The sequence below is a fragment of the Vigna unguiculata genome, chromosome 1, assembly GCF_004118075.2.
Source record: "Vigna unguiculata cultivar IT97K-499-35 chromosome 1, ASM411807v1, whole genome shotgun sequence".
NCBI lineage: Eukaryota > Viridiplantae > Streptophyta > Magnoliopsida > Fabales > Fabaceae > Vigna > Vigna unguiculata.
This window is the reverse complement of record NC_040279.1, coordinates 17,006,498-17,078,586: the sequence shown is the minus strand read 5'-3', so window position 1 is coordinate 17,078,586 and position 72,089 is coordinate 17,006,498. Positions and strand designations below refer to the sequence as shown.

Here is a 72,089-nt window from a genome sequence, read left to right as displayed (position 1 = left end):
GTTAAAATAGTTGAATGGACCTGCGATTATAAATGAATTGGATAAAATTTGATATGAACAAATTTTAGGGTTGGTAAATTGGGGGTTTTTTATGATTCATGTATCTTTATGGTAAATTGGTAATGGAATTGTGCTGGATATAATTAAGTTGGAGTCTCAAGTTAAAGTTCATTTAGGCTAAGGATGATGTGAAGACCTAGCCTAGGAATCTATAATTTGTAAATATTAGACTAGGGTTTAATTTTGGGCTTTGTATTTTGGGCCTAATAGTATAGGGTTTTCTTTGGACCATGTAATTAGACGTTGGTGGGTTTTGGGCTTAGAATGGGTGTTTGGGCCTAGAAGGAGTTGGGCTTTATAAAAAAAGATGCTTTTCTAAGGTTTAAACCCTAGTTTGGTGCGCTAGATCTAAGAGCAAGCTAGGGTTACCACTATTCTTTTGTGCCTATAAGGATGATGTAAGACCCGTGGAATTTAATTAATTAAATAAATAAATAATTAATAAATGCGGATAGTGGGAGCCTTTATGGCATTAAATTCTAAATTGTATGATGTGGAATAGTACTAGCTCAAATGGTTGAGAGTACTTGATTGTGTGAGAGGACTTGGGTTCAAGTCCTATGTATGCCAATTATGTGTTATTTATTTGTTACTATTTTTAAATATATGTTGATCATGTTGAGGGATAATATAATCATTGAATTATATTAGTCAACATAAAATATAAATTGGTTGAGTGGTTGAACATTGATTTAACATTAGCATGGTTGTGGGTTCAACCTTGGTTGAAGGATACCACTGTACTGCACCTTGGGGGAAGGGATGCCATTGGTGATTAACAATCATATTTTCAATTGTTAAGCAAAGGAATTCTAGGTTAGCAGACGATGAATTGCCGCCAGGCGACACATCCCTTTTTGCTTATTTCTGGGTTCCTGAATAGTGGCTGCCCATGAAGAAGATGACCTAAAAACTCGTGGTCACATCACCACATTTCTACATAATTACAAAACTGTCATTCTACCACTCAGAATTCCAAAAAAGCCACTATGGGCTGAAAATGCTGGCCTAATGACGTGGACAGACTAACTAACATGGCGCAGACGTGGCAATGATGTGGAAATCACGTGGCAACTCTTTCTTGACCTTATCATAAATGTCGAAGCTCTAAAATTTGGAACAATAATTAGACCAATTAATGCCAAATTACGCAAAATTTGGAATAATGGCACAATGGAGCCCAATTGAGGAAAACGCACTAACAAAAGACAATTAAGCACTAAACAACCCTCAAGAATGACACAAAAAGGCAATGGAATAATGGAAAATAATGACTCATCAATAGGGTTAGGATCGAGTATTATTGAGCCCCACGGTAGGCACATTTTTTTGTCCCCTTAAAAAGTTGGGAGCCTTAAACCGTAGTAAAAAAATGTAACGAAATTTCTTGACTCAAAGTTAGCAACACTAACACCAAAATAGTTCCGTCCCTTGGCCGTGGGAGTTAGTATTTTATTTATAACCAAAATAGTTACAAGTCGTCTATTCTCCGAAAAATAAGAGAATATTTAAGTTACAAAAAGTAATAACAATATATGAAGGCTACAAAGATAATAACCACATATTAGACCTCCTATCCAAGAATATTTTTTTATAAAATTTAACCTAACTATTGAACAACAAAGGCTCAATTTTTGGACCAATCTTCTAGGTCGGGCTTTAGATGTCTTATGCGCCTAGAAACACTAACTTGACCCATAGAGGATTATAATTCAAGTAGCAAGGCCCAAATGGCATTTGCCCTTCCTTATAGTCTCCATGCATGAATGTAGGTTCAGCTTTCGGCGGGTCAGAAACAAGATAAATATGTTGAGAAATAATGACCTATCTTTACTTGAACTAGGACGTCAACATTGGGGCACCATCATTCTTAATTTAGTCAAATAACCTACTTGTCTCTTCTCTTCTTGTTCTCCCATCCTCGTGTCTTAGAACAAACATCCGACTTATAATAGAATGAGTTAAATATGTTTTTGGTCCCTCAAGTTTTAGTAAAATTTGGAATTAGTCACTTTTCAAAACTTTTGACCAATTTAGTCCTTCATCTTTAAAAATGAATGAATTTAGTCATTTTAACCAAATTTTGTTAAGTTTATCTGACGTTTCAAGCGCATTTCATGATAGTATTTGAATGTTTACACCGTTAACTCAAATATTATCATAAAATGCGTTTAAAATGTCAAATAAACTTAACAAAATTTGGTAAGAAGGATTAAATCCATGCAATTCTAAAAATGAAGGACTAAATTGGTATAAAGTTTCGAAGAGGAATTAATTTCAAAATTCACTTAAACTTCCAAAATTCACTGAAACTTGAAAAATCAATAACATATTTAACCCTAATAGAATCAAACCATTGAGGAGATGATCCCGGATGGTAAACTTCTGAACAACATTAATACACTTTTAAAATATCATATAAACAAACAGTACACATACTAATTTAGTAAATGAAATACTGAAATATAAAAACTAATTAAAATTTTCTAAAAGATGTAACTATGATATCTATGTAATTTAAAAATAATATATAAAATTAATTTTTTAATCAAACTTTTAATTATCTTTTTAAAATGTACAGTTAAATTTTATAAAATTATACCTATGATTTATTGTACATTACAATTAATAGTTTTAATAAAAGAATTTATATATTAATGATAATTATACATATTACTTTTTCATATAATATTAATTGCATAATTAATATATACATATACACTATTTTTATTATTAACATACAATTAGTATATTATATATATATATATATACATATTTAATGTACATTAATTATTCTTATGTATATAAAATTGTATAATAAATATATACATATTTTTATATATAAAATAAAAATAATATATAAGATAAATTATAAAAAAATTATTAATAATGTTATAAACTTAAATATTATTTTAATTTAATAAAATAATATAAAAAACATAAAAGAAAAAGAAAAGAAAAAATCCGAGCGTACGCAAGGTCCAAAACTAGTCAGAATAGGAAAAAAACGAGGACGGGAGAAATATACCTATTTTGCACCTATTATCCAGTGAAAATGAATATAATAAAGAAGTTACATATGTATGTATGATAACGAACTTTTATTTCAATAATAGAAATGAGAGGATGAAACTCCTTTTTGTTCCGTTCCGTGTACATCTCTAACTAATGTATGGACATTTTGAAGTGTGTGCATGAAAGTATACTATTTTTGCCAGCACATTAGAGTCCCCTCATATATAAAAGGCCAACGAATGATGCCCCAAGAATGTACGAAGACGTAGTGGTGTAAGCTATCTCAACTGTTTGGAAAACACCACATTTATAACATTCAGTTCAAGAGTAACTCAACCACACTTAATATAAGTTAAAACCAATTATCAAATATATATAAAAAGTAATTATAATAATAATCGACACTGTAACATAAGAAAAGTGTGTATTTCTATAAGCAAGATTTGTGGTTTGTTCTTCTGAACAAGTGGAGGAAAGAATCATGGCTGCTTGGAATTCAGTTCCACTCCATGTCTCCTATGAAGTTCTGGGTTGGTTTGCTTTTGCTTCCTGGTCTATCAGTTTCTACCCGCAAGTCATCTTGAACTTTCGCAGAAAAAGGTACCATTTGTTACTGGTTTTTGTGTAATTTTTTTCCAGTTCCTTATCTTATGACTTTTTGCTTCTATTTTAGTGTTCTGGTTTGCTTTTGTTGTATAGTGTGGTGGGCTTGAACTTTGATTTCGTGTTGCTGAATTTGACGAAACACTCTTCCTATCTCATATACAATGCATCTCTGTACATCAGCTCTACTGTTCAGAAACAGTACAGAGACAAATATGGTCAGAAAGAGGTTTGTTCATATCACTTTTTTTTATTGTTATTGAAGTTAAATTCATTAATCTCAGTTTGTGCTAAATTGAAAGGGGAAAGTTCCCTATCACGATATTTTGATAATCTGATAAGCTTGTCTTCCAACTTAAAATTCTCGCACTGCATTGTTAGGTTATCGTGGATAGCACAGTTTTGTCCTTGTATAACTGCTTGGGCTTTGACCTTTAATATTAGGAGGACCCAAGCCCAAGCTACACATGGGCCAACAAGCCACTAATCCATGAAAATGCCTATTATAGAAAATATTGTGCAGACTTATGATATATAAAGTGTTGAGTAGTACTTTAAATATGATGACAAACAAACAAATTTAAGGTTGGTATTCTGTCATGCTTCAGCATTTTTTGATTTATTTCAGATGATACCTGTGGCAGCAAATGATGTTGCTTTTTCAGTCCATGCTGTTTTGCTGACAGCAATTAACTTGTTCCAGATTGCACTATATGATGTTAGTATTATGCTCCCTCTAATTGATCTTATTGTTCTTGTTATGAATTTATGATTATCCTAAAAGAGGTTACGTTTTCATGTAGCGGGGAAGTCAGAAAGTCTCTAAAATCGCATATGGAATTCTCCTTGTTACATGGACCTCGGCAGCAGTCTGTTTCTTTGTAGCATTGCATAATCATCACTGGCTCTGGCTAATCTCAATCTTCTCGTATGTTTTCTATTTTAATTCGTTACATGACAATTGGCATTAATTTGACTTCCTATTGTGGATTATTAACAAATTTGCATAGGAGAATCATAATAAGACCAAGTTTTTTCCCATGCCATTGTTACATATAACATGCATCATGAATGATGAATGTGTTACCAAATTTCTTTCTCACTTTTCTTGAAACTGATAAACTTGCAGTGACATTCAAGTTTGTATGACGGTTATAAAATACATTCCCCAGGTCAGGTCTATTCGATTATGATTTCCTTTTACTTCTATTTTCTCGTGTTTATATTATTTCCTGGAAAATTCAATTTGGCTGGTGAGAAAATTTAGCTCTCGGAACAATAGCCAGTAAGATTATGCTAGTCTTGTCTTCAATGAAGCATATTTTGGAATGCAAACATACACAATCTGCTGCATATTTCTTTGGTCATAAAGTGAAACTATTGTTTGTTGAAACATGATAGCCATTTTATCTTAAGTAGTGGTTGTGATGTGAATATAGGCTGTGATGAACTTTATGAGAAAAAGTACAGACGGCTGGAGCATTGTTAACATTCTACTTGACTTTTCTGGCTCCGTAGCTAACTATGTGCAAATGTCTATGCAATCAATCGATCAACGTAAGTCATCTTCTTTACCAAAGGGTTTTGTTCCATTTATAGTTAAAAAAATGCTAGTAACATACTCTACAACACCCTTTTAAACACTCTACTTTGCAAGACAATTAAAATCATATCATTGTGGCTGCTGAAGTTTTTATTAACAAGTCTCAGTCATGATTCTGCAATGTTTAATAAGTTTTAAAAATCAATAATATATTACGAGAGTATGTTGCTATTATCTTCTTTAAAGTTTAAATTGATATCCAACTTTGATTTCCAGATTCTTGGGTGAACTTCTATGGAAATATAGGGAAACTGCTGCTATCCCTGGTGTTTATTTCTTTCTGCAAGAGATTTTTCTTGTTAGATTGTTGTTCTGACCCAATTGAATTTCTAACTAACATTGCTATTGATAAAATGAACCATTGCAGGTGTCTATTTTCTTTGACATCCTCTTCATGTGTCAACATTATCTGTTATATCCTGTGAAGAAACGCAAATTAGAGGCATCCCCTGAACATGATAATGCCAAGTCTTCTGATAGACCATGCGAGAATATCTAAGATGGAACTTGTTTCATGATCTCTCTTGTAATGAACTCAATCCTAATTGATCCTTTTGCGTGGAAAATTCAATAACCGTAAATGCTATTAGTGTATAAACATAGAAGTATCAAACAAAAAGTTGTTAGTGTCCTTATCATTTTCTTCTTTAATTTCCAACCAAATTATCCACCCTTCTATGTGAGCTGATCTTGTTTTGCAAGATTTAGCATGAGAGCGCTGGTTTGTTTGACTACAGTTGCTGATTCGGGTAAATGAGATCCTAAATAAACTTTATTTTCTTTAGCTTGCTCTACTATCCCAACAAAACTTTAACTGTATTTATGTGATCGTGCTAAATATTAAAATCTACTATGCGTTCTTTTTTCGGTGTTCAGAGGGTGAATTTTATGTATAAAAAGAGGGTCATATTTACTTTGTGTTTGGATTCAACAATTTAAAAAAGTTGAAATACACATATTTAAATTACTTACAATTGAATTCTTTTTATATCTTAAATAATTTATTTAGATGAAGCAATTGAAATATTTTAGATTTTAATTTTTCTTTTGGATAAAGCAATTCAATTTTGTTTTTAAAAATGTTTGGATAACTCACTCAATCCTTTAGCAAAAGATGACTTAGTTCAATATTCGACCTTGAATGACTTGTCTTGACCTTTGGTTATGACTGACTCGACTCAACCTTAACATTATGACAACTTGACTCGACCTTCGACTATGCTGACTCAGCTCAACCTTTAGCCTATGCTAGCTCATCTAGGCATTCAGCCCAACCAACTTATGCCAACCTTGTTGTACAAGTTGATGAAAACCCGGATAAACAAGACTTCCTAACACTTGTATATCCATTGTTCTTAAGGATTTATCAGTGGTGTATTGCGCAAATCAACTATGATGCAATAGGAGCTTCGCGTTTCTGCATAATTTTCCAAAATATCAGTCAGTTGATTTTATTTTTGAATTTGTTGAATCATACTGCATGAACAAATTAATCTGCTATTTTTGTTTTCAATCATTTGAAATGTTTGGTTCTACAGCAATACAACTCTGATTTGTTGGTTAATTGAATTCAAATTAAAAAGTTTTTTACAAGTTTTAATTGAACATAATTTTTAGTATTCAACCAATTCAATCCCTCTTCTTGGCTAAGAAAGACATTTTAAACCTACATATGGTTCTCTTTCAAAAAGCCAAGGCCTTCCCAACAAGATGTGACAAACTTTCATAACATAGCACCCTATCCTCAAAATTCCCTATGGAAAACATAACCTCCACTTGTTGATACTACTATGTCCTCATCATTATTAATCCATCAAAGTTTGTAAGGTTGTGGATGGGACAAGATAGTTAATATTATCTTTTCAACCATCCTAGTGCTACAACAATTGCAACATAACCACTATCCACAATGAGATAACATGTATTTTCTAAAAGTTTACATCTTATATGAAAGATGTTTTTTCTTTGTTAGTTTCTGGGGACTAGGTTGATTATGGAGAGTTTTTTTTTATCATAAGAAGATCCCCATTGCAAGGGTAGGCATCCTCACTCTTGTTCTTACATTCATCCTCACTCTCACCATCACACTTTTCATTTTGGCTACTATACATGTCAACATCCCTTAAGATCACTATTCTTTTGGTGGGGCATTGTGATGCAACATAACCTCTACGAAGACACTTGAAACACTTAATGTCTCTAGTGTGAGTGTTCAATGATGTTCCCACCCTTGGTCTTTCTTTCTCCTTTTCCTTCTCTAGGTTCTTAGAGGGGTCTTCTTCTACCATTTACTTACACTCCCTTTTGTAGTCTTTCTTAACATAAGAGTTAGACTGGAGAATTTTCAAACATTTTCTCAAAAGTTGCTACTCTACCTTAATACAAATTTGTACCAAATCATTTAAGTCTTGCTAGGGCAACAATTCCACTCTATCTCTAATTTCAAGAATGAGACCACTAAGAAACCTAGAGAAAATTGTCTCTTCGTCCTCTCTAATTCCCGCCCTCATCATATTGAGTTCCCTCTTTTGTTTATACTTTTCCACACTCATGTTTATTTGTTGGAGCCTGTGGAGTTTGTCCATAAGCTTTCTATGGTAGTAGGAAGGTATGTGTCTTCTTCTTAAAGCACTTTTCAAGTCATTCCAATATTGGACTTGGGGGCAATTGGAGAGTCTTCTTTCTCTCACTAGGTAAGTCCACCAATACATGGCATTCCCTTGGAAGCTTAGAGTGGCTAGGGAAACTTTCCTATCTTCCATGATTTGATGGCACTCAAAAATTTGTTCTACCTTCATCTCCCAATCTAGGTATGCCTCAACATCTTCTTTCCAATGGAAATAAGGAAAGTCTACCCTAATCTCTCATGGTGGTTGCTCTCTTTCACGCTCCCTTCTAGTACTCTAGGTGGAGGAGGTTGATAGTGTCGATTAACAATTCTACTATTCTCCTCAAATTGTGTTATTTGTGTGGGAGTTTTTGAACTCCTACTCCTACTTTTTCTTAAATCTTCTTGGACCTTTACTTGTTTTTTTATTAAGAACTTTAAGTTCCTCTTCTAAGGTGGCAAAGTATTGATCTCTTTCAACTCTTTCTTTTTCTTTCAAAAGAGTTTCTTGCCTTTGCCAAATTTTTAGTTAGTTCTTTGGCCAAATGTTGTAAACTTGGTTATGCCTCTTCTCTAGAATTACTACCAATTTGAAAAGAAGGAACCTTAGAAGTGGGCTTATACATCCTTAAAGTTTTCAAAATATGCAATGCACAAACAAACTTGTATTTAAAAAATAAATTCCTTAAGAGATTTTAAGGATCTCAAGTTTACTTCTAGGAAAGGATTACTTAAAATCTAAGTCTTTCCTAGCCAAAGTTACCTCAAGCCTTGTTGCACCTAACTTCTCAAATGGAATTAGGTATGAGACACAAGTAGATACACACTAAACTATAAGCAAAAAAAGAAAGCAATTAAGGAAAACAATTACACTATCTTTACAGCCTAATGGTAAAGTTTAAAGGCACTTAAACCTTCAAAACCTCACCAAAGACTCCCCCAAAGATATGGTTTAAAGGTTCAAGTTAGGAGATGATGTTGAGCACCAAAGACTCCCTCAAGATACCTAACAATTCCATGAATACAAGTTTTAAAACAACACAATTTTACAACTCAAAATTAAAAGACAATCAAAATGGTGCTTGTTTGTCTCCAAGGTGTTTCACTCCTTCTCTTCTTGTCTCTTCCTCAAGGCTTCTGGTGCACCTCAAAAGAGAAGTCTCTACACAAAAAACAAGCCAAAATCGAGAAGAGTCCTAGGGAAAAGCAAGAAAAGGTATTAAATGAAACAAGGCTTCACAAAAGGAGTTTTAACTTAATGATGACTTGGGCCTAGCCCTAGGCCCAATAAAAAATTCCTTTGATATTCACCTAGCTGGAGCATTCTTCTAAAAGCTCCTCTAGCCCTCTTCCTTTAAAGTTGGTCCAACCTCTTTAGGGTTTACCCACCACCACCCAATCCGCCACACTTCAACCTTTTTTCTCTCAATTGCTTCAACACAAATCCTCCATGGAGTCTTTTCATTCCAGCCCACATGCCCAAGGAAACTCATCAAGTGGTATCTAGAGCCAACTCAAGCCACAACCTCACGGTTTAAGCTAAGTTCTTGGTTTCTTCATTATTTTCGTGTTGTGTTCACTTAATTTTTGCTTGTCTTGCTTATTTCCATTGTTTATCTTGTGTTCACATGGTTGTATGATGATTCAAACTCACTTTCTCCTTGAATCATTTGGTGCTTTTCATTAGGAATTTAAAAATATTATGGTGCAACATTTTTATGTTTTGTTAAGTGAGTTCTCATTTACTTTTGGCGATCTTTTGTTATTTGGGTTTAATTTTTCATTTGAGCATCATATACTTGTTGTCTTAAGTCATGTGCGTCCTTTCATGTCAAATTCCATGAGTTTTGCCGTTTAATTTTTGCTATTATGGATTGAAGTTTGGCATAAAAGAAAAATGTGATAGAATTAACATTGTTGGAAATGCAATCTATCTTGAAGCCATTCCAAGCCATTTTCACCGATTGGTTGAGCTTTGAAGTGTCTTAGATGTCATGTTTTTTCTTTTGTACCTTTTGTCTCTTCTCTTTTCTTTTCAGCACACATAAACACCATTACACACTACAAATTTGATTTGAGAAACTCTTTTGAAAGCTCAAAAGTTCAAGACACACAAAAATGGAAGAAATATAGCTACTAGAATCAAATTAAGCATGAAAATCAGCAAGAAATAATGGAAACTTAACTTTAAGAACTTGCTAAGAGTCTAATGACAAGTATGAACTTAAAAATGCAAAGTAAAAGCACTCAAATGGATTTATATAGTGCGGTTTTGAAAACCAAGTTGAGCATATACTTTTATGATTTTTTTTCAAGATACATTAAGAGAAAATTACAGGTAAAGGACTAACATGAATCTAGAGAATAAGGATGAATTTCAAAATAAAAATGACCCAACAAATATGATATGACCAAATGGTAACATGAAACAAGACTCAACAAAAATAAAAGCACACAAACAAAACAAAATATGGAATCCTAAGCACAAAAACTGAATGGTTCAATACGTAGTAGAAAATAGAACCATGAAAAATGTTGATTATGGCAGCTCTGACCTTTGCTAACTATTTTTCCTATAACTCTCTCCATAAAACTCCAAATGTGTTGCTTATTTTTTGTTGGAAACTAGACTCAAAGGACTATCTTTTGACTATAAGAACATATTTTTTGGAGCTCCAAGCTAGATGTAGTTTGATTGTGAAAATCGTAAATGTTTACTGCCAACTCGGTTTTGTGTGTAAAGGAGGTTGATTTGAACTATTCCAAGATAGCTATAACAAGCCAAGGTTAGGGAAACAAAAAGAAAAAGAAAAATAACCTAAGCTTTGATTACCAAATGATGTAGGGGCTCCTTCCAAGTTATATGGCTCAAGCTAAGATGGAGACCTCTGATGAAGGATTGACCCCAACCAAGGATGGAGGCACATACTTAAGAAGACTAGGAATGTTTAGAAAGGAAGTTCACTAATCCTTCATCCCTTTCATTTGTGTTTGTTATTTTTGATTCCCAAAGTTGACTTAGTTGAATCAACTTTAGTTGACTTGTTGACCTTTGACTAGGTTTGACTTGTTGACTATAGTGACTTGACTTAAGCCAACATGCTAATCTATGTTTATTTGCTTTGTAGGTTAATTAGGAGTAAGAAAGCAATGCTAGGTGGTACATGGTGATTGGGGAGCATAAATGATGTGGAGGAGAGAGTAAAGCAAAGGCATAAAGCATAAAGTAAAAGGCATGAAGATAGTGTACCTATGTACCTTTGATCTCCTTTGTTTTTAGCACACTTTGGCTACTTTCTGGAGACATATGAGACACATTCTTTGTCTCCTTTTGTGCTAGAACGAAATTAGCCTTGCACACACCATAGTTGGCTCTTTTGTCTCTCATTTTTGTAACCTTATTTGACCTAGTTTCTAGAAGCTAGGGTTAGGTTTTTGTAGAGACATCCTTAGGTATCTTTTATTTGCTTAGAGACCCCTAAACTCTTCTATATAAGGGGTGCTCCTAAACATGTAAAAGGGTTGAATACTTTGAATCTAAACACTCTTGTTTTCAACCTCTTTTTTTATGAGCTATCCCTCCTCCCAAGGAGAGGAAAAACTCTTGCCTTATCTTGCTATGCAAGTGGCGGCACCATACACTCATCTCTAGAGCTTGGTTTGGCTTTGCCCCCTCTATGAGTGGCGTGCTCCACTTCCATCACCATTATTATCTTGTCTTCCATTTTATTTGTTCTTCTTCTTTCAATGCATTTTCGTTTTTGGTTATGTTCTTGCTATTTTCGTTTCTAAGCACCTTAAACTATCTCTTCTCCTATTGAACTCTTGGAAAGGAACCTTCACATCTAGATAGCTTGCTATCTTAATGTCCAGTGGGGATTTCCTTGAGTTTTCCTTAAACAACTCTTCACCATATTCATAATCTTAAAAGGAAACAAGATAATCCTTCATCAACCTCTAAGGAAGATGGTCATCCGGAAGCTATGGAAAATGGTGGTGGGTGTCTCAGTTTAATGGTGTTTGGAATGGAGAGATGGTGGATCCTTCTCCAAGCTATATGACTTAAGCAAAGGGAGAGGCTATGGTGGTGTTTAATGTATTCTCAAGAGAGGTTGGGCTAACTCAAGAGAAGGGTGACTAGAGGAGACCACATGGGATGCTCTAGCCTTTTGGTGACCTAAATGAGTAGTATGACAAAATTTTGGTAGTATAACTTTACTCAATTCATAGGTGAAAAAAACATGGGTGAGACACCTCTATTTATAGAGTAAGGTGTCTCCAAAGTAGACCAAAAAACCTAAAAATGCAACCTTGCACCAAATCCTAAAAATCTCATATTAGTAATGGAAAGCATGACGTGTAGCACTCTAAATTTTTGAAAAACTCTCTGCTCCTAGAGTGTCATGTGGAAAGCCATTTCAGCAAAAGTTATCCATTAGGAAAATGAAACATGGTCACTACCTTTGTAAGAAAACTCTATACTAAGAGCTTGCCATGTGGACACCATTCCTCTCCATAAAGCTAGGGTTACAAAACTAATCACCCTATATTAACTTAAGTTAGATGCAAACATTGCCTTACAACTTAAGAAAGATTGTTTAAAAACTCTACACTCCTTGGCCCTTAATACAAGGCCTAAAATAAATCCTACACTACATAACCCTTAATATAAGGTCTAAATATTCCTAACCTACTAGAGATAATCCTAAATGGCCTAAACCAAAAGAACTTTGCTTCAACTTGCATAGATGCCTCTAGCTCTTTTTGAATGTGCTTGGTCATGGCTAGGGGGTATGCCATCAAATGATCTGCACATGGGGAATTGTGAAATTGACTAACTACATTGATAGTAAAGAAAATGTCAGGATGAGTAACAATAAGATAATTCAATTTTCCAACTAATCTTCTGTACTTCTCAGGATCTGAGAAAGGCTCCTCTAAATTAGGTAGGAGTTTGGTGTTAGGATCATGGGCGTGCCAATAAGTTTTGAGTTCATCAACCAAGATTCCTCCAAAAATATCTAATTCATACTTCCTTTGAGATCTAAGAATACCATTGTTGGTTTGTCCTACTTCAATCCTCAAGTAATATCTGAGTTTGCCAAGATCTTTGGTCTGAAAGTGGTTACAAAAGTGTTTTTTCATCTGGGATATGTGATCGTGATCACTACTTGTAAGAACAATATAATCAACATATACTATTAAATAGATTAACTCAACACTTGAGTGATGATAAAAGAATGGACGATCTGTCTCACAATGAGTCATGCCAAATTGTTGAACAACACTATTAATTTTCCAAACTAAGCCCTATAAGACTGTTTCAAACCATATAAAGATTTGCGAAGATGACATACTAATCCAAAAGACTCCCCTTGAGCAAAAAAATTTGAAGCTTCCTCCATATAAATTTCTTCTTTCACATCTCCATTAAGAAAATCATCTTTAACATCCAATTGTTGAAAAGTAGTCATGGCTATAAATAAGCGAACAAAAGCCATCTTTACCACCAAAGAAAAAGTACCACCATAATCCAAATAAAAAAAACTGTAATATTTTGCCACAATCAAGACCAACTTTTATAGTAAAGACCCACCTACAACCAACAATGGATTTCCTATACGATAATGGGATGAGCTCCCAAGTTCCACTATTTTGAAGAGCATTGATTTCATCGAAAATGGCTTGACACCAACCAAGATAGGCTAAGGCATCACTCACAAATTTTTGGAATTGACATAGTAGAAATTCTCGAAAGGAAGGTATGAAAAGATGGAGATAATTTATGGTAACTCAAAGTAGTGTAATGAGGAGATGGATTATAGGTAAAATGTATACCTTTATGGAGGGCAATTGGAAATTTTGATTTTATTGTCGGAGCCTGAGGGTTAGTGGTTAATGATGAGAACACTGTTGTCAACTATGCACGTGAAGGGTTGGTTGAGATGGAGAATCCAGAGGTGCAGTAGACACAACAAGAGTATAATAAATAACAAGAATATTGATTATAGTAAATGGAGACATGCATAATGAAGAATGAGACTTAAAGCAAAGAGAAGACTCACCGAATGTGACATCAGTTGAAAAAAAAATAATGGTTAAGAGAATGAGAGAAGCAATTATATCCTTTTTGTGATCTAGTGAATCCTAAAAAGACACATATGTGTGTCGTAGGAGAACATTTATCGAGACAATGACTAAAATTATGAAAAAAAAAACATGTAAACCCAAAATATTTATGGGATAAGGGATGAAGAGGTTCGTGGGGAAACAAAATAAAATGAGGGATTTTGGTATCTAAAACTAAAGATGGCATATGATTAATAAGATAACATGTAATGAGAACATCACCCCAAAAATACTAAGGAAGCTCACGATGAATTAAAACTGAGTGATTTCAATAAGATGTCTATTCTTGCTCTCAACCACCGCATAGTTGAGGTGTATAAGCACATGAGGTTTGATGAAGAATGTTAAGCCATAAAATGTTTAAATAATATGAAAGGTATTCATTGCCCTTACCACTGTCCAAAGTTCGAATAGAAATCCCAAATTGATTTTTAACTTCGTTGGAAAAGGATTGAAGTATACAAAACAACTCTGAACAATTGGGTCCCTAAATGTCAGAATAAAGTAAGACAAAAAGGGATAAAGAACGTTGTGAGACATTACGAGGAAATGAACTATACCCATCAATAAAGGAGCAGCGCACAATGTCGTGCTTTTGACACACTCGAAGGTGTAGAGAAACTCTCAAATTCATCAAATTTGTCTTTACAAATAAGGTACCCTCATATTTATAGTTTGAGGGTAATTTGACCTAAAAAGATTAATTCACACTTAAACAAAGTCAACTTATAATTACAAGACATTAATTAAAGCAAAACTTCAACACGTGTAGGTCTTCTAAAATCATGTGACTAGGTCGCCTGCTAGGTATTATATTGGCAGTTGGGCATCTTGAAGGAAGCCCCTAGCTTGGGCTGCGCTGGTCTCGGTTCTTTGCGACTTATTGTGCATCCATCATCCTCCCCTTCTTGGAGAGAATTCGACCTCGAATTCTGGCGCTTGAGTACTTATAAACAAACATACAAACATAAGTGTTGAAGTACACAAAACCAAAAAATATATAAACAAAATGCTATCTAAATTGAGATTTGGATTCTGTGATAGGCCAGTCTCTTATTATCAAGGTGTGGGAAGATCGTCCTTATGGATCAAAGACTAACTTGAAAAACACATCAAAGATTCCATCACCAATATTCCATGCAAATTGGGACAAGAAAGAAGAAGATCCATATTGGGATAAGAAAGAAGAACATCCATATAAATCACAAAAGAAAAAAGTGCCTATGAATGTTCTAAGTGCTCTCTTAAAAACACAGCCACACAAGTAGATTATTGGGAACATGTTCATGTTCTTCCATGTTAGTTTCTTCCTTCGCTATCATCCTTTCTTCACCTCTTTATTTCTGCCATTGCTTCCTGATGTACAAGTCTTTCCTGGGAAATAAAACAAGAAGATATGGCTTAATATATTTCTCTCTCGCTCTATTTTCTTCTTCCCCTCTCTCCTTCCTATCTTTTTCTTCCCTTTCTCTCATTTCCTCTAGGGCTTTCTTCTTTCGTTTTTGCTTTAGATTTCATTCTTGTTTTTCTCTTTTCCTCGTTTTTAGCACTTTTAGCTTTTACATAGCATTCCTCTCCACCTCTTTCAAGCATATAATGTATTCCTTGAGAGCTCCATGAGTGATGGGACTTGTTTCCCAATTGGGACATTGACGAAGTTCGTATCCATAACCAACGGTGGACCATAAGTGTGACAAGGGGGAGCACAGCTCCCTCAACGATTTTTTCTTTTTCTTTTTTATATATATTTTAGGTTAAATTACCCTTTTGGTCTCTCTATTTGTCATGAAATTTCATTTTGGTCCTCACGTTTTTTGTTGTCTCAATTTGGTCCTCATTTTCTTAAAAATGACTCAATTTGTTCCTCACCGTTAACTTTGACCAAACGGTGTTAAAGTCAATGCCACGTGTCAATTTCTGGTTTTTTGAATTTTTTTAATATTTTTTGATTTTTTTTGAATTTTTTTATTTTTATTTTTTGAATTTTTTATTTATTTTTGACACTTGTCATTTCGCCGTTGTACCACGTGTCAAAGTGACTCAATTTGGTCCCTATATTTGTTTTTAGTTTCAATTTAGTCTCATTTTTTGTAAAAATGAAGCAATATTGTCCCTCCTTAGATTGAGACTCAATTTAATCTTTGTATACAACTTATGATGATATTCTTAATAAAATTGACATTTTTATTAAATATTTATAAAAAAAATTTAAATACTTTTTTTTAGTTTCATTATTAAACAAAGTTAAACCCCAAACTTAATTTCAAAAATTAACAATTTTGTCATCATATATAAAGACATCAAGTGTATCATATTATACAAACTTGGTAAAGATTAAAAATCAAATAACTTGTCACACATAAATTTAGGAACTAAATTTCAAGTTCAAAACAAAATCAAAGTCTAATGTTTTGTGTAGAATTTAAAGTTAATTTAAAATATTTGTAGAAATATTTAATAAAAACGTTAATTTTAGTAAGAATATCACCATAAAATTTATAAAAAAGTAAATTTAGTGTCAATTTGAGGAAGGACAATATTGCTTCATTTTTACAAAAATTGGGACTAAATTGAAACTAAAAACAAATATAGGGACCAAATTGAGTCACTTTGACACATGGCACAACTGTGAAGTGACAAGTGTCAAAAAGAAAAAATTACAAAAAAAATAAAAAAAAATTCAAAAAATGTTATAAAAATTAAAAAAAACCAAAAATTGACACGTGGCATTGACTTCAACATCGTCTGGTCAAAGTTAACGGTGAGGACCAAATTGAGTCATTTTTAAGAAAATGATGACCAAATTGACACAACGAAAAACGTAAGGACCAAAATGAAATTTCATGACAAATAGAGAGACCAAAAGGGTAATTTAACCTATATTTTAAAAAAGAATATTTATATATTATTATTTTATTTATATTAATTTCAACGATTTTTTATTTTATTTTTTTATATATTTATATATTATTTCTTTATTTATATTTATTTAGTTTGAAAAAGTTTTTTTAAAATTTAAAAATCATGTTTTCCCTCTCTATTATAATTTCTTATACTTCTTTATTTGGTTTATCTCTCTTTCGTGCCTCCATCTCTTTCTCTCCTCTTATTTACATTTTAATTTTCACGATCAATTCCTTATTATTTTCAAAATCAAATTGTACTATGACAAAATTGAGGAGTTAAGAAACATTTTGGCCCAAATAATTTATTCTTGAGTAAGTTCACTTTTTATCCTTTTTTTGAAGCAATATGTTTTCCTCTTGTATGTGGTTTTCCTACGCTCTAAACATATCTCTATCTATTAGAGATCATAAAATCATGCTCTAATTATTGATCAAACTCTTCTTTGGATATTCGTCACTAAAAGATACTGCATATTGCTTACTATGCTATCTTTTTTTGTAAAAAACCAAGTGGACGGCCCGACTTGGATGTTTTCAATGTTACATGTAATTGAGTTAATTTTCATTGAAAGGGATATTACAACTAGTTTCAGTTCTGATTCAATTAATGAATATTTTAAGTCATTGAAATAGCGTAGAGGAGCACTCTGACTAAAGGTAACTTTTGTTTTTTTTAATATATTATTATGAGTGCTTGTTTTGAGTAAAAAAAATGATATGAAGAAAAAAAAATTAATTAGAAAAAATAATTTATACATAACAAATACAATTTCACCCTATAAAATTTGTGTTCACCATAACCTTCACATTTTGGCACATCGAAGAGTACTTGTTCTATTTCCTGACATTGAGTCGCAGTCATGGGTGTGCCTTCATCTAAGCTTACCTATCCGACCATTATTAAGTATTATGCGTGACACCATGCCATTGGCATCTTCCACTATAGCTAGATAAGCACTAGGTGTATCCCTATTTTCCAATCTCTTGACACTTTCAAGATTTCTAGTGACCGAGTCCTTATATAAAGATGAATGAGAAAAATCACTAGTTGAAGGCTTGAGACCATAAGATGAGTTTCGCCGTTGGAACATTTTAGGAATGACTAAATTAATTCATATCACTACACTTGGCCACAAAATGCACCAATTCAATAACCACATATCAAACTTGAAGTTATTACCATTGTACAAATGGCACGTTTGAGGAATGAACCAGTTACTACAACTACCCAACCTGCTCTCACTCCTTCACGTGGCAACTAACTCAAATGGACCAATGCACTTGCAATAAACCAGCTTTGGACGTTCTGTCAGGCCTCCAAATAAAATTCTAGCTAGCCAAACACGTAGCTTTCATTGCAGGTTGCTACTGTCACCGTAGGAGACAAGATCTGGTCTGCATGATGCCAAACTGTTTCTACTCATACCAATTTACTGCAAAAAAAATAGTGTATTGTCATCCTATCACCAGTGGTGGTTCAATCTCTTGCAATGGTGGCGCGCGAAAGATCTACAACTCGCGACGTTGATCCGCTGACTTCATTGTCCAAGGTTCGCGATGGTGCGCTAATTCACGACAACGGCGTTTTAGTTCGTCATCATAGGTGATGTACGATTTACAATGGCTACTGAGAGGCGCTCTTGTAGATCTGGTTTTTGGTTTGCAGATTTTGCAAGCACTGATCTAGTTCTTCAGCAACAGCAAGAAGATGGTTTCCCTTATCTGTTTTTACGACGTTGAAAGGGCTTCCCTGATGAGGCGCGTTCTGCAGCAGTGGCGGTCTTCGTTTGGTTCGTTGCGATGGCCTCCTTCTCTATCACGGTGGGGACTGGCGGTGGATCTGTTCGCGTTGCTGTGTTGTTTCGGGGTGATGGTTCACGATATGGGGTTGAGAAGAATATTTGTTTTCGCGATTTGTGTTTGCCATAAGATTGGTTTTAGTGAATGTGTATGCGCATAATGAAGCAATTTGAAAAGGTGATGCTTGGGCAGACAACATCAGTGATTGAATGTCATGAATCTTTTGAAGCAATTATTAATAGCTTAAACCTTTTTGAACAATATATGTTAGTTATTTTCTTCTTGATTAAAGAAAGGAATTTAATTGTTGGTGTGTATGTTTCAGTCCATGACAGTGAAAAAAACTTTTGTGTTAGCTGGGATGTATGAAGTGGCTAATACATCTCTGTCATTGGAATGTTTGTGGCAATTCAACAAGAATAAGGGCATATTAGGGCCTAAACCACTACCACTAGTGAAGTCATTTGTGGTTTAATATTTTGAAACTCGTAAGCCTCGCTCAACACGAACATGAACACCAACTTTTATGAATGAAAGAAGTGCCAATGGTTTTTCTTACTTTTGTGACGAATCCCATAAGGTGGGACACAATTTGATTCATGAAAAGTTACAAGAAAGGTTAAGCGATTGCATTGCCTTAAATTGAATATTGAATAATGAATGGCATCAAAGATGAAATGTAAACCTTGTCAGCTGTAATTATCAAGTTACATAGCTTTAAAAAGAATTGCTAATTGATTTATGCATTTGAAGCCACAGCCATATATTGAGAAACCAATGTTGTAGTGACGTTGAATTAATTAAGCCTTCAAGTTTAATTAGAATTAGATGAGTAATATAATTTCAGATGATTTTTATCTCATCGATTGTGGGTGTAATTATATGAAATTTTGTGTAACTGAAGTAATTTAATTATTTTCAAGAATAAAATTTAATTTTATATAATGTATTCTTGACTTTTGGATCTGAAATATTTTTGTACACGTTTTTGTTAGTTTGGTAACTTGTTAGCACATTGTGCTTTCTCGGTTAGCATGTTTATATCTGAATTAAATTTTTTAACCCATTAAATTTTTTTACCTTTATTTGTAAATGTTTATGTAATTATTTAAGGGGTTGTTCATGCATAATATAATTTTATTATATTTTGTTAAGCATGAGTGATATAATTTTATATGATTGTGAACTCACTTATCGTGAGTATAATTATACGAAATTTGGTGTGAATAAGATAATTTAATTATCTCATTAATCAATTTTATATTACATTAATGTTAATCATGTCCTATTGGTATGTGGTTGTTAATGTGTTTTATTTTATTTTTTTATGTAATGTACTTTGAATTTTATCTTTTGCCAATTATTTGTCTTGTACCCTATCGGTACTAGATTTTTTGTTACATGAGTTGTTCATCGTCTTTTATTTCTTAATTATATTTCTTATTTATTATGATTCGGTACCCTTAGGCAAGATATTGGATGAGAAATTTGGTATTATAGGCATGCTTGTTTGACTGTGTATTTAGAAACATTAAACTTTTAATGCACAATAATTGTGCATATTAGATGTTTCTTTGTCGTTTTGATATCAGCTTCTTTGATTATGTAATTGACTTCGGTCAAAACTTTGAATGAGACAAATTTTGAGGACTAGAAAGAATCTTTGGACTTGTATCTGACACTTATCAATAAGGACTCTTCTTTGAGAGAAGAAGAGCCTCCAACTCTTACTCTTGAGTCCATTGCTGTCTAGAGAGCTTCTTGTAAGAAATTCAAACACTCAAATAGAATGTGTCTGATGGTGTTGAAACACACTAGTTGAAATATACTATGAGGAATGCTATATGGTTCAACCTTATGGCTTTTGCTAAATAACTACCAGAAAAACGTTAATTATCGACGGTCAGAATCTGTCGGTAATAGCCATAATTCGTCGGTAATGATGTTTTACCGACGGACTTTCGACGGCAAAATATTTGTCGATAAACTGCTCGTCGGTAATCATTTACCGACGGATTATTGAAATCCGCCGGTAATTACCGACAGAAATATTCGTTGTCCTTTCCGTCGGTTATTTCCGACGGATATGTCCATCAGGAATTACCGACGGACATATCCGTCAGTAAATCCATTCATGGAGTCCATGTCATTACTGATGGATATGTCCGTCGGTAATTACCGAGGATATGTCCGTCGATAATTTCGTCGGTAAGATAAAAAATTTGGTCTGGGTTGGTTTGTTTTTTAGACATTCCAAAATACCTGCATATAGAAAATTTCAATACAGACAAATCCAGCAGTCCAGCATTCTAGTATATCAAATATTGTATCATTATCAAACTCTATGACAATATATATCAAATGACACACTAAATTGTTCATAAAACAGAGAAAATAATATGTATCACAGGAAAGTTTGTCAAATATTACATAAGCACGACCAATACCAAGAAGGACTAATAGTACATAAGTTTATTAAGTAAATTTTGAACAAATTTTATTTTAAGAACATGAAAAGCTAATAATCTTCATAATTAGGAGAAGATTCTTCATTTAGGTTATCGTCCTCTTCATTATTTTGTTGCTGAGAATGGGGTGGAGGGATTTCAGAGTTTGGTTGAGTAGGGTTTGGTTGTTGTGGCTGTGGCTGTGGCTGCTGAAGACGAGCCTTAGCATCAGGAGGGAGATATTGCAGGACTAGTGACTGAAAGGATCGAAACTCAGACCTCAAATGCTCATTTTCCTCTAGGCTGCGTGATAGTTGCTGCCTAATATTAGTGAGGTCCTCAGTATTAGAAGAGGAAGAAGCTGGTACTTGGTTCAAGCTTTCATTTAGACCTGTATATTTTGAAACAAGTTGACCAGCCCCATAAAGTATTCCTTTCTTTTTCCCTCCTACTGTCTCAATCCAACACCTAGTCCTGATATTCTCGTCCTGTGTAGGATCAACAGAGGACTGCTCTTGTGTTCCATCAGCACATGAGGAAACCTCAGATCTAACTTGAGAAAGCCTAGTCTGAAATTCTTCCTGTAAGTAAACAATGAACAATTATTATTCTGTGGTGGGATACATTTAAGAGTAAATAATATTGAACAGTAAAAGAGACTTACATTTGTCTTCCTAGACCTCTCATCCACATACTCGCCAATACCCTTTCGGATATGTGTCTGCTGAAAGACTTCATCAAGAAAGACATGGCGTCCCAACTCACGTGCCTGCAACAAAATGTTATAGAGTTAGATTTGATTTGATTTCAAACTTTAAAAATGTAGTGAAAATGTGACAAATACAAACAGTTAATGTGTTTACCATACGAAGGGCATGCTCGTAAGTGGTAATGGATCCACCTGTGTGTAGGGTCCCACCTGTTTCAGAAGCCCTATTCTTTTTTGCTGCAATACATTTGCTCCGATAACTTGGAGAATTCCAATGTTCTAGCAGCCTTGTCCACACATCATTAGGAATCCATTATGGCCTTTCTCTAGCCGTTCTAGCATCTCTAAACAGCTCAGGTTCTACATCTAAATCAGCATCAACCATAGGCTGTGGGGGCAACTATATCACCTGCAATTGGGATGGTGCAGACTGCTGACCAACGGCAGAAGATGGGCCACCAATGGAGACTGGGGATGGTACAATATGAGGTGATGGGGATGCTCCAATGTTTGTAGAAGGGGTATGTAACCCAGTGTGTGGAGCTGAGGAAGATGAGGATGGTATATGGGAGGGTGGTACAGAAGGGGGCCTGGGAGCAACAACAGGGGTATGCAACCTTGTGGGTGGAGGTTGAGAAGAGGAGGACGGCATATGAATCGTCGGGATAGATGTTGGGTTATGTAACCCTGTGGGTGGAGGTGGGGAAGATAAGGATGGCATATGTAAGCCCGGGGTAGGGGTGATGGGTCTGACTGGAATCCGAAGCACATAATTATTACGTCTCTTTCTTGTTTTTGCAATACCTTTCCCCTTGTCAACTGGGGGTGGTCGAGGTGGATCTCCCGATGACATGGTGTATGGAGTATAGGATCTAAGTGTCAAACAAATTAAGATGGTGTATAATAACAAACAAATATACCAACTTAATAACTATTCATTAGACATATTACACAACTTGAAGTACAACAACAAAAAGTTCTAATGAAATGAAAAAAAAAACAAACATATTAAAAAGTTAAGTACTAAAACAAAAAAGACAAAGTTAGTCATTATCATCACTTTCACCCTCATCGTCATCCTCCTCTTCCTCCACTTCTTCTTTTTCAGTTTCATCTTCTCTTCATCTAGATATTCCTCCTCCTTTTCTTCTTCTTCTTCTTCTTGTTCTTCTTCTTGTTCTTCTTCTTCTTCTTCTTCATCATCTTCTTCTTCCTCCTCTTGTTGTTCCAACTCTTCATCATGACCTTCTATGTGATGAAATCCCGATACACGTTCTACTTCAATTACTTCGTTCACATGGGACATTTCATCAACTTGGTAAGGGACATCATCTTCCACCTCATTTGATTCAATGCGACCTCTCAGCTTTGTTTTAATTGCAACACACCAACCACGATTGTCTTTTCGAGATGGTGGATATTGTACATAATATACTTGTCTAACATTGTATGCTAAAATAAATGGATAAAATGGTTGGTACCTTGAAGTCATGTGAATGTCCACAATGTTATATTTAGGATCTACTCTTGTACCTTTTCTTGAGGGATCAAACCATTCACAAAAAAAAAGTGCAACTTTATTCGGTTTATTAGAAGTATTGTACTCTAGTTCATATATTCTATGAATGATCCCATAAAAATCATTTTCACCTCCTTCGGTAAGGCCCTTCACATGAACACCGCTATTTATAGTCTTTTTCCCTTTGCTCCATGTGTTAGTATGGAACTTGTACCTATTCACGAAGTACGTGTGCCATTCTTTGACACATTTCATTGGCCAATTTGACAAATCCCTTAGGTCTCAGGTATTTGCAAGCCCGTAAGGAATGAGTTGGTGAAAATAGATTGCAATGGTAAATTAATTATAGGCTTACATATAATTGACCACAAATTTGTTAACAAAGGAGGATATAACTTACTCAAGATATGGTTTGACTTCAGTGCAATTGATTAACACATGAACATGAGCAGATTTTAACTCGGCATCAGTTAGCCAATGAATCGATTCTCTCCCTGCATATCGACTTTGTTGCTGAAAAACAGACAACGTTGACACATCTCTTTAACATTCAACTTCATTCCTCCAATTGCGTGGTGACAACATGAAGTTGTTGAAGTAATGAGAACAAAAGTATGTTGTCTCACGGTGTAAATAAGATGCACAAATAGAACCTTCAACTCTTGCTTTATTTTTTATTGATCATTTTGAATCACCCATGAATCTATACAAATAAAAAAATACATCATGATGAAAAAAATTGGTGACAAAATTAATTATAAATATGAATAGGGAGGTCCTTTAGTACCTTTCAAAAGGATACATCCATCTGTATTGCACTGGTCCACCCAACAATGCTTCATGGGGGAGATGAACAGGGAGATGTTCCATGGAATCAAATAATCCAGGAGGGAATATTCTCTCTAATTTTCAGAGAATAATTGGAATATTTTCCTCCATTCTTCTTAGGGATTCCTCTTTTAATGTTGCAGAGCACAAATCTTTGAAAAAGTGGCTAATTTCAGTAAGAGGATTTAAAACATGAATGGGCAAAGCACTAAATGCAATAGGAAGTAATGACTCCATGAATACATGGCAATCATGACTTTTCATTCCATAGATTCTTCCCTTTTCAACATCAGCACATCTAGCCAAGTTGGAACAATAACCATCTGGCATCTTAAGTTCCTTTATCCACCGACAAACCGATTTAGCTTCATCTGGAGTTAAAGTGTAATTCGCTTTAGGCTTTAATATTTTCCCATTATCTTGAACCTTCAACTCCAAGTCTTTTCGCTTGCCTTCTCATTGTCTTTTGTTTTTCCCGTCACTTTCATAACAGTATTGAATATGTTCTCAAAGAAATTTTTTTTCTATGTGCATTACATCAAGATTATGTCTTAACAAATTATCTGTTAAGATGCCTTGAATATTATGTTGTCCCTTCATCTTCCTTACTTCATATATTTATGATATAGTTATGGGTTGTAATGAGGTTTAAAGGGGCTGTTATTTTTTACTCTTTTATAAGATAAGAAACTCTTGAACTGCCCCGTGGACGTAGGTCACATTGACTGAACCACGTAAATTTGTGTGTCTTCTTTTTCTCTTAATCTGTTTCTTTTCATCTTGTCATAACAAGTGGTATCAAGAGCTCTAGGTTACAGTAGGGACCTACTCTGGAGAAACGCAATGTCTTCGTACAAATTCGATATTGATAAATTCAATGGATCGAATGATTTCACTTTGTGGAAATTGAAGATGAAGGCGGTTCTGGTGCATTAGGGGTGCGTTGCAGCACTAGAGGGTGCATATCAATTACCAGCGACTATGACAGATGATGCGAAGAACTTGATGTTGGAAAAAGCACACAGTTTGATTCTCTTGAGTTTGACTGATGAAGTTCTAAGAGAGGTGGGTGAAGAGACAACAGCTGCAGGGATGTGGACGATGTTGGAAGATAAATTCCAGAAAAAATCTCTAACCAATCGGTTGTATCAGAAACAACGTCTCTATACGTTGCAGATGTCTGAGAATATATCTGTGAGAGATCATCTTGATAACTTTAATCGAGTTATCTTGGATCTACAGAGTATTGGAGTTAAAATTGATGATGAGGATCAAGCTATTATTTTGTTATGTTCTCTGCCGAAATCATATGAAAATTTTATTGATACTATGTTGTATGGCAGGGATAGTATTACTGTCAACAACGTGAAAGACAGTTTGCAATCTAAAGAACTGAAGAGAAGAGTCTCTAGTTCTAATGGGGATGATGCAGGCTTGATAGTTAGCAGAGGCAGAAGCATGGAAAGAGGAAATAGTAGCAAGGGTCATACGCGCAGTAATTCACTTTCAAAGTCAAAGAAAGTGAGATGTTACAAGTGCAAAGAGGTGGGGCACATAAGGAAGAATTTTCCACAACTGAAGAAAGAAGGAAATAATAATGTCAGAGCAATTGTTGCCCGTTCTAGTGCAGTTGTCTCAGGTGAGAGCTCAGATGAAGGAGATGGCGGAGATGTTTTGACGGTCAGCACTATTGGTTCTACTGATACATGGGTCATGGATACCGGTGCTTCTAATCACATGACTTTTAACAAGGAGTTGTTTAGTTCATTTAAAGAATAGAATGGCAGTGTAAAGTTGGGTGATGATAAGGAGCTTGGTGTGAAAGGAAGTGGCGTTGTGCAGATAAAAATGTATGATGGCATTGTTAGAACGTTTGATGCTTGGTATGTTCCTGGCTTGCGAAAGAACCTGATCTCTGTTGGTACCTTAGACAAACAAGGGTACAATTTTTCAGGAAAAGATGGACAAATTACAGTTTCCAAAGGTGTTCTAGTTGTCATGAAAGGAAAGCTACAACATGTAATTTATGTTATGCTTGGCCATTCCTTTCAGGGAACGGTGTCTGTATCCCATTCCTTAGAGCAACATGTTGATAATACAGAATTATGGCATCGTAGATTGGGTCATATGAGTGAACATGGTCTTGTTGTGTTAAGTAAACAAGGATTGTTGGGTGGAGCGGTGACAGGGAAATTGAAATTTTGTGAATCTTGTGTTATGGGTAAAAAACGCAGGCTGAAATTTTGTCACGGTAAGCACACTTCAACTGAAAAATTACAATATGTTCATTCTGATTTATGGGGTCCTTCCCCTGTCTTGTCTCATGGAAGATGCAGGTATTTTGTGACCTTTATTGATGACTACTCTAGAAAGGTTTGGGTGTATTTTTTTAAGACCAAGGATGAAGTGTTTGGACGGTTCAAGGAGTGGAAGACTATGGTTGAGAAACAGACTGGGAAACAAGTCAAGACTCTAAGAACAGATAATGGACTGGAGTTCTGCAATACAGAGTTTGATGATTACTACAAAGAAGTAGGTATAGTCAGGCACCTTACAGTACGACATACACCACAACATAATGGTGTCGCTGAACGGATGAATCAAACACTACTTCAGCGTGCTCGGTGCATGCATTTAAATGCTGGTCTCTCAAAAGAATTTTGGGCTGAAGCAGTTAATATTGTTGTCTATTTGGTGAACAGGTCTCCATCTACTGCTATTGATTTAAAGACTCCTCAAGAGGTATGGTCTGGTAAACCTTCTAATTATTCTGGTTTACGTATATTTGGTTGTCCTGCTTATGCTCATGTGAATGATGGTAAATTAGAGCCTAGGGCAATGAAATGTATATTTCTTGGGTATCCTACGGGTGTCAAAGGATATAGATTATGGTGTACTGAAAATAATAGAAATAAAAGGTTTATTATTAGCAGAGATGTTACCTTTAATGAGTCTGCTATGTTTGGCCAAAAAGAGGAGGTTGAAAATATTGCAGGGAATAAGGGAGTTCATCAAAAGGTGGAGCTTGAGGTTGAAGATTCAAATAAAGAAAATTTGGATTCGATAGATCAATCTAGTAATGTCCAAGAAGAACCTCAAAGTATAGCAACAAGGAGAACAAAAAGGGAAATCAGAAAACCTGCAAGGTATGCAGATGCTACATGTGTTGCTGATACTAACTCTGTTTCATATGCCTTGGCAGTTGGTGAAAATCTCTATTATGATGAGCCTAAATCCTATAAGAATGCAATCCAGAGTAAAGAAGCATCAGAATGGTTAATTGCCATGAATGAGGAGATGCAATCACTTAAGAAAAATCAGACCTGGGAGTTAGTACCATTGCCTAAAGGTGTAAAGCCAGTAGGATACAAATGGGTGTTCAAGAAGAAAGAAGGGATTCTTGATGTTGAACCATCTAGATTCAAGGCAAGACTTGTGGCAAAAGGTTTTTCACAAAAAGAGGGAATTGACTACCATGAAGTGTTTTCACCTGTGGTAAAACATAAGACTATTCGAGTTTTGTTGGCCATGGTGAGCGCTTTGGATATGGAGTTAGAGCAACTTGATGTGAAAACTGCATTCTTGCATGGGAATTTAGAGGAGCAAATTTATATGTCGCAGCCAGATGGATTCTTTGAGGCTGGAAAAGAGAACCATGTGTGTTTGCTAAAAAAGTCCTTGTATGGTTTAAAACAGAGCCCGAGGCAGTGGTACAAGAGGTTTGATGCTTTTATGGTTTCCTATAATTTTGTTGGAAATGAGTTTGATAATTGTGTTTATAGTAGGAAGTTGCAAGATGGTTCTTATATATATTTGTTACTATATGTGGATGACATGTTAATTGCAGCTAAGAGCAAGACTGATATTGATGCTCTTAAAGCTATGTTAAACAGTGAGTTTGAGATGAAGGATTTGGGTGCAGTCAAGAAGATTTTAGGAATGGAGATTTGGAGAGACAGGAATGCAGGTCTACTTTATGTATCTCAGAAGAAATACATTGAAAAGTTGTTGCAGTCTTTTCAAATGGAGAATTCTAAGCCTGTTAGTACTCCTTTGGCATCACATTTTAAACTTGATGCTAGCACTCTTCCTAGTACTGATGAAGAGAAGGATTATATGAATAAGGTTCCTTACTCGAGTGTTGTTGGGAGCTTGATGTATGCAATGGTTTGTACAAGACCAGATTTGGCTTATGCTGTGAGTGTGGTTAGTAGATTTATGGGTAATCCTGGGAAAGCTCACTGGGAAGCTGTGAAGTGGATTATGCGATATTTAAAAGGTACTAGTAATATATGCTTGGTTTATGGTTCCAATGATATTGAGTGTGGTCTTATTGGTTATGCAGATTCTGATTATGGTGGAGATCTTGTGAAAAGAAGATCTTTGACATGTTATATCTTCACTCTTTATGGTTGTGCTATTAGTTGGAAAGCAACACTTCAGCCTACTGTTGCTTTGTCTACCACTGAAGCGGAATACATGTCTTTGACAGAAGGAGTCAAAGAAGGTATATGGCTGCAAGGTCTTATTGATAGCTTGGGTTTGCATGTGCAAAGGCGTATACTTTATTGTGATAGTCAAAGTGCATTGTGCTTGGCTAAAAATCCAGTTTATCACGAAAGATCAAAGCATATTGATGTCAGGTTGAATTTCATACGCGATGTAATTGAAAACAAATCGTTCTCGATAGAGAAGATATCCACCGTAGACAATCCCGCAGATATGTTAACTAAGCCTTTGTCTTCTGCCAAGTTTAAGCATAGCTTGGACTTGGTGAATGTTCGCATAGCTTGAGACCCTTTGGGGTGAAGAGGCAGGAGAGTTGCTCTTGGTTACTGGTGACTTGGGAAAATTCAAGTCAAGGTGGAGAATTGTTAAGATGCCCTGAATATTATGTTGTCCCTTCATCTTCCTTACTTCATATATTTATGATATAGTTATGGGTTGTAATGAGGTTTAAAGGGGCTGTTATTTTTTACTCTTTTATAAGATTAGAAGGCATCTGTATCATGTATCTCTCTATCATTATTCAGAAATAAGAAACTCTTGAACTGCCCCGTGGACGTAGGTCACATTGACTGAACCACGTAAATTTGTGTGTCTTCTTTTTCTCTTAATCTGTTTCTTTTCATCTTGTCATAACATTATCTTTCCAATATGGAAGATCCCAAAAAATGCTTCTTTTTGTCCAATTATGCCACTCTCCATATCCATCTATCCGTATTACACCGTTTTCAGTGACTTTTGGAAAATGTTTCACTTTTCTCCAAACTTGTAATGGTGTCAACCTAGGAGGTGACCCATCTGTTTCAACTTCCCATCTGTTTCAACTTGCCCTTTTCGAAAGGCTTTAATATTTCTCCTAAAGGGATGGTCATTAGGTAAGAACCTACGATGTGAGTCAAACCAACAACTTTTGCGACCATAATTTAACGTGAATGACTTATTGTGCACCATGCAATGCGGACAAGTTAATCTACCATGTGTGCCCCAACCAGATAACATCCCATAAGCAGGGAAGTCATTAATAGTCCACATCAAACATGCCCTCATCATAAAATTTTGTTTCCTTGAAACATCATAGGTCAAGATATCAACCCACAACTTCTTCAAATCATCAATTAAAGGCTCCAAGTAAACATCAATAGAGGCCTTTGGATTGGATGGCCCTGGTATAAGACAATTCAAAAACATATAAGGCTTTGACATGCACATTTCAGGAGGAAGATTGTATGGAGTAACAATCACGGGCCAACAAGAATATGATGAAGATGAAGCCTGAATGTAAGGGTTAAATCCATCTGAACATAGACCAAGTCGCGCATTGCGTGGATCAGACGCAAAGGTAGGATGTTTACGATCAAAGTGCTTCCAGGCTTCACCATCAGATGGGTGGCGTAACATGCCTTGGCTTTGGTTTTCATGATGTCAAGTCATATGTGGTGCGGTTTGCATAGAAGCAAACATTCTTTGTAATCTTGGGATTATAGGCAAATAGAACATTGACTTAACTACAATTGGTTTTTTGCGCCTTAATCCCTGATGAAGTGGATGATATCTTGGTTTGTGACAAAATTTACATTCAAGTAATGCTGCATCTCTTTTTCCACTATCATTGTCATAAAAGAGCATACAACCACTCACACAACAATCAATCTTCTTAGCCTTCAATCCCAACTTTGATACTAACCTCTTAGAGTCATAAAAACTCTTTGGCGAGCTCATATTTGGTGGTGTGAGATCTAACAAAAGTTTGGTGAAAGCCTCTAAGCATTGGTTGGGAATATTCCAATTAGACTTATAAGATAGAAGTCTAACACATACTGACAATTTAGAGTCTCTTGCCCCTTCAAATAAAGGTTGATTTGCCTCCGCCAACAAATTATAAAACCTTTGTGTGGATTCATTAGGACACTCTTCTAAGTTAGTGTCGTTGGGTTGTTGGTTTGATTGAAATTGACATAAAGCGTTATTGACCATCTCTTCCATGTCACACAATTGCTCCATTTCAGCAGTATGTACACCCTGTCTAAGGAGAAAATTATCACCTTCATTTAAATCAACAACTGGCATATCTTCACCATGTAATGTCCAAATCCAGTAATTTGGTATGAACCTTTTTTTATAAAGGTGAACTTTTACAATCTCATATGTCAAAATCCTTGTACAGTCACACTTAATGCAAGGGCATCTAATCACACCTTCAAGTTTAAAATATCTAGACTGTCTTGCTACTTGAACAAACTCTTCAACGCCTAAGACAAAAGACTCCTTCAATCCCCTTCTACCACTATAACAACGATCATACATCCATGCAAGATTCAAAGGAGGTTCACCCATGTTCTATACCACAATAAATGGTTTAAATTAGATTCTAATGGGGAGAATTGAAATAAAGTAGAGACATATATGTCCCCATGTATTGCTTAAGATCATGACATTGTCGGGATATATCTCACTGATTAAGTAAGATATCCAAATACTAACCAAGATACAATGTCCTAATTGGAATGCAAGTCCTATGACTATGCAGACCAATTTAGCTAAAATTCTCTTTATTCTTGTCTTTAGTAGTCTATTTTTAAGTTTTACAGTCAAATTTTGATTTCTTTGTTTTTTTGAGTAATTGACTTTATTTTAAGGAACATTTTACCATTTAAAACTTTGTTAGACACTTACTTTACATTTTCATTGACTACATTAATATAGTTCATTGACTACTTAAACCAGCAGCATGATAATACTTAGCAAGAATCACATCAGGTGAAAATAAATTATACCTCACAAAAGGTACTAGGCTACCTTTTAGGGAAATCCTTCCTTGCTACTGTGCTTTACCTCCAGATCCACCCTCACCCTTTCCTCCCCTATCATAGTGCATAAATAAATATTAGTCTTCATGCAAATGAATATATCAAAACAAACATAACATCTACCCAAATAAACAAGCATAAGCAATGGTTGGTTGAATCTGTTATACAATTTGCAAATAAACTTCGGTTTAGTACAGTTTACAATCTGAAATTCAAATAAACATCATTGTATTATCAAGGAAAACGAAAATTGAGGTAGAGACTAACTTGTATGGCTAGTTTATGAATCTCTACTCTAGTTAAATACCTAACTTCATTATTTTTTCATTTAATTAGTGTGACTAAATTGTGTGGCCTATTTTTATGCAGAAAAAGTAAACCAAGGACAGAAAAAATAACAAACACAAAGAAAGAATGCATGTACTAGTCTTCAAAATTGACCCTTTTGTGTATGCAGTACTAAGCTAACCTATAGAAGTCTAATCTAACCATCCTAACATGTTTCTAATGGCAAAATATGAATAGAAAACAGCTCAAATTGCTAAAACTGACTACAACTCAAAATCTAGCTACCTAAGACCTAAAACTACCACTAAACTATGCTAAAACTCCAAAAATTTAGAAATTAAGTAAACTAGTGCACATAACTCTTATAGAACTACTTGGACAACTTTCAATTACCAAAAGAAAGGCTGAGAACAGATGAGAACTCATAATTAAAAAGCTAATTCGAATTTGCCTAGTAAAAACCGAAAAAATGAACTAGAAATGGTGAAAATGAGCTAAGACATCCCAAATCAGCAAAGGAAATATGAAGCAATGGAACAAACACCTTCTAATTGGTAAATGAATGATGAAAACTGATGTAAAAGACTGGAAAACATGTTGCACGAAAATTGATGTGTGGAGACCCAAACTTTAATAATTCCACATAAAAAATGTGCATCAAACAAGCATTACAATAAAATTGATATAAACAGCACCGAGCACCTACTCAACAAAGTTAAAATGACTAAAGGAGCCTAAGGAACAACTCATAACGGAAATCCTACCTAGAACTCAAAATTTCACTACCTAAAACCTCTAAAAACACCTTAAAAGTAGGCTAAAACTAAGTTTATGCTACAGCATGGGTAGAACTACCACTAAAGTACCTAGACAAGGTTAAAATGACGTAAGAAAACTTAATCCTAAGTCACAAACTATCTCCTAAATGATTTACCAAAATTCATTGCCTAAAACCAAGACTAGTCTACAAAATTGACCCTTTTGTGTATGCATGTACTAAGCTAACCTATGGAAGTCTAATCTAACTATCCTAACATGTTTCTAATGGCAAAATATGAATAGAAAACAGCTCAAACTGCTAAAACTGACTACAACTCAAAATCTAGCTACCTAAGACCTAAAACTACCACTAAACTATGCTAAAACTCCAAAAATTTAGAAATTAAGTAAACTAGTGCACATAACTCTTATAGAACTACTTGGACAACTTCCAATTACCAAAAGAAAGGCTGAGAACATATGAGAACTCAGAATTAAAAAGCTAATTCGAATTTGCCTAGTAAAAACCCAAAAAATGAACTAGAAATGGTGAAAATGAGCTAAGACATCCCAAATCAGCAAAGGAAATATGAAGCAATGGAACAAACACCTTCTCATTGGTAAATGAATGATGAAAATTGATGTAAAAGACTGGAAAACATGCTGCACGAAAATTGATGTGTGGAGACCCAAACTTTAATAATTCCACATAAAAAATGTGCATCAAACAAGCATTACAATAAAATTGGTATAAACAGCACCAAGCACCTACTCAACAAAGTTAAAATGACTAAAGGAGCCTAAGGAACAACTCATAACTCAAATCCTACCTAAAACTCAAAATTTCACTACCTAAAACCTCTAAAAGCACCCTAAAAGTAGGCTAAAACTAAGTTTATGCTAAAGCATAGGTAGAACTACCACTAAAGTACCTAGACAAGGTTAAAATGACGTAAGAAAACTTAATCCTAAGTCACAAACTATCTCCTAAATGATTTACCAAAATTCACTACCTAAAACCAAGACTAGTCTACAAAATTGACCCTTTTGTGTATGCATGTACTAAGCTAACCTATGGAAGTCTAATCTAACTATCCTAACATGTTTCTAATGGCAAAATATGAATAGAAAACAGCTCAAACTGCTAAAACTGACTACAACTCAAAATCTAGCTACCTAAGACCTAAAACTACCACTAAACTATGCTAAAACTCCAAAAATTTAGAAATTAAGTAAACTAGTGCACATAACTCTTATAGAACTACTTGGACAACTTCCAATTACCAAAAGAAAGGCTGAGAACAGATGAGAACTCAGAATTAAAAAGCTAATTCGAATTTGCCTAGTAAAAACCGAAAAAATGAACTAGAAATGGTGAAAATGAGCTAAGACATCCCAAATCAGCAAAGGAAATATGAAGCAATGGAACAAACACCTTCTAATTGGTAAATGAATGATGAAAACTGATGTAAAAGACTGGAATAACATGCTGCACGAAAATTGATGTGTGGAGACCCAAACTTGTGTGACTTAGTTTATGCATAACTAGTCTACTTAGAGTGATTAACTTATGTGGCATTTATTGATGCAAAAATAGTGAACGAAGGGCAAAAAACTTACAAAAAGAATGGCAAAAGATGCACTAAATTGGCTGAAAATTTGGTAAGTTGACCATGAGTTGACTTTTTCATATTCAATTGACCCAAAGAAAAAAGAAGTCTCAAGATCAATATATGGGAAATTTTAAGCAAAAGTTTGGGTTACATGAAAGTAATGTAAAAAGGATATGGGTTAATGAAACAATGCAAAATTGTGAAAAGTTAATGTGTCTACACCAAAATACCATCATCAAATTCATGATATCTATTCATGGAGGCATCACAATGCAATATAAGAGTTTAAAAAAATTAGCAATCAAATCCCATTACAGGTACAAGCTTTTCATTTAGAATTACACTGCTATTATCAAAATAAATGAGGTGGTATAGATTGTTGAAATGAAACCAAAAATAGAACCAATAACAAGTCAGACAATTTCAATTTAGACTAAGCATCAATTAGCAATCAAACCAAAAACAGAACCAATCCAAATGCATATAACAATTCAACCAATCTCAATTTGGACTAAGCATCAATCAACAATAATTAAACCAAAAACAGAACTAATCGGCAAACACACCTTACAATGGCTCCTATCTCGCAAACACACCACAAGATCAGTGCTCTGGGACCAAAATCAGCGCTTTGTGGAACAGTGCAGTGGCTAGCCAGCGAGAGTGACAGCACCGGCAATCCAGAATACAATTCCTTACCAATCAAAAACCAATGAGAAAACCTAGCAGCGATAACAATGGCAAGAAGAAGAATGAATTAAACTCACCAAAACCAAGGTCAAGGTCGACGAACGCGGTGGCCGGTGAGAAGACAGAGCCGCTTCGACGTCGAACCCAGCCGATCTTCGAACGTGGAACTCAGACCCACGATGGCAGCAAAGAGGCGACAGCAGCGGCGAGGCGACGGTAGCGCAATGGCGACGTTGGTGAGCAGTAGCAGCGCAATTGGCGTGGTGAATTTGGGGGAGAGAGGTGATGGTGGAACTCCGACCCACGGTGGCAGCAGCGAGGCGACGACAGCGGCGAGGCGACGGCACCGGCGAGGTAATGGCAGAGCAATGGCGATGGTGAGAGCGGCAGTGGCGTGGTGATTTTAGAGGAAGTTTCTCAATTTGGGGAAAAAGAAAGTGAGCTGTGATTTCATAATACCGCGAACTTTACCAAAGGATATAATCCGTCGGTAAGTACGCGACTCCGTTGGGGCTAATTTCGCATAGACATTACCGACGGATGAATCCGTCAGAAACTGAGTTCAAAATTCCATACAGTCATTATCGACGAATCAATCCGTCGGTAATGGTAATCATGGGTGTCCGTCGGTAATTTCGTCGGTAAATGGCAATTACCGACGGATATATATATTTTTCGATATTAATCCGTCGCTAAATACGATATTTCTTGTAGTAAGGCAAAGAGCATTTGGTTTGCAGGTTGAAAAATATCTATTTATGGGCTAACACAAGCTTCTAGATAATGGTATTTAAAATTTGACTTGGTGGTCACTTCTTTTAGTGTTAAGGAAAATGTCTCAAATCAGTGCATATACTTGAAGACTAGTGAGAGTCAATTCATCATTCTTATATTATGTTGATAATATTCTTCTTGCTAGTAGTTGTAACATCTCGGTCGAATATTACTAATTTAAAATAAAATAAATAAAATTGATAATATATACGCATTAATTTAAACTGCCTTTTTTCAAAACAAGGGAAAATGAAAACCTTTATTAAATCTTTATTAATTTAAAATCCAGAGAATTTAAATATCAACTACAAGTTCCAAGTCTGATAAAAGTAAATGTTTACAAAATATCGTAAATCCACAAATAATAAAAGCTCGGTAAAAGCTTTTCCCAGCTAGCCCTCTCTTCGATGTTATGCCTCACCAGAACCACCTGTAACATCATCTGCTCCCGTGTAACGCATTACACGATCATCGCCAAACATAAGCAGATAGGGTGAGTTAATAATATCAAATTATATATACAATTCAAATATATATGCATACACTCATCAAAGGAACTCTATCCTTTGTTTCCATACCACACGACGACCATCATGTTATCCATGTTATACGTCTTTAGATGATAACCTCAAGATACCATTTGCTGCCTCCACCTACAAGCCACAACTTGTAGAAGAACACGTGTGGGAAACCTGCTATGGACCACACTCCATAACGCCAGGTGGAGTTCCCAATACGAACCATAGTTCATAATTATCCCAAGACTACGAAACTCACTGGCTAACACCGAAGAGGGAAATCTCCTTGGACCCACCCGTACAAGCCACAACTCGCACACTCACACCGGATCCACTCATCAATCTCAGCCACAACTCAAGAAATGCTCGTGTCCATTCACCATCTCGAGCCACAACTTAAGGGATGTCATTTTGAGCCACAAGTCAAGGAATGTCACGTGTTTACCCTCTATCCCAAGCCACAACCCAAGGGATATCATTCTGAGCCACAACTAAAGGAATGTCACAACAAAGTTCATCCTTAAGGTATCACCCAAAGCCTCGTAGACCACACACCTCCAAAGAAATTAGTCACAAGTCATGTAAAACTCTAACTCTCATTATGCACCTGACGTTTGTTGCTTTTCGCCCCAACGTTGGATAACGTCGGACCCCTACTGCCCCGACGTTAAGTGACGTCTGTTCTGTTTTTCGATGTTATTTTGATGTCACCCAGTATGATGTCGATGTTTAGGCAGACGTCAAAGGTCAAAAATATCAGACGTTAAAAGGCTTTTTTGTGTTAGTGTGTTCTTTGATTGTTGTTGTTTTTCTTCATTTTAATCGGTGCATCTTTTAATTTTCAGTTCATTATGTTGTATTTTGTCTTAAGTCATGTTTAAGCCCTTTGTTTCATCTTCATTTTCATTCATATTGTTAAATTATGCATTTGCTTGATGAGAACCAAGTCCTATATCACACATTTGAGCTATGAACTTTAATTGATGCTTGTGGATGTGTAAGGCAAATGTCTCACTATTTTTCTTCCATTTCACCGATTGGATTATGCTTTTTAGTGTCGTAGATGTTCTTTTGTGATTCATGTTTGATTCTAGATCATAACCAAGTTCATTTATCTTGAATTTCATAAAACATCTTAAAATTTCCGTGAGCAAGTCTGCTCTAGTCTGATTTTCAGTTTTCACTACACGCACACCTACTGTTTGTGATTTATTCTGAACGCATGGATTGACCAAAATTTTTTCTGATTTTTGCCTCTTGAAGCTAAGAGATAGACGAAAAAAAATCACTCAAAAATGTTGAGTACAAAAAATATGATAAATCTTTGAATTAGAGGCATAAAATCTCGTTTTCTGGCCTTACAACTTTAGGATTTTCCAAATTTCTTGCAGTTTCTAGTGTGTTGGCAGCTTCTAAAGTTCTCTTAGTTGTTATAATTGATTGCTTAATTGTGTACTCCATATTGCTTTGAGTTTTCCTTCAATAGAAGTGGATTTTATTCCCTCAATTTGGCACAAATTTGCAATGAGTACAGTGGCTGTTTTATGAGGACTTTTCCTTCTCCATTTTTCAGCTTTCTTCTTCAATTCTAGTGTTATTCTAGGTTCATATTTATTGTGCTAGCCTTTATTTCTTGCCTTAATTTCTTGCTTGTCATTTCTTGGCTTTCCTTTCAGTCATGTTTCATTTTACTTTCATTTGGTTAGCTTCTTTAATTAGCTTTTCTTGCTTTCTTTCTTGGCTAAATTCAAGTTTGTTGGCCTTATGCTTTCTATGGTATTGTGGGGATTAAACTCTATGAATGATTTCTATTCTAGTGGTAGCATTTTAGGAGGTGGAGTTTAAGGTAAACATTAGTTTACTTGATTCTTGAGTGCTTCCTCCTTTTGCTTCCAAATATTGTGAGTGTGAGTGTTAATATTTTGGATTGGCATAGTTTTTCTTTATTGTTTTTTGGTGCAGGTTTGTGTGGTTGTTTTTCCTCCAACCGTGACTATTTTGTTGTTGTTTTGCACTTCAATTTGGTGGTCTTAAGGTGCTTTACAAGTGCCTTATTTAGTGATGAACTTTGTGCATTAAAGAAGAGCCTAGTTTTGCTCTCGGCATTGTGCATTATTGGCAACTCATTAGCACCACCTTTTGGACATTTAATTGTTTCTTGTTTAGCTTTCTTTTGTTTATCTTTTTGTATCTTTTGGACACCATATTTGGTACCTTTTTTAAGCTCCCTTTGTTTGCTAAAATTGCTTCTTTTGGCATAAAAATCTGACACATTAAATGGTATTGGTTAGCTTCATTTTGAGTACCAAAATAGTGCACCAAACTTTCTTTAAAAGTTGTTCCTTGTAATTTTGGCCTACTTAGGTGTCTTGGGGAACCACAAGGTGTTCAATCTCATCTCCTAAGTAGAACCTTTCTCCCATATAGTTCAAACGCTTTTAGTGGTAAGTGTGCTGAAAGTTCGAAGTGCTTTTTCACCTTGCCTTAGGCCGCATAGTTTATATTCATGTTTTTCCTTTGCATAGTAGCTTAATTTATGAGACCAAAGTGATGTGATCCCAACAAGGCTTATAGCTTGGGCAACGCCTAGGCCCAAATCATGCTCAAGGCCCAATCCATGGTCATCATGAACCTTCAAGCCCAAGCCCATCAAGAGGCCCAATAACAAAGAGCATGCTCAAAAAGATCCAATTGGGCTTCATTCAAGATGGCCCAAACCCACATGGGCTTCTCACACTCTTCACATAGGCCAAAGAAGATGTGATGATTTGAAGAGGTGTCTCAAAGAGCAATAGAATAGAAAAAATATTGGCCCATTGTTTAGGCTTTGCTTTCTAGAATAATAAGTCAAACAATGAGTAGTTGAATTGATAAAATTGGGCTTGACTAAGCCCAATAGGAGATTTGGCCATGAGCTATCAAAAGAGCCAAGGTGGACTAAGTGGAAGTCAACACTTCTTCCTACACCTCATGGATCCAAAGCATCCAAGGGTTAGGAATGCTTCCTCCTTTTCCAAGGCATCATCCAATGGCCAAGATCAAGCCTTCTTCTCCAAGCTAGCATCAAAGGCCAAGATGCCTTAATTTTTCAGCATTGTACTCACTCTTGAATTTTTGTGCAATAGACACTTTGAGTTGAGAACACTCCTCACTATTGCCACTTGAGAGTCATCTTTTAGAGAGCTTACTCTCTTTACCTATAGCCCCCTTCTTAGGCTAGAACCACCTCTAAATCATTCATCCTTTCACCTATCCATTGCAAGCAAGAGCCTACAAACTTGCCTTCCACTCTTCCATGCTTCCTCCATCATTTCCGCTGCACTTGGAGCTTCATGTCTCCACCAAGCTCCATCATAGTGGTATCTAGAGCCATCTAAGCCTTTGGTGCATCCATCCTCTTGGTTTAGGTAAGGTTCTTGGTCATACTTGTGTCTTGTTTCAATTTTCGTTTTGTCTCTTCTTCTCCACAGTTTTCTTTAATTTTTTTGTTGTTTTCTCATGCTCTTGTTGCTCTCCACCGTTTGACATTGAGGCTACATGAATCTCCATTGATTCATCTTGTAGTACTCCTTGCTTCATTGATGCAAATCTGTTTTAGGTTCCATTTTCGTTTTCCAGCACTTGTTCTTTTCTTCCTTGCTATTGAGTTTCTTGCATTTTAATTGGTGAATCTTGCTTGTTTTTCATTTTTTTACCGTTTAAGTTTTGTCTATGGTCTTCTTTTTCACTTTTGTTTCATTTCCACCGTTTATTTCTTTCATTTTTCTATTTTACTAGCTTGAAACAGTGCCACCATTTCACAACTACGCAAATGATGCTTACACTATGCGTGTGGATGGCTGGACAGTTTTCTTGCCAAGATTAAACCATTTTCATCGTTGGTTGTGGTACCTTAGGGTCTTGAGATGTTCATCTTTTATTCATGTATGATTTTAGTTCATAATCATGTTCCAATCCACTGGATTTTCGTTTGAACATCTCCAAAAAATTTTAGAGAGCAATCTGCTCCAGTTTCTCTGTTTTCCAGAGCGCACACCTTCTGTTTGTTAATTCTCTTGAGTGATACAGTGCCTGTTAATTTTAATTGTTTGTTGTGCCTAAAATATAAGATATAAACGAAATTTTTGCAACAAGAATCACTCAAAACCATTGAGATATGAATTTGCAATAATTCATCAAAGTTTGGCCAACAATCAGCGTTTTCAGGCTTGTTGTGCCTTTTTTTTCACTTTGTTTTCCAAACGCACACTGTTTTTGTTTGATTTAACTGGAACGATCCACTGCACCAATTCCCTTGCTAATTTTCTCTGACTTAAAGAACATCTGGACGAAAATTTAAAAAAAATATTGTGACAAAAAATGTGCAATACAAAAAATATGATATATCCTCAAAGTTGAGGCAATTGTCAACATTTTTAATGGTGCAGTATTTTTTCCAGCTTTCTCTGTTTATGTGCTTTGGTGTGTTTTCAGCTCTATTTTTAGTGCTTTTTGTCCATCAATGTCTTGGCTTAAGTGTGTCTCCTTTATTGCTATCAAATGCCTTTAATTTGGAGCGGTGTACACCCTCCCATTGGCATCAATGCATAAAGGACTATAGGTCTTCGTACAAGTACTGCAGTTTCTATTTTGTTTTTGTAGATCCATTCTAGTTCCCTTCTAGGATTCTCTTTGTTGTGCTTCCCTCCTTGTGTGCCTTTAATTTTTTTGGTTGTCCATTCTTGGCATTTCAATTTTGTCTTGTCACTATAATTTCATTTGGTTTAGCATTTCCTAATTCGCTTTTCTTGTGTATTTTTTTCTTTCATTTGGCAAGTAATGTTGGTTCCAATGCTTATGGATATGAATTAAGTGTTTTATTTTGATTTGGTTGCTAGCATAGGTAGCATCTTAGGGGGTGGTTGAGGAGTAAATCTCTAAAGGTTGTGCTCATTTTTTTTTTACCCTTCCCTTCACCAAATTTGGAGAGTTTGAGCCTTAATTTTCTTGGCATGAGTGTTGAGTACTAACATTTGCCTTGGCATAGTTTTTGTGTATTGTTTTATTGTATTTTTTTTTGCAACTATATTGTGGTCATTTGGTGCCAATTCAAAGCCATTTCAAGAGGTGTTTGCTGCCTCACAAAGTCCCTAATTGGTGCTTACCTTTGGCCATCAACTAAGGCCTTCAAATTCACAAAAAATGGTGCTCTCGATTGCTCTCTTGGAAACAACAATTGGAGTGCTTTTGCTGCACATTATTGCATGCAAATTGTTACCACTTTGTAGCTTATTCTTTGCTTTGTAATTTGGACTACTTAGGTGTCTTGGGGAACCACAAGGTGTCCAATCCCATCTCCTAAGTAGAACCTTCACCCTCCATTAGTGATTCTTTTTTAGTTGTAAGTGTGTTGAAAGTTCTAAGTGCTTTTTCACCTTACTTTTGGCCGCATAGCTATATTCATGTTTTCATGTTGCATAGAGGCTTAAGTGTGCGACCAAAGTCTCTAATCTTTTTCCATTTAGGGGTCCGTTTTTAGTATTAAATTTCTTTGAGTCTTGTTTGCTTGTTTTGTGCTTAGTGACTCAAGTGATTCTATTTACTTAGCACTTAGGCAATTGTGTGATATTTGAAACCTTTTACAAGTGTATCTTGGCAAGGATTGGCCTTGGTATTTAAGAAGTCTTAAAGACTCACCTCGCCTAACTTGGAGGTCCACTTGTGATTGATTTCCTCTACTACACTTTATTCAAGTTGCATAAGTTCATTCAATCACCATGAGTACATATTCTACATATAGTCCTAGGTTGCATAAGCATGGTAGTCATGAGTTGCATCATACATTTCATAGTGACATTCCATTCTTTGGAGAGGATATAGGACCAATATCATTTAGAGATTGGATGTGGGATACAGAGAAGTTGGTGCAACCATTGTTTAGTAAATATAGTTAACTTAACATTCTTAGGCATATAATTTCTAAGTTTATAGGATGTGCATCCGAGTGGTGGCAAGAGAGGCAGTATAGAGTGAAAAAGGGGAGAAAATCATGCATTAACACATTTTCTGAATTAAAAGCATGCATGTGGAAACATTTCATTCCCCCTTCATTTAGGATCACTAAAGAGCAACAGTCTATGATAGAAGACTTTATTGACATAGGTGATGCATTCATCCAAAATCTTGCTAAGTTTTCTAGACTAGAAAAAGATTTTAAGAACAATTTGGACTTGCTCTTGAGTGAAAAAAGAGAGAGAGAAAAATAAAAGCGAGCACGAGAGAAGCTTGAAAAGTTTCGAGAGCTTGATATGCAAAGAGTAAAAGAAAAGCTTGAGAAGCTTCGTGCTGAGAAAAAGAAAAGAGAGCAAGAGGAATATGAGAAAAATGAGAAGAAGAAAAGAGATAAGGAAAGTCTTAGAAAAGCCAAAGAAGAGAATGAGAGAAAAGAATTAGAAGAAAGAGAGAAAATAAGACAAGAGCGTGAGCTTGAAATACAATTACAAGTGGTAGAGTTAAAAAGCATTTCAAAAGTAAAAGGGGAACTCATTGTTAGGGATTTGGTGTACCATCCTTCACCAATTCCTTCCATGAGGATCAAATTTACAAAGGGAGTTCTCCCATCTTTAAACTCTTCTCACTTTGTCATTAAATCTTTTGTTTTGTTTCCATCTCAAACATTTTGTTCTCCATCTCATTCACTTATTTCATACTACTCATCATATTGTACCAAAACACACTTTGACTTTAAAACTCTTTTCAAAAATCATCTAAGTCAAAGTATAAGACATTTTGTGTGTGAAGTGGGCCTATTATCAACCTTTTTCCATTTTATAAGCCCATTTTCACAAATTCCACATTCTTGTATGTTGCATGGTCTCCATGATTTTAATGCCATTTTCTTTGATGACTATTGCATATATGTGTTTGATCCTGGTGGAACCTCAAATTTGGTTGTTGTGAACCTTAAACAACCCTCTTGATCTGAGGACAGATCCTCTTCAAGAGGGAGGGTGATGAAGGATTATCTTGTTTCCTTTTAGAGTTATGAATATGGTGAAGTTGTTTAAGAAATCTTTTTAAAAATTCCCACTAGACATTAAGATAGAATGTTATCTAGATGTGAAGGTTCATTTCTCAAGCTCATGAAAGGAAGAAGAGAGTTGGATTCAAGCTTAAACACACACGGCAATAACAACACTAAAGAGCAAAATGAAAGAAGAAACAATAAAAATGGAAAGCATAGAAGATGAAGAATGGAAGAAGCACGCCACTCATAGGGGGATCTAAGCCAACCAAGCCCTAGAGATGAGTGATAGTGCCGCCACTTGCAAGCAAGATAAGGCAAAGGTGAGTTCACTTCTAGGAAGGAGAGCTCACAAAAATTGGTGGTTGAATGCACAAAGTGTATAACAAAATGATCAACCCTTTTACAAGACAAGGAGCACCCTTTAAATAGGAGTTCATAGGGGTCCTTTAGCAAATACAAAAACATGAAAGATGATTAACTAGCAAACCCTAAACCTAATGTGAGAGTGAGTCTTGGCCAAGTGAAGGGAGATGATTGGTAAAGGCATTCCCATGAGGATTCTAGGCCAAAAGAGGAAGGAGACCAAGTGACCTTCTAAGGCATAAACCACAAAGGCAAAAGGACACAAGGTACATGTCTACTTTTGCTTTTGCTTTATGTTTTTTGCTTTCCTCTCTCTTCCACTTCATCTAAGTGCTCCAATCACCAAGTGCCACCTAGCCATGCTCTACTTTCTCTTAATTACCTACAAAACAAGACAAACAAGGATTAGCATGTTGGCTTAAGTTAATCTAATCTTGGTCAAAGGTCAACTTTGGATCAAAGTCAACAAGTCAACCAAAATAAATCAACTAGAAACCAACTTAGGGAATTCAAACTAAAGTAATGCAAAACAAAGATAAAGGTGATGGAATAGAAGACTCCCCTCTAGACATGCTTCTAGTGATCCTTCTTGAGGGAGCTTCTAAGGAGGTGGTCATGCCTTCATCAGAGGGGATGATGTGATCCCAACAAGGCTTATAGCTTGGGCAACGCCTAGGCCCAAATCATGCTCAAGGCCCAATCCATGGCCATCATGCACCTTCAAGCCCAAGCCCATCAAGAGGCCCAATAACAAAGAGCATGCTCAAAAAGATCCAATTGGGGTTCATTCAAGATGGCCCAAACCTACATGGGCTTCTCACACTCTTCACATGGGCCAAAGAAGATGTGAAGATTTGAAGAGGTGTCTCAAAGAGCAATAGAACAGCAAAAATATTGGCCCATTTTTTAGGCTTTGCTTTCTAGAATAATAAGTCAAACAATGAGTAGTTGAATTGATAAAATTGGGCTTGACTAAGCCCAATAGGAGATTTGGCCATAAGCTATCAAAAGAGCCAAGGTGGACTAAGTGGAAGTCAACACTTCTTCTTACACCTCATGGATCCAAAGCATCCAAGGGTTAGGAATGCTTCCTCCTTTTCCAAGGCATCATCCAATGGCCAAGATCAAGCCTTCTTCTCCAAGCTAGCATCAAAGGCCAAGATGCTTTCTCCTTCTCATCCAAGGGTCAAGATTCCTCATGTGTAATTGGCTTGAGTATAAAAGCCTTAATTTTTCAGCATTGTACTCACTCTTGAATTTTTGTGCAATAGACACTTTGAGTTGAGAACACTCCTCACTATTGCCACTTGAGAGTCATCTTTTAAAGAGCTTACTCTTTTTACCTCTAGCCCCCTTCCTAGACTAGAACCACCTCTAAATCATTCATCCTTTCACCTATCCATTGCAAGCAAGAGCCTACAAACTTGCCTTCCACTCTTCCATGCTTCCTCCATCATCTCCGCTGCACTTGGAGCTTCATGTCTCCACCAAGCTTCATCACAAGTCTCTAAAATTTTCCCAATTTAGGGTCCGTTTTAGTGTAATTTTTTTCTTGTTTTGCTTTGTGCTTGTTTGTGTGTGTTAGTGATCTAGTCTCAAGTTATCTTCTCCATTTATTGCTTGTGTAATTGAGTGAGCATTTAAGTAAGTAGCAAAAGTAACCTTGGCAAGGACAAGCTTTGGTACTTAAGTAGTCCAAGTGACTCACCTCGCTTACCTGGAGGTGAAATTGTGAAAGTTTTTTCTTACTCCACTCTTTGTCCATGTTCTTAACTTGTCAAGATCACCATGAGTACCAAATCTCCACCAAGAAAGAGAGCTACTCGCCATAGTGGACATCTCTCATAAAAAGAGGACCATGATCTATTAAAAGAGAACATCTTTTGTACAAGATGTAACATTTTGGAAAGTACATGTTTTCTCATCATGGACAATGAATCTTGTTCTAATTTTTGTAGTACTAGAGTGGTTGAAAAGTTGAATGTAGCTATGTTACCCCATCCTAAACCTTACAAACTTCATTGCCTAAATGAAGATGGGGATATCATAGTTAAAACTCAAGTGAAGATACAATTTTCCATAGGGAACTATAAAGATGAAGTTTTATGTGATATTGTTCCCATGAATAATTGTCATATTTTATTAGGAAGACCGTGGCATTTTGAAAGACAAGCTATCCATAATGGTCTTCCTAACAAAATCACCCTTTATCAAAAGAAAAATAATTTATCTTTCATCCTCTTACCCCAACTCAGGTGGCTACGAATCAAGTACAAATGAAAATCAATAGGGAAAGAGACTAAAAAGAGAAAGAGGAGAAGGAAAGAAGAGATAGAGAAGAAGAGGAAAGGAAAGAATCTGACAAAAAGAGAGAAAAAGTAGAGTTTGAGAAGATAGAGAAAGAGGAAGAAGAAATCCTACTCAAGAAAGGAGTGCTACTAAAGGCACCTCTCACCCCCACAATTCTCATTGAATCAAGAATTTTAAAGGGAGTGCTCAAATCTTTTAACTCTTCTCATTTCATCAATCATTCTCATTTTTTCAACCCAATCTGTACTTTTACTGAGTTTTTTAAGCCAATTTCCCTTCCTATTGTTTTAAACTCCTCAAAAGATTTTGCAAAATCATACTTTGAGTTAATGTTGCCTACTAGGTTTGAGACAACTCGAAGTACACCAAATTATTTTGGTGAAGTAGGCCTTATTCATTTTCAAGTAACTTTCAACAATACAACAAGACCTTATTCTTTTGTCCTCTACTATAGATATATTCTTGCTTATCAATTAGATCTTCCTTATGAGTATGGTGTTCATTCCACTTTCAATATATCTGATTTAATTCCTTTTGTAGGATCCATGGATGATGAACATCAAGATTTGAGGACAAATCCTTAGGCCTGCATGCATCTCAAGCCCAAAGCCCACCAAGAAGCCCAATAACAAGAGGCATGCTTAGAAGGATCCAAATGGGATTGCCTCAAGAGGATCAAATTCATCATGGGCTTCCAATGCTATTCTCATGGGCTAAAGAAGACGTCAAAATATGAGAGCACACATTATTGGAGCATTAGAGTAGCTTTTATTTTAGGCCACATGTTAGGCCATGTTCTAGAATAAAAATACTAAAGTACTTTATTGTTTAGTCTTCAAATTGGGCTAATGCAAGCCCAATTAAACCTTTTGGCCGAGAATGTGCTTGGAGGCAAGGATTGGTGCACCTTTGTGTATGCAAGGAGAGTGTGATTGCCACATGGCATTAGATCCCTTCCTCCTTTGCATCAATAAAATTATATTATATAAAATTATTATTCTCTATTTTGTTATTATTGTGAATTAATATTAATCAATAAGTTATATTATTTGTTAGTATCAATTATATAGTACATGGTTATTAATTTTATTGATAATACGTAATCTTGATTTTCTGATGAACAATCCGTGATGGGTTGGATTGTTCAGTGAATGATTTATGATGAACTTGAATATTCAGTAACCTTGTTGGGAGGTCCTTGTCTTTGTTGCTAAGGATATAAAACTGGTACCTCATTAGTTAGTTTCATTAGACGACGTAAAAACTTTTTATAAGATAGGTTTTAGAATAAGAGATGATCTTAGTTTAAGAATGAGAGATGATCTTTAGGTACCAATCTTTCACCTACTTTCCAATAATCCAATAAGAAGGTACACTCTCATAATATACTCTTTGAATATTTGGAACTATTCAATTAATTTAGAATTTATTACTCTTTTATGATTGATCTTTCTTATGCAAACTTAACAAAAAAAAAATGTTATGACTAAAATCTTATATATCATTTAAAATTTATAAGAGTGATTTTATTTTGTTTACTAGAAAAAAATACAAATGGGAAAAAAATCTTAAAGAATAGATTTATGTCTATTTAAATAATCATAAAGTTATATAAGGAAGGACAAAAGAAAGTAGGCAAGTCAACAAAGAAAAGAGATGCGCTTGAGATATATATTGACAGGTTGAATCTGGCTGCAATAACGTCTAAGAACAAAGATTAGAATGACCTTGCAAATTGTAGTACCAATCACACACGATAAGGCGATTTTTTAGAAGAGTGTGCAACCGTCACAATTGCATCTCATTGGAATATGTAATGACTTTTTTACGTAATTTTTAATATCTAGTTAGTTCGATGAAAACTTTTTATCTCATACTATTTGAAAAAACTAATTAATATGTTTAAAACAGAAACCATTATTTGCATTCCTAAAATATATATAAGAGATATATAATTTTTTAAAAGGATTTTGGTATATATATATATATATATATATATATATATCATAATTTTCTTCAAAAAGTTGTTATAAGTTATGATGTATTTGTAATCCTAGTTATCAACTACAATATTTACATTTGTTTTCTTTAATTTATTCGTTGAGATGTATTTAGAGAGACTTATAAAATGGAAAATATTTTAAATGCACTTTTGATTAAAATGATATTATATGAATAGATTTGATGTTAGAATATTAATATGTGGAGATTGGAAAAATAAATTTTAAAACACATATAACTTTTATTATTTAATTCGGAAATGGCTAGATTAAAGTTTAGATGATTTTTGTTATTTAGTTTTAATTATTTGCTTAAATAATATAATATAAAGCATAAGTTTGATCAAGCAAATGTAAATATTATGGTTGAACAAACTTTTTTGTTTGTATTTGTTTGATAAAGTTTTACTTGGATAAGTACTGAGTATACTTTTACTAATAAACGATAAGTCTTAAATATTTTTTCTACAAAAATAAATGTTTATTTTCTTGTTCAAAGAATGTTTAAATTTCATTTCCATAAAGAGGATCAATATTTGAAGTGTCTAGAAAATATTTATAAATTAACTATAAGTGATTCTGTTCAAATAGTTTAGCCAAAGTAGTCGAGTTCAAATAATACTTGTATCTTACAATATTATTGGACACTTGATCAAGTTAATTAAGAACTAAATGTAGTTTGAGTGTTTCAAAGAATCAATATAAAATAACACGATTAATTTTCCTTATGTCTTGTATCTTTGTATGTCGTGTTATTTATCTACAACTAAGCTAAGAATTAGATTATTTTGCAAAATCAAGTTTTAAAAAAGTTTTAGATAATGTGTTTGTTACGTTGAAGTTGTAAGAACTAGAAAATGCTAAGAGTAGGAGTAGACAATTGTAAGTGAAGCTCAATTATTTTATTATTAAAAGCTTGAGTTATAAATAAAAAACTAATTAATTGAGTTATATAAAACATATTTTTTTTCTCTTCCTCAGTATTTTCTTTAGAAATCTAATAATTTAATCCATCCTTTGAAGACCAGAGTGCGTCATAGCAATCTTGGTATAGGGTAATCATTCTATTTGATCAAAGTTTGGAAAAAAAGTAAGTTCATCTTCTACCTTTTTTTTTAGTCAATTCAATGATATGCTTACATGTGTGGAAAAATTACATGCATGTGAATCTTTTGGGTTACTAACACAAAGAAGGTTTTTTACATTTGTTATTTAGGCTTTTTACATTTGGTATAGGTCAAATGTAATTGTGGGAGACATAAATTTACATTTGTTAAAATCCCTTACATAAATTTTTGTATGTTGGTTGAACAACAAATATAAATTAATGTCTTTTGAAGGTATAACAAACATAAATTCATGTCAATTAAAGAGACAGCAAATGTAAATTTTTTTTATTTTTTTTCTCAAAATTACATTAAATTTAAGTCTGTTACTACACTAATAGACGTAAATTTACGTCTATTAATGTGCTAATAAAAATAAATTTACATTTGTTAATGCACTAACAAGTGTAAATTTTTTAATTTTATTTTTATTGTTTTTAATTGAATAGATTTAGGCACGAAAAACCTAAAAAAAATCCATAACAGAATATACATTTTAAATATAACATTTTCAATAAATAATAAACATTTCCAAAGTAAAAATAAATATCCATTAAATAAAATGGTTAGTCTAACTTAAAATAAATTGTTAATCAAAACCTAATCTAAAAGTTAGAAGAGATAGATTGTTCATTGTCTTATTTGGATAATCTCCTCCTTTGATATAGGTGATGGATCCTCAAACCATACAATTCATTGAAAAGTTATTATGAGAGTTCCTCTAATCTTGTCTGGTTCTCAAGAAACCTTGCCTGATAAGTCACATTAGTCATAACTATTAAATTGAAGTCACATTAGTCATAACTGTTATATATTAATGGGATGATATGAAAGTTATAATTTTACCCTTGTAATAAGTTATTTAGTTTGTTGTTAGGTTTTCTATGAAGAGAACAAAACAAAATAATTAGGCAATCTTCAGGAATGATTTCTATTAATCACCAATGAGACCTACAATGAAGGATAAATAGTTAGTTGAATAATTACCATAACTTAAAAAAAAAGTTACACTTAGTAAGGCTAACACTTCAATGTATAGAGCCAAGTAAACAAGTCTTTGTGAGGTACTCATCCTTGTTTGCATATATTGTTAGATTTGAACCTTTGTATTGTTAGATTTTTTAATGGTTTGGGCTGATGAAATTCATTCACTTATGATTGGTTTTGCTCCATACTCATTATGTCTAAATACCTAACACAATGAATAAAGTTAAATGTGCTAATTTTAATGTGGTAAATATAAAAGACACATTAATACTTACATGCACCATAGTTGGATGATAGAAAATGTTAACATTTGTTCTATACCAATTACCTCCAATGCATTAGGAAAGGAAATGTAAAATGGGACAAAAACTTCAAGTCCAAATAATATATTCTCATTGGGCGAATTATTATATATTTTGTTCCCATGAAGTCATTGAGCGAGTAAATTTCCACGAGTTGCTCGATGAGCGAGTCTGAAAATTTTCTAGTGATTTATATGAAAAGCAAATTATGGGGAATTAATTATGATGATATAAATGTTTCAAAGAGGTAGTTCCAAGATAAATGGGTGAGATGTAATGTTTGAATGTTGTGACTTGTATGGCAATATCCTTCGTAAGAAGGAAGGATATGGCAAGTTAGTCTAATGTTATGCATTGGTTAGGAATACTCATTTTGAAGTCATTATTAACTTTACTAAACTCACAAACTCATAGAGAACGAGGTCTAGGTGGTAAAGAGCAAAGAAGATTCCTATAGCTGGTTCTAGGGTTGATACACCTTTTCTATTAAGCTATAGAAAATTTACACTATCATGAGGGAGGGTTGATACCCCTTTTCTGTTAACATTATTCTATAAGTTACATAGGCATTTGGAAAATAATCTAATTTTTTTATATAATTAAGAATATCAATTGGTTTATCATTTTCCAAACTTATAATTTCTCTTAAGATATTTAATTATGAAAATAAATTAAAACTATCATTATCCAACAAATTATCATGTTTTAAAGATTATTCAAAAGCAGTTTTCTTGTAAAAATGTACAATCTAGTAACTTATTTGTTAACACTACACAAAAAAAATATGTTCATATATTTTAAATTGTTCACATCTATCTAAAGTGTGGTAATTTTTTTATCTACAATATACAAAAAATAAATCAATTCTAAACAATTATTGAAGAGATTTTATAATTTCATTCTCAATGTTTTCATCAATTTTTTTTTCTTTTTGAGTCTAATACATTTTTCAATAAACTTAGGTTCTTCTCAACTTGATAGTAAGTCTTTTTTTTTCTAAACTTAAATTTTCTTTCTACAGAAACCCAACTTTGAATTACACTCAAATTAATCTATTATCTACCAAAATACTAACCACTTATCTAATTAATAATTTTGTAGAAAAATTCAGTTCCTCGTCAAAATATATGTAAAAAAATTCTTGACATTCGTAAATCGAAAAGTACAGAAAAACTAAACAGGACAAAAGAAATGCATTTCTAATTTTAGTACAAATCCAAAACAGAATAAAAGCTACAACAACACAAATAGAAAGAAAAAACATACTAATAAAAAATGAGGGTGAAAAATTGGTACACACGGATAATATGAGATTGAAAGAATGTAATCTGTTAAAACCCTAAAAGAATGACTCTTAGAAGAAAAGAAAGTAAGGAGAGACAAGAGAAGTGACAAAAAGATAATAAGATGAAAGAAGAAAATAGAATTATAAGAGAATAATAATGAATAATCATTATCTTCTTCGTAAACAAAATTATAATTTACTAAATAAAGATTTTAACTTATTAATTATTATTTTTAATACCAATAAATATTAACATACACTAATAGTAAATTAATTAAATTTTATTTTCAAACATAAACTTATAATAATATAATAAAATTATATTAGTAATAAAATATCTTTTATCTTTTTGAGATCTTTTTTATCTCAAACATAATTTTATAATTAATTTAACATAGACATAGCAGTACGTAAATATTATTTTGAGACTATTTTTCTTAAAATATTTTTATAATTAATTAATTAATTAGAAAATATTAATAACAAAAATATTTTTTAAGTCGTCTTTTATTGAAGACCTAATGCGGTTTAGCTTTATTCTTGAGCCCACACTATTTATCATTTAAATACGGACCAAAATTAGTAATCCAAGTTTTAGAAGTACTCGTACAGTGAATAAATAAATAAATATAAAGAATAAGTGTACAGGTAAGGGAATCTTTACGTTAAAGTAAAGCAAGGGTTGATTATTCAAATGATTTTGTAAGCTCTAGCACAATGGCAAGATCTTCTGAACAGGGGTGGGTATTCAGAATTGATTTATTCATCACAACAAAGATCCCAGTTTTTGCTGTTGAATGGAAGAAAAATAGATTATTTAGAGGGACCGAAGGGAAATAAAGTACACTAAAAAAATTATTTCGTTCAAAAATTAAATTTAAATTAAAATCAAATGATTCTACTTTAAGTTCAATAAATGCCAATTCCTTAGTTATTGGATTATTAGCCTTCCATTTGAGTATCGGTCAAAATAAGATATAAATAAAAAAGACTAAATATTTATAAAACGGTGGTGAACGAAATAAAACCGAACTTTTTATGTTGAAATTATGTAGTTGGTAAATTTTTCAGATATTTAAAATAATTCAATTGTTTACGTCAGCGTTATAGTCTTTGATATTTAAGGAACGCACCTACGCAGTTGGTGATTACGGTTCCGCGAGCGAAGAAAATGGCCTCGTGGAATTCGTTTGAACTCGAAGTTGTGTACGAGGCTCTGGGTTGGTTCGCTTTCGTTTCCTGGTCCATCAGTTTCTACCCTCAAGTCATCTTGAATTTTCGCAGGAGGAGGTACCATCTTCCTTTTCTCACATCCTCTATGTGTTTGATTAAACTTAAATATTTGATTATTATTATTTATTATTATTTTTAATTTAGTGTGGTTGGGCTCAACTTCGATTTCGTGCTGCTGAATCTGACCAAGCACAGTACCTATCTCATATACAACGCTTCTCTCTACTTCAGCTCTGCTATTCAGAAGCAATACTTCGACAAATACGGTTATGGAGAGGTTCCTTCTCAAACACACTTCAATTGTTTATCAATTAAATGAAAACGACAACGTTTCATGTGTGCTAAACTCTTCATGTCATGTCATGTCATGTCACGCTCTGAAAGGCAATTTTGCCCACATATGAGAATGGTTTTAATCTGAGAGAATGGTTTCCTCGATAAATTTCTTAGTATTCCAGGAAAATATGAAGAAAAAATGAAATATACTTTTCTGCATGGTAAAATAAACTTATTTCTAAGTTAAAACATTTAGAATTTTGGAAAAGCTAATGTAAAATAATTTATGATGATAAATAACTTCTATATAAACTAATTTTACTGTAGGAAAAAACGTATTTTTTTTTCTCTTCTAAAAATGGTTACATTGAAGTTTATGTAAACAGACCCTGCATGTATGATGTTTGAATCACAAATTGTCGTGTAAGTTTCGTTTATTGAATGTACTATCATTATCTTTAGAGTTGAATGAATGATGATTCCTGATCGATTGGCTAGTCTAGAAGTGGTTCATTTCGTGAGAACAAAAATAAGAACTGCTGTTGAAGGAGCTGTTAAGGACTCTTTTGTTGTTCTTTTTTGGAGAAAATTTTGATATTGGAAAATTGTGAATTGTTTGAGAGTTGAAGTAATATTTGTTGTGTGCATAAACATTTAGAGATCGCTGATGTGGTTTTAATTCCGCCTACTTCAGATGATACCTGTGGCTGCAAATGATGTTGCTTTCTCGATCCATGCTGTTCTACTGACGGCAATCACGTTGTTTCAGATTGCAATCTATGAAGTAAGAATGATATTGTTGAAAAATGAGAATATTCTTCGTTTTTGTTCTATGGACTGAGTTCTTGATTTTTTGCTGAACTTAGTAATTGTTTGTTTGTAGCGTGGGAGTCAGAAAGTGTCCAAAGTTTCTATTGGAATTGTCTCTGTAGCTTGGCTTATTGCAGCAGTTTGTTTCTTTATTGCTTTGTCAAATCATTCCTGGCTTTGGCTTATCTCCATATTCAAGTATGTTGTCCATGCTTATGTGGTTAATTGCTTTTGTTTCGTTCTTTATGGCCTTCAATTTAATTTCATAGAATATATGCGTGGATATACTTTTGGTTTTATAGCGGATGTTAATTGTTTTACTACTGGAGATTTGATATTGTTTATTCTTAACCAGTTTATGACCCCAATTTATGGAGCTCCCATGTCGTAATTTTTTCGATGCTTTCTTGAGACCACCTAATTCATCTCGAGCTGACATGCTATTCGCAGAATAGGAGAAAGCTTATTTCTTTTTCATCAATTACTAAGGAGATAATGTGGTCAATCTAGGCAAATGTTTTCTGTTTATTCTTCATTTGGGTTGGCAGGTGCACATAAAATTGAAGCTTTGGCTGAAAGTATTTATGTTCTAATTTGAGAGCACAGATGAATGAACTAATGTGTGGCAGCTTAAGAATATTGGCTATCATTTGAGAACCTTTATGATTTCTTATTTTGTGACCAATCTTATGAAGACATTTAAATTTTTTCATGTGTTGGGGTTCTTACCACCATGGCTCAGCTTATGGTATGATGTTAGGACAAAGCTTAGAATCTTCTTCTGTATATCGAAATACCTCAGATCCACCTTTGCTGTAGTGCTACAGTCCATGTTCTTCTGTGTTAATACAAAATATTAGGTTGCTTTAGTCTTTGGATGTAATTAATTTTTTTTTCTAACTTTTTTGTTTACATTTATTTTGTTGCAGCACAATTCAAGTAACTATGACTGTTATAAAGTACATTCCTCAGGTCGGGATTCTTTTTCAAATTTATTTGTCTTCTTTTCATCTTCAGACTGTTATTGACATATCTTTTTTTAAAGTAAAATTTCTTGGCAGAAACTAAATACCAATGAACCTATCATGTTCTTTTCCGATGTCCTTCTAGTCATTACTACTTAAAATCAATACCTTCCTGCTAGTGATAGAAACACCAAGTTATTAAACATAAGGAGTCAGATGGCAGAGGAAAGTTGGAACTCAATTCTTTCTCCTTTCATTGTATCCTTTAATAGGTTATTATTCCTGTAGTGATAGTTGGTGATAGTTGAAGCACCATTTTCTATTGTTGGCATCGTCCATTATTTGGGCTTTAGCCACATACTTCATGTAATATAATTGACTGGTATGAAATCGTGAGCTATCATACTGTACTAGACTTTTCCATTTAAATGGAAAACGTAACTGATCTAGCTCCAGATCTGTAATAATAAACTTTTAAAACTTGAATGGTTTGTTATTCGATGAAGTAGGCCTTATTTATCTCAATTATGTTAGTGTATTATAACAATAAATTAAAGGAAATTATATATCATCATTCATTTTTCTAATCTCTCAACAGAGTCAGGCCTGACTTGCTTTACATCCTCTCGCACTCCATGTGATTATGTGTCTTATGAATGTAGGCAGTTATGAACTTCCTGAGAAAAAGTACTGATGGCTTCAGCATTGGTAACATTCTACTTGATTTTTCTGGTGGAGTAGCAAACTATGGACAGATGGTTGTGCAATCAATAGACCAAAGTATGTCATTACTCACCTTCGTTAGTGATATTTCTTGTCATTTGATTATATATTTTCGTACGAACTTATTTTGAATCCCATCTTTCTAGATTCATGGGTCAACTTCTACGGGAATATAGGAAAAGTGTTACTATCTCTGGTATGGGAAGCTCTCTTGAGGATTATTTTACTTCTTTCTTGCGTTATAATTTTTTTTTTCTCCATGTATTTTGCGTGCAGTTGTGATTCAAATACTGATTCTTGTTTTGTTTTGTAATCTTTATTCTAATTTTTAAGTTATACTATTATTTTCCGTTGAAGAATGATTTCTTTTTTATCCAAAAGTGATAGCTCACTACTTAGTAGATGCCTATTGATAGAACTGATATACAGAAAAGCACTCTTATTACAACTGACTCTAAACCCTTACCATGTGATAGGGATTAGAACCCAAAACAACAAAGTACACAGCAGTCTCCTATGAGGTGTTAGAGAAACCTCACTCTCCTTAGCCCTTCCTATTCTCAAAAACAGAACAGCCCCCTCCTAGCTCCTAAACAGTCTTTATATAATGACTGTGACAGTTATAAATCATAACTATATTAACTGTCTAATTTCTTCCTTCTCCTATATACAATACCAAACCTATCAATACCAAACCTCTCCATGAGTTTCACCTTGTCCTCAAGGTGAAATTCAGGGAATTCCTTGTTGATGCAGGCAACCAATTCCTAGCTATTCTCCGTAGTTGGAAGATTTTGCCACGGAATCAAGACTTCTAATTCTCCTTGGCTTGTAGTCCGAACACCCAACGACTGCTCTGGATAAACTTCTAAGATATAGTCTTCCTTCAGCATAAGAGGTAGGTAGGGGTTGAGATACAACATAGGGTTGTATGGCCTTTTTCAGCAAGGATACATGGAAAACGGGATGTATTCTGCTGTGAGGGGGTAAGTTCAATTTGTAAGCAACTTGGCCAATGTGAGCAACCACTGGATAGGGTCCATAAAAGCAGGGACAAAGTTTTTCATTGGGTTGGAGCTTTAGATAAACCCAATTCCCAACCTAGTATTCCACGTCTCTATGATGATTATTAGCCTGTACACGATTATGATTTTGCACCTTACACAAATTGGTGCGTAACTCATTTAAAATATCATCTCTTTCTTGTTGCAATTGATTCACACACTATCCACGTTAGAGGGAATAGTAGTCCCTATAATAAACAAGGGAGGATCTCGTCCATATAGAGCTTTGAAGGGAGTCATCTTGGTTGAAGCACTATAGTTAGTGTTGAACCAAAATTCTGCCCAAGGTAACCACTTGGGCCATTTCTTTGGTTGGGAACCCATCATGCAACAGAGGTAGGTTTCCAAGCAACGATTGACTACCACTGTTTGACCATCCGATTGAGGATTGTAAGCAGTACTAAATTTCAGCTTGGTTCTTGCTTGACGAAATAATTCACACCAAAAATTAACAGCTGGTCATGATCTGATACAATGGTGGAAGGAAACGCATGCAATTTGACCACCTCGTGAAGGAACAGTTGGGCCATATCTGATGCCGTATAAGGATGTGCTAAAGGAAAGAAATGAGCATATTTCGTTAGTCTATCAACCACCACAAAGATAGTGTCCTTCCCTTGTGCCTTTGGAAGCCCGCCAATAAAATCCATAGATATATCAGACCTTACTTGCGTGGGAAAGGTAATAGCTGAAGCAACCCAGCGGGACCCAAGGTTTCTGTCTTATTACGTTGACAAACCTCACACTGCATCACAAAGTCTTTAATATCCTTCCTCGTACGCTCCCAGTGTACCACTCCAACAACTCTCTTGAAGGTCCGAAAATACCCATTATGGCCCCCCAAGGGAGGTTCATGTAAATCCTTAATGAGAAGTGGAATGCATGAATACTGACGTGGTAAAACCAATTTACCTTGATAGAACAATCTCCCTTTCCTCCATTCATAGCTAAGGTGAGCTTTGGAATCCACCACCAAATCCTGTATCAAAGAGGAGAGCTTGGCATCCTATTGAACCTCGGCATCCCAAGCTTCCCACTCATCTATTTAAAAACTAGATAGGGCCAGGAAATACCCTTTTCTGGATAACGCATCAGCAACTGTATTCTCCTTCCCAGGCTTGTATTGGACCTTAAAATCAAAGCCAATAAGTTTCGATGCCCATTTGAACTACTTTTCTGTTAACAACCTCTAGTCATCGAGGAATCTCAAACTTTTGTGGTCAGTAACAACTATGAAATGACTGCCCATCAAATATTGTTTCCATTTTTGTATTGCCTGAACCACTACCATTAATCCCCACTCATAAACTGACTTGTTTTGGCCCATATCCGATAAGGCCTGGCTCCAAAAGGCTAGTGGTGCTAGAGGTATCTATTTCAATGATGAAAGGTTTGGAAAAATCAGGGACGGCTAAAATTGGCAGTTGAGAAATAGTCCCTTTGAGTGCTTTAAAAGCTTGTTGAGACTCTACTCCGTTTAAAATCATCCTTATTTAACAATTGGGTAAGGGGTTTAGAAATCTTTCCATATCCTTGCATGAATCTACCGTAGTACCCTATCAAACCTAAAACTCCTCTTAAGGCTTTAGCATCTTTAAGGACAGGCCAACTTCACATGGTATTGACTTTTGTAGGATCTGCAGCCACCCTTTTGTCTGAGATGATGTGGCCCAAGTGCTCAAGGCTGTCCAAAACTGTACTTTTTCTTATTAATCCTCAATTTGTTGTTGCAAAACACCTTTAGAACCTCCACCAACCTCCACCAAATGTTGCACACGTGTGTTTAAATTAAGGCTGTAAACCATAATATCATTAAAGAAAACTAGCACAAAACCTCCTTAGAAAAGGCTTAAGAATTTCATCCATTAAGGACTAGAAAGTGGTTGGTGCACATTAGTAAGCTCGAATGACATAACTAAAAACTCATAATGATCATCATGAGTTCTAAAGGCAGTCTTCTCAATATCCTTTGCCCGCATTTGAATTTAATGATACCCAAATTTCAAATCCAACTTGGAGAAAACAGTTGCTCCTGTCAATTCATCCAATAATTCCTCTATTATGGGAATAGGGAATTTATTTGGAATGGTGATCTTGTTTAAAAGCCTTGTAATCGACACAAAAGCGCCATCCTCCATCTTTTTTCTTTACCAGAATTATTGGGCTTGAATAGGAGCTCATGCTAGGCTGAATAATTGTAGCATTAAGCATATCCTGCACCATATTTTTAATCTCGTTTTTTTGGTGATGAGAGTACTTGTAAGGTATAAGATTGGGAATGGAAGCTCCTTCTTGAAGATGAATGGCATGATCATATGTGTCTAGGAGGCAATCCCACTAGATCTTGGAATATTTCAGCATGTGATTCCAAGATTCGAAGCAATCCAACCGGAACAACAGACAACTTGTTGACTTCCCTTTCTTCCTGCCATTTGATCAGAAAATAAGAGCTTTCACTCTTCATTTCCTGTAGCAATCTCTTGAATGAAGTTTTAGATTTGGACAGGGTTGGGTCTCCTGTTAATATCTGTTCGCTATCACCTTTTGTAATAGTTAATCGTAATTGCCTGAAATCAGCTTTGACCTCCCCTACACTTGCTAGCCACTCCAATCCTAAAACAATGTTAGCCCCTCCTAAATCAAATATGAAAAATTGTTATTGAATCTGCAATCCCTGTAGATCTAGGAAAAATCCTTGGCACTTCCCTTGGCAATGCACCTTATGCCCATCTCCCACTTCGACAACAAAAGGAAGATTTTATTCTTTTCTCCGCCTACAACGTGCTATGAGTTCTAACGAAATAAAATTGAGATGCCCCACAATCTAGCAGAACCACTGATGTAAGATTATCTTAGTTCCTTTTAACATTCATGACTATGGTGATGATTTCTTAAGAAAGCTAAGTGAAAATTCTCACTGGATATTAAGATAGCAAGCTATCTAGATGTGAAGATTTATTTCACAAAGCTTTAGAGAAGGAAGGGATGTGTTGGTTCAAAGTAAAACGAAAAGGAAATGCCCATGAAACTTATAAACCCGAGATCAAACAAAGAAGAATAAAACATATAAAATGGAAAGAAGAAAAATGAGAATGTGAGAAGCATACCACTACAAAGGAGAGGCCATAGTCATGGATCCTTTGAAGATGAGTGGATGGTGCCGCCACTTGAGTCAAGGCTCAAGATAAGGTTTAAAAGTATTCACTCCCTAGGGAGAAAACTCTCACAATGGTTGATACACAAAGGTGCTTTAAATTCTTCAAAATATTCAATTCTTTTACAAGTGTTAGAGGTCCCCTTAAATAGATGCGTGTAGGTGCCTCTAAGCAAAAACAAATAGTCTCAAAGGGCTACATAACAAATAACAAAACCTAGCATCTAGAAGGTAGGTCAACAAAAGAGCACATGCACACCATCTAGAAGCCTTCTCGGCAAGGTGAAGGCACTTTCTAGATGATTCTAGACGTCTTGGTGGCCAAGGCATGTGGTCCTCCTTTCTAGATGTTTCTAAAAAGCTTTGCTCCTTCTCTCTCTTCTGCATGTGCTCTCCAAAAGCCATCCAAACGCGCCACTTGTCCTTCCTTGCACCACCTCCTAATCAACCTACAAAACAAGTAAAATTGGATTAGCATGGTGGCTTAGGTTAAGCTAATCTTTGAGTTAACAAGTCAACTTAAAATAGTCAATCAAGCTAACTTAATAGAATTCAAATTAAATAATTCTAAACAAGGATAAAGAGGGAAAATCCTCCCCTTTTGTCATGCTTCTTGTCATTCTCCTTGGGACGGCCTCCATTGTGCTTGGTGAGGTGGTCATGCCTTCATCAACCACCACCTTCTCTGTCTCAATGGTGCCCCAAGTTGCAAAACTTGCGCACTGCCTTGAAGGCTATTGAAACCCTCTATCTCCTCCTCAGTCATTAACATGTGCAATTGTTTATTTCTGCAAATATGGTTAGGCCTGAACTTTTCATCACATCGAAAACAGAGGCCTCTTTTGATCTTATCTTGCAGCTCCACCTTAGATAGCTTTCGAAAAGGAGCGCCCCTTGGATGTTGAAATACTCCCCACTGTACTAGTTGTCTCTATGGTCTCCCCTTTTCCTTTGTTAAGCTCAGTCGATCCCCGTGAACCACCCATGTCTCTAAAAAAAGTTCTAGTGACCGAATAAGGCTTGTAGCCACTATTGACCTTGGTCGCATTAATTGTTCCCTCTTTTGAAGATACTCGAATCTTGTACTCCACCATCTGAGCCTTAAGCATCAACTCAGCAAGATTGCTGGGTTCATATAACTTCACTTCAGCTTTAATTTCCGCCTTCAATCCGTTCAAAAAAATCCCCACTAAGTAATCTTGCTGAATACCCTTCAAAAATCCTGCTGTTGTTCAAACGGTTCTATATATTTTTCCACAGTTCCCTCGGGTTAATCCAATCAAGATTTCGAATGGATTTTTCAACATAGTGGGTTGAAACCGACATACCACCGCAACCTTGAAAACCTCCCATGTAGGCTTTGGGTTGCAAGTCTCCCACCATTGAAACCAATTTAGTGCCTTCCCCTTCAGAGCCACCATCAGCTTGCATTCTTTCGTCATCCCTGACATCCTTTAGCCGAAAATATCGTTCTAATTTGTTTGTCCACCCATATGCTTCGTCCCCTGCAAAAACCGGTATTTCCAGTTTCCTACAACGTGAATGAGACGAGAGTGGGTCTCTTTCATCTTCTGGTAGCTGTTCCGTGCGACCATTTCCTATAGAAGCTTCGTCCAAGGTTTTCTCTCCACGTGATAGCTTTTCCACCACCACTGTCAACCCCTTTATTAGATCTTCTAATCTTTGGAAACGATAATGGCTTTCATTTTCAGTTCTATCATGATCTTGAACATTTCTTGCATCATCTTTTCCAACCCCTCCAATCTTGATTCCATTCTTGTATTTATCAAGCCCTACGTTCCTCTCCACACCACAGCACCAAGATTCCAGCTCTGAATAGCAGTTTGATAGAACTGATATACAGCAAAACACTCTTATTACAACTGACTCTAAACCCCACCAATGCGGTAGGGATTAGAACCCAAAACAACAAAGTACACAACTGTCACCAATGAGGTGTTCGAGAGACCTCACTCTCCTTAGCCCTTCCTAATTCTCAAAAACAGAACAGCCCCACCCTAGCTCCTAAACCGTCTTTATATAATGACTGTTACAGTTATAAATCATAACTGTATTCATAACTGTATTAACTGTCTAATTTCTTTCTTCTCCTATATACAATACCAAACCTATCACATGTATTGAGAAACCAATTTTTCATTTTGCATAGATCTAGGATGGAGCTTGTGCCTGGTAAGTTATGCTTGTTTATTACGTCAGTCAGACACCGTTGCTAGAGGATTTTGTGACATTGTTTTTTGTGTAACACTCAACTGCAGGTGTCTGTATTCTTCGACATTATCTTCATTATTCAACATTATATTCTGTATGCCGGTAATAAAACCTCCAAGTCGGATATTACTGCGGAGCATGAAGATCAAATAAGAGAGCACCTTGTCAGACCTTCTGATCAATCACCACCAGAGAATGCGTAAGATACGATTTGCTTCATAATGTATATTAAACTTCCTACTTGTTGATATTTGTGTCGAAATCAAATTAGGATGTTTTTATTGTCCCATACATTAGGTGCACTTTATTACTGGGAACTTCAATAACCAGTGTAAAAGTTTTAAGAATTATTGCCGCGCATTCTTTTGTACTACTTTGTATCATAAAGTTACGTATGATCAAATGACTAGCATGATATTAACCAAGCTACTGAATTTTCTAGTGGTGTTTGTGGCTAACGATCAAATGAAAAACAGATGCAGTACCCAAATAACTTCACATCAAAATTAAGTTTTCAAAAGCCAATTTCATTTAAGTTTGATGGTAATATAATAGTTTTGTTTATACTTTTTATACATAATACTATGCGCACGTTGAATCAAACGATACCTCTATTGTAAGGAAGATGCCCCACTTAAATAGAATGCTTTGTACAGGAGAAAGCATAAATAACATTCTACCAGTAATTTCTCTGAATTTTTTTAGTGATCAATCTGTTGGTTTTGATCTAGCAAAAATATGACTTTTAGGGGAAATTAAACTCTCAAGTCCTCTGTCACTAACAGAATGTATGTGCAAATTGAGTAAGAGTAGGAAAAAGTGTTTCATTGTTTCCAATTTTTTTACCTTAATTTCCCCCTTACTTTTTCGTGAAAATGATGATATTCAACAGAACAGAAAATTTTCACTCCTTCATATTAAAACAATAAAAAAAATAATAATACTTTTATTCCATTATGCTTCATTACAGTTCATTTCATATCATCCCTTGTTTTTCCCAACAATCCAACGAAAAGGTATTATTTATCAGGCTGTTACTTCCTGCACCGCGTGTTTTCTTTCTGCACCCCCTAAATTTTAAAATCTTTTTTTCACAAGTCAAAGTAAAAACCTTAATAGTGTATTTGGAAGAGATAATTTAAGAGAATAATTCATTTATTTGAAGAATTTGAAATATTTTCAAGAAAAATGATATGTTTTAGATGAGTAAATTAAAAGAAAATTCAACTTGAGAAATTTTAAAAAAGTATTTCAAATAACTAAACTATTAAAATTTTTAATTTACTAAAAAAATGAAATTGAAAATTTTCAAGTTATGAAATTGCTTATTGGTTAGAACAAAAAAAGTTCACAAATCCAAAAAATTTAAGTTAAGTCAGGTCAGAAAGAAGATTGAGACGAGTCGATTTGAGCTGAAGGTCAAGGCGAGTCAGCTTGAGCTGAAGGTCGAGTCGATTCGGCCTGGACTGAAGATCGAGCTGAGTAGGCCCAAGCCTTAGAGAGAGCTGAGTTGTGTTGGGTCTTAAGTCGGGTAGAGTCAACCCACTCATAGGTCGATTGAGTCAATTTAGGTTGAAAGTCGAGTTAAGTCAACTTGAGGTCGAAGGGCAACCGAGTCAACACAGATCAAAGGTTGAGCTAAATTGGCCCAAGTCAAAGGTTGAGATGAGATAGCTCTAAACTAAGTCAGTTTGGCCAAAGGTTGAGCCTAGTCGGTTGTTGTCGTAGGTTGAGTCGTGTCGGTTTGGACTAAAGGTCAAGTCGAGTCGCCTTAGGTCAAAGTTCAAGCATAGTCAGCTCAACCGAAGGTCCAAACAAGATGGCTTTAAACTAAGTCAATCTTGATTGAAGTTTGAGCTAGGTCGGCTTAGGCTGAAAGTCGAACCAATTTTGCCTATACATAAAGGTTTAAACTAATCTACCCTAGTTAAAGATTGAATCAAGTTAACTCAAGATAAATCGATTTGAATCGACTGAGATGGAATCAATTAAAATTATGTCAAGGTCAAATCGATTCGAATTGGCTCATATCGAATCGGCTGAGGTCAAATAAGCTCAAGTTGACTGGAACCAAAAGTCGAGACAAATTGTATCGATTAAAGGTCGAGAGAAGTTAGACTCAAAGGTAGAGTTGAGTTCGTCGTAAAGTATAAATTAAATTGCTTTATTCAAAATAAGAAAATTAAAATCTAAGATATTTCAATTATTTATCAAACTAGTTATTTAAGAAATGAAGAGAATTCAATTGCAAGTAATTCAATTAAATTTCAATTTCTTGGAATTGGTGAAATTCTTTATCCAAACACAAATTTTTCATAACAAATGTTCTAGAAGGCATTTCTAGATCAAGAAATTCTTTTTTGAAACACTCGTTCCAGAATGTATTTTTTTCTACCTTTCAAATTGAATTTTTCAGAATCTATTTTCGGATCTAAAAATAATTTCCGAAATATTCAATTCGGAAAATAATAATGAGGAATAGTTTTGGAATTCTAGATTATGTGGGGTGTGAAGAAGCATCCAATTTATCATCTTAAGATTGAGTGCACGATTTGAGCCTCATTCACCTTTTTTATATATATTTTTGGTAAATTTTACTTCTAACACGCACATTTTCTTTGCATACCCCCCACAAATTTTCAAAATAATCATTTTACCTTCTGAAAAAATAATTTCCAGAATATATATTTCTGAAATTTTACTGGAACAAGCTTTTTGGAATTTTTAAAATCAGATTTCCAGAACAAAATGTCCAGAATTAGGAGTTCAGAAAGCATTAAATACATTCTAAAAAAGGTTTAGGATTTAGGAATTGTGGCAATGCAATTAGTAATTCTGGGGATCCAGTAAGCAATTTTCATATTTCACTTGCAATCAATTTATTTCATCCCTTCTTTAGCAATTTCCCTTCGATGTCTACAATCGAAGTCCCATATATAGAAACTTCTCATTTTGTCCTTTTTGGATTATGCAATTTGGAAATAAAAAAATGACTTCCATATTTTGTAGTCCAAAAGCAAAAATTAACTTCCAGAAGTTGGTGAGGGTTAAGAAAAAAAATGCTTTGAGATTAGACATTTCCAAAGTAATTTGGCTTCTGAATTGCATAATCTCAAAGTCACTTTCATATTGTGCAATCCGAAAGTTTTTACTAAAAGGAAAAAGTGATTTTCGCATTATACAAGTCAATTTTTACTTTTGGGTTATACAATCTGGAAGGGCAAATGATTTTTTTATATGAGGGTGTATAAAGAAATATATAGAGGTGTAGGAAGAAGTTGCCTAGAAGAAAACCTCTATCAATACTTAATAATGGATCTATTAATACACACGATTCACCTTTGGCAGGTGTTGCACTCCCATATTTTCTCCACGCACCCCACAGGCCTGGTGAAAAGACATTTTTGGCCTTATTGAAAAAACAAACAAAACCCTACTTTTCCTTTTCTTCACCTCGTTTTCTTTCCTCTCCCTTAGTAATAGTCACATCCACTCCATCCTAGTGTTTCGTTTAGTTTTTTTTCAATGGAATGTATTTAGATTCTGAAATGTATTATGAAAATGTTCAATATGGAATATATTTAAAGGATAATGATACTTTAACCTACATTTTTTGACTCACTTTTAACTCACTACTCTCATCATCCTTAGATCATTTATTTTAATTTTTTGTAGTTCTGTGATGTGATGATCTAAGGGTGATGAGAATGATGGGTTAAAAGTGGGTCAAAAAAAGTGGGTCAAAAAAAGTGGGTTAAAATATCATTTTTCATATTTAAAAATCATATTATGAATTGTGCATTTTAGAATGTATTTCTAGATTTGAATGTACATCTTGAAATCCACACTCTGTAATATATTTAAATTTTTTTACATGTTCTAAAGTTGGAAACACTTCCAAAATGCACATTCCAATGTGTTTAAAAAGTTGCATTCTGCAATGTACTCTTTCAGAATATATTTTCAGGGGTGAAAATATATTATGAATTATATATTTCTGAACATTCCTGGATTACCCAACCTAGAAAACAAATGTACATAAGGCAAAAACAAACATTTTTCAAAAGCCTACCTCTTCAAGCTGTGCAACGACAACAATGACACTCTAAGGTCTAATAGCTAGTCAAGGGTACGATTTCACTCTTCGATTAAGAAACAACCAAAATAGAGCACATGAGGGTGCAGTTGTTGCTATGAGAGGAAGGAGAATGTTGTTGATATGGAAAAGGAAGGAAAACACAATTGTTGCTATCGGAGAGGAAGGTGGACACAATTGCTGTTATGGGAGAGGAAGGTGGACATAGTTGCTCTTATGGGAGAGGAAGAAGAACACAATTGTTATTATGGGAGAGGAAGGAAACATAATTACTATTATAGGAGTGGAAAGAGAACACAATTGTTGCTATGAGAGAGAAAGGAGAACACAATTACTATTATGGGATGGGAATGATAACACACTTACTGCTATGAGAAAGGAAGGAGAACACAATTATTACTATGGGAGAAGAAGGAGAACACAATTTCTTCTATAAGAGAGGAAGGAGAATACAGTTGTTTCTATAAGAGATGAAGTAGAACACAATTGCAACTATAGAAGAGAAAAGAGAACGTGTATGCTATTATAGAAGAAGAAGAACACACTTGGTGTAATGAAAGAGGAAGGAGAAGTTGCTATGTTGCTATGGATGAAGATTAGGAGGAAAAGAAAGAAAAATAGAGTTTTTGTTTATTTTTTTATTAAGGTAAAAATGTATTTTCATTAAGCTTATATCTGCAAGTTAAAAGTATAAGGGTATAGGAAACACCTGCCTTTAATTTTAGTCTTCCTAGTATAAGCACTTCTATAAGAATTAGATATCTTTAATCCAAGATTCTCTTTGGTCTCTAAAATAAGTCCCATTACATTTCTTACACATCTTTACATTTCATCAATAATTTATTTATTTAGATATAATTTTTTAAATATAAAAATTAATAAATACCATTATTTTTGTGAAATAATTTTAAAATGGAAAATAGAAGTTAACTAAATTATTTGACATAATAATAAATAATTAAAATAAATAGAGAGTGGTGAAAATAAATGAAATAATGTAATTATGACAACTTACACACTACAAAAATATCTAATTTTAGTAGGGTTTATCAGTTGGGGTTATAATAATGTCCAGTAAGAAATAAATATAATGGAGGTTTTAAAAACTCTCATTAAGTTTCAGGGCTTTTTAAGAAAATCCAGTAAAATTTGGATCTCACCTTATATCTTTTCATTTTCCTTTTCTTTTTGTAAGTTTAAAAAAATTTAATGAAAGTATTCAGACTTTCTCTTGTTCTTTCTCGGGGTTTTAGGAGGAAGAAGAATAAGTGATGACTTGGGCCTAACTATAGGTCCAATAAAAGGTCCAGTCACTAGAAGCATGCTAAGATGTGATGGACGTCCTTGGAGTAGGAGAGGAAGGAAATCCATGGAGAATGATGAGAAGGAGATGGAGTGCAGCGGAATTTGGAGAAATAGATGAATGTAGCTCTCGGAAATGGAGAATTTGGTGAAGATGAAGAGTAGAAGTGGAACTATGGTATGGAAGGTGGCTAGAGGAGATGAAGGAGAAGGTTAGCCATGTATGCTCTCAAATTAATAGAAGTGTGGAGTGATCTCAAACACTAGCATCTATTAGCAATTCAAGAGTAACCATTACAATATTTGAGTGGCTCTATTTATAGGCACATGGCCGGCCAAATGAAGAGAAAATGCAACAAAGATGAAATGCAAATGTAGCTTGGAGAAGAAGCTTGATTGGAGACCATATGATGTAGTAAATGAGTCTTGATGATGCCAAGTGGCATATCACACTCTCCTTGCCCAAGTCACACGCACCATGCTTCCATCACATTCTCCTTGCTTAGTTCATGCTTTGCTTGCATCCAAATAGAGAGTCACTCAAGTAATTCTCGGCCAAAGGTAGCAAATTGGCTCGGCCCAATTGATCCCAAAAAGTGTTCTAACTTTTATTGAAAGCAAAGCCTAAACAATGACCTAATTTAAATCTAGACTACTTCCTTCATGCATCATCTCATATTTTAGAGATTTCTTTAGCCCATGTGAATAATGTAAAAAGCCCATGATTGACTTGATCATCTTGTGATAGGCCCATATGAATCTTTCTCATCATGCTTATAGTGATTGGGCCCTGATATAGGCTTGGGCTTGTTGATGCATTTGAGGTTGGGCTTGTTGGGGTCACATCAAGATGGACCTTCAAAAGCCCAAATGAGCTTCATGGGCTTCAAATGTTATTTTCATGGGCCAAGGAAGATGTCAAGATATGATGGGCTTGTCCTAGTTCATTAGAATAGATTTCAATTGGGCCAATTGTTAGGCCATGTTTTAAAAATAAATTACTAGAAGTAGTTTTTGATCATAACTCACTTAGCTTTTGTAATTGGATCAATTCAAGTCCAATTACAAAACCCTAGGTTGAGTTTGCATCTAGCTTAGCCATGCCTTGCACATTGAACACATGTTATAAATAAGGAAGGCGTGACCAAGCCAAGTGGCATGTGATCCGAAACTCATGGATCTTAGATCTAGATCTAGGCACGCATGTTTCACATTGCCTAGTTCCACTTGCATTCCATTTAAAGTAGCATTTCATTTGCACTTGGGAGCTTGCTTTCTATTATAAATGAGAGCCTCCCTTCCTCTTATAAGACACTCTTGAATGTGCAATGTTATGCTGTTGAGATTTTTTCCCCAAACATTCTTTGAGATTCACCTAGCTAGAGCATTCATTTAGAATCTCCTCTAGCCTTCCTCTATTAAAGTTGACCTTACCTCTTTAGATTTTTTCCACCATCATTCAATCCACCACTTCCTAAGTCACTAATCTTCAATTGCTTCTGCTCAAATACTCCATCGAGCCTCCTCGTTGCAGCCATCACATCCAATGAGACTCATCAAGCGGTATTGATGAGTGCGTATTTTTGCCCTCATTCAGTGTTTAATTATGGGTATTTAATTGAATTGATGTGTTTAAAGATTGATTTAATTGAGATTTCCTATAATTGGGTTTATTGAGCATGAGATACAAAAACATGTTAAAAATAGCTTTTTAGTTGCATAAATGTTCTTTGGATATTTTGAGGTGTGTTAGTGCAGCTGCAGCTAAGTTGAGCTCATGGAGGTGTGGAAATAAATTAATTAAAGCTTTGTGACACCTTAAAGATAAATCCAAGAATAAGAAATTATCAAAAGCACAAAAATTCAAGCTAAGCATTGAATGAAGATGGCAAGAAAAACTTGAAAAAGTGAAGAAGTTTGGTTAAACCAAGAAGAGAGGAACAAAAAAATTGGACCTTGCGGTTTTCTTTATCATTATGATAGAAGATAATTTGGGAAAAAATATATCTTTAGATATTTTATTTGATATTTTTAAATAATTATCTTATTTAATTATATCATAAAATATTAAAAGATATTAACTATCAAATCTTTTTAAATATGACAAGATCTTCTGGAATCTTTTTAGATCCACAACAAACAAATATATCTTGAAGATATTTGATTATTTAGAAGATAATTTGAGGAGATTGAAAAGGGTTGATTTGGAAAATTAATACAAATATTAATTGGTGATAATTTATCATATATCTTTAAGTAATTAATTTATTTAATTATATTAGATATTGATATTATCAACCAACTATATTTGTCAAATACTCTATATCTCTCCAAATATTTTTAAATAATTATATTTATCTTTATTTTAAAAGATATTTGAGAGATTTTAGCAACAGAAAAGCCCAGTCCAATTCCTATATAAAGAGACCAAGGGAGAAGTAGAAAACAAGCTCGGGACTTCGAAGTTTTGGAACCCTTAGGGGGGCCTAATTTCGTTTCCTTTCTCTCTCTCCATTCTTTTATTCTTATTTTGTATTCCATGGATTGTTAAACTTCTTGGGTTGATTCCATTGTAATTTCATTATGGATTTTGAGGTTAGAATGAAATAATTTCTTTGTTCTTTTTATTATTGTTGAGGTTTTATTTCATCTATGTCTTTTATATTTGAATCACGTAACAAGTAATTATTTTCAATCTATATGCATGTTGATCATATGAGTTCAAGGGTTTTTAAATTTAATTGAGACTTTACTTTGATTTTACTTAGAAACTTTCATATGATTAAATGAGTTTTTACCAATAATTGAGAGTTTACTTTGGTTAAAGGTATTTACTCTAACTACAATTAATTGAGACTTTACTTTGATTAATTAAGTTTTTTATTTGGTGAGGAGATAAAAGAATAGACATGATTAGGCATAGTAAATTTGATTGAGACTGTACTTTGGTTGAATTTACTGTGGATAATCTAAAAGTTCTCACTTTTAATTGAGATTGTACTTTGGTTAAAAGTGAGAACGCCAAGTAATTAATCAAGACTTTACATTGATTAATTTGTAAATTTATAACAATAATTAATTGAGCAATAATCTTTAGATAACCTAGGATGAATCTATTTTGAAAAAGCAATGGAATCAATCTATTTTCTTTGCTATTGTTTTTATTTCTTTTTATCATTTAAATTTTATTTCTATCTTTGTTTATCTTAATCCCCTATATTTTTTATTTTATTTGACTAACTCATTTGTATAGTTTTATAAGAACTAATTTGTTAAAAATCAATTCCGTGTTCGTTGGGAGATGACTTTGGGTTACTTTACCCTTACTATTTTGTTGACTACTTTCTTAACAATACTGAAGTTGTTATAAGATAAGTAGTATTAATTTGATCGCGTCAACGACAGCGTTATCAAATTTGGCGCCGTTGCCAGGGAACACGGTTAGAATTTTTATCATTTTAGTTCTATTTTTATTCTTTTCATTTTATTTTTTTATTTTTTATTTTTTATTATTATTTTTTTTATCACTAACATTTTTTTCTCTCATTTTTTTTCCTAACATTTATTTTATTTTCTTTAGTTCTTTTATTTCTTTTAGTTAATTTATTTTTTTAAGCATAATTTTTGTTTGAGGAATTTTGTTGGGAAATTTGTGAAACTAGTTGGGAAACACTTTGGCTAAGGAAAGATAAGGTACTTAAGTTGTCCATTGAGACACACCTCTCTTTCCTGGAAGTCTACTCAACAAGCTTTCAACTTATTTCTTTTCAAAAAACCTCTATAAAAAATGCAAAATAATTTTTCATACGAAAGTAATCAACATTGTAGTTTTCAAATGGATTACAATTGTTATCCACAGCAACCATGTGATTTTCAGCAACGAATTGTCACACCTACTTCTGCACCTGATATAAGTGGGTTAACTTTACGACAATTTAATGATCTATATCCTAGATCATCTTTTTTGGGATATGAGCAACAACCATATTCTGAGTGTCCACCTCAGCAACCATATGTTCCAAATAGTTTTCAGCAACAATATGTACCACCACAGCAAGTTGAAGCAACCAATGGACCATCCTACAGGGAAGTTATGATACTAATGGGTGAAGTTATAGAGAAATTAGAGTCCATGGATGAAAGGTTGCGAGTTGATCAACGATGCAGAGATATTGAGCAAGAGTGGTATGAAAATAAGCAAATATAGTCTGATATGTTGAGGGATGCAAGTAAGAACAACTTCATAGAATTACTTGTAACTGTTAATACCACCCCTCAACCCCATCAGAGATTTCCTAAAAATCCATATTTTAACAAACTTCGTCATGAAATCAAAGATGTGCTTCTGAAGTTGGCCATCAGAGCTGAACAAATGTCTGAAGATTTAAGTCAGCTAATGAATGATACAGTTAGAAAGGTCACTTTGGAAGATATGATGAATATGATGACTGAAATGATGAAGATGAATCAGACAGATCAGAAAGAGATGATGAATGCCGCCACACAAAGCTTGCAAAATCAGTCTGAAAAACCAATAGCGGAATCACTTCACATTGATATATCTACTAATGGATATAATGATTGTCATAGTAATATGTCTACTGATGGACATATTAAGAATGTTGCTGAAGTTGATGAAGAAATTAAAGATTCTCACACAAACATATCTACTGATGGATATATTGATGATGCT

At 34.5% G+C, this 72,089-nt stretch overlaps 3 protein-coding genes across 4 annotated transcripts; 2 read left to right on the top strand and 1 right to left on the bottom strand.

Moving 5' to 3' along the window:
- Positions 1 to 3,348: 3,348 nt before the first annotated feature.
- On the top strand, positions 3,349 to 6,065 carry LOC114178975 (cystinosin homolog). Of its 2 annotated transcripts, XM_028065147.1 has the most exons (8): positions 3,352 to 3,675; positions 3,775 to 3,907; positions 4,307 to 4,396; positions 4,482 to 4,606; positions 4,808 to 4,850; positions 5,118 to 5,235; positions 5,498 to 5,547; positions 5,649 to 6,065. In XM_028065147.1, the coding sequence occupies exons 1-8, from the start codon at positions 3,557 to 3,559 to the stop codon at positions 5,778 to 5,780; spliced, it is 810 nt and encodes a 269-aa protein (XP_027920948.1). In that variant the 5' UTR covers positions 3,352 to 3,556; the 3' UTR covers positions 5,781 to 6,065. The 2 variants fall into 2 exon arrangements, with proteins under 2 accessions (XP_027920956.1, XP_027920948.1); XM_028065155.1 differs by lacking the exon at positions 5,498 to 5,547 and having other exon boundaries at positions 3,349 to 3,675.
- A 24,090-nt stretch (positions 6,066 to 30,155) lies between these two features.
- LOC114188931 lies at positions 30,156 to 31,067 on the bottom strand. Its single transcript, XM_028077603.1, has one exon. The coding sequence runs from the start codon at positions 31,065 to 31,067 to the stop codon at positions 30,156 to 30,158; it is 912 nt and encodes a 303-aa protein (XP_027933404.1).
- Positions 31,068 to 52,572: 21,505 nt separating this feature from the next.
- On the top strand, positions 52,573 to 62,427 carry LOC114183995 (cystinosin homolog). Its single transcript, XM_028071224.1, has 8 exons — positions 52,573 to 52,831; positions 52,919 to 53,051; positions 53,745 to 53,834; positions 53,934 to 54,058; positions 54,790 to 54,832; positions 55,488 to 55,605; positions 55,695 to 55,744; positions 62,046 to 62,427. Exons 1-8 carry the CDS (start codon positions 52,713 to 52,715, stop codon positions 62,199 to 62,201), a joined length of 834 nt encoding a protein of 277 aa, XP_027927025.1. The 5' UTR covers positions 52,573 to 52,712; the 3' UTR covers positions 62,202 to 62,427.
- The last annotated feature ends 9,662 nt before the right edge of the window (positions 62,428 to 72,089 follow it).

What these genes read in the sequence shown, in the direction of transcription:
- LOC114178975 (XM_028065147.1), top strand. Translation starts at nt 3,557, where the DNA reads ATGGCTGCTTGGAATTCAGTTCCACTCCATGTCTCCTATGAAGTTCTG. An exon ending in TTGAACTTTCGCAGAAAAAG is followed by an intron (nt 3,676 to 3,774) that starts GTACCATTTGTT and finishes TTTGTTGTATAG; the next exon opens with TGTGGTGGGCTTGAACTTTG. An exon ending in ACAAATATGGTCAGAAAGAG is followed by an intron (nt 3,908 to 4,306) that starts GTTTGTTCATAT and finishes GATTTATTTCAG; the next exon opens with ATGATACCTGTGGCAGCAAA.
- LOC114188931 (XM_028077603.1), bottom strand. Translation starts at nt 31,067, where the DNA reads ATGGGTGAACCTCCTTTGAATCTTGCATGGATGTATGATCGTTGTTAT.
- LOC114183995 (XM_028071224.1), top strand. Translation starts at nt 52,713, where the DNA reads ATGGCCTCGTGGAATTCGTTTGAACTCGAAGTTGTGTACGAGGCTCTG. An exon ending in TTGAATTTTCGCAGGAGGAG is followed by an intron (nt 52,832 to 52,918) that starts GTACCATCTTCC and finishes TTTTTAATTTAG; the next exon opens with TGTGGTTGGGCTCAACTTCG. An exon ending in TTCAGATTGCAATCTATGAA is followed by an intron (nt 53,835 to 53,933) that starts GTAAGAATGATA and finishes GTTTGTTTGTAG; the next exon opens with CGTGGGAGTCAGAAAGTGTC.